This window comes from Rhea pennata, unplaced genomic scaffold, assembly GCF_028389875.1.
Source record: "Rhea pennata isolate bPtePen1 unplaced genomic scaffold, bPtePen1.pri scaffold_33, whole genome shotgun sequence".
Classification (NCBI taxonomy): Eukaryota; Metazoa; Chordata; class Aves; order Rheiformes; family Rheidae; genus Rhea; species Rhea pennata.
In genome coordinates this window covers 1-58,209 of record NW_026907680.1, presented here as the reverse complement: position 1 = coordinate 58,209, position 58,209 = coordinate 1, and the positions used below count along the sequence as shown (strand labels likewise).

The 58,209-nt window shown below is 54.5% G+C and overlaps 2 protein-coding genes and 1 pseudogene across 2 annotated transcripts; 2 read left to right on the top strand and 1 right to left on the bottom strand.

Annotated features, from left to right (window-relative positions):
- Window positions 1–15,529: 15,529 nt before the first annotated feature.
- Window positions 15,530–38,658, bottom strand: LOC134154651 (uncharacterized). The gene is made up of 18 exons (XM_062601330.1): window positions 38,499–38,658; window positions 35,701–35,820; window positions 35,454–35,599; window positions 35,255–35,363; window positions 35,000–35,116; window positions 34,818–34,885; window positions 34,662–34,757; window positions 34,353–34,541; window positions 34,128–34,230; window positions 33,856–33,997; window positions 33,591–33,774; window positions 33,379–33,478; window positions 33,176–33,294; window positions 33,004–33,041; window positions 32,620–32,732; window positions 32,452–32,518; window positions 18,528–18,577; window positions 15,530–15,639 (listed from the first exon to the last, which is right to left on the bottom strand). Exons 1-18 carry the CDS (start codon window positions 38,656–38,658, stop codon window positions 15,530–15,532), a joined length of 2,031 nt encoding a protein of 676 aa, XP_062457314.1.
- A 657-nt stretch (window positions 38,659–39,315) lies between these two features.
- LOC134154650 (transmembrane protein 209-like) lies at window positions 39,316–52,395 on the top strand. The gene is made up of 15 exons (XM_062601329.1): window positions 39,316–39,373; window positions 40,385–40,511; window positions 40,628–40,686; window positions 41,427–41,558; window positions 42,544–42,782; window positions 43,194–43,402; window positions 43,875–44,046; window positions 44,999–45,070; window positions 46,206–46,302; window positions 47,888–48,013; window positions 48,442–48,539; window positions 50,543–50,657; window positions 50,758–50,855; window positions 51,676–51,749; window positions 52,341–52,395. Exons 1-15 carry the CDS (start codon window positions 39,316–39,318, stop codon window positions 52,393–52,395), a joined length of 1,731 nt encoding a protein of 576 aa, XP_062457313.1.
- Window positions 52,396–55,369: 2,974 nt separating this feature from the next.
- On the top strand, window positions 55,370–58,201 carry LOC134154730 (uncharacterized; annotated as a pseudogene).
- Window positions 58,202–58,209: the final 8 nt, after the last annotated feature.

Here is a 58,209-nt window from a genome sequence, read left to right as displayed (position 1 = left end):
GGGACACTCTGGCATAGAGAGAAATTCATGAGTCAATTTAGTACCTCCAGTCATGCACTCCATTGGTTGCAAAAATGGCCTCAAAGCTTTCCTTCCCGTAGCCCCAACAATGGTGGTAGCAGTCTTACTTAAGGGTCCTTTACAAATAGTTATCAGTGAATGAGTGGCTCCACTATCTAATAAAAAATCTATAGTTTCTTTCCCCAGCTTTACTGGAACCAGGGGATCAGCTGAGGAAATACTATATTTCTCCCCCGGTCCCCTTCATTCCATATGTGACTCCTCTAACATAATTAGGTTGGTGTTTGCTGGGCTCTGTAGCTTTGTTATCCTTCTTCGATTTGGACATTCATCTTTCCAGTGCCCTTCCTGCCTACAAAATTGCACATTGATTTGGACCCAAAGCGGGTCTAGGGAGGCCTCCTCCTGGACTCCCTCCCCTTCCACCTCTTCCTCCTCTGTTACCTCTCCTGCTTCCCCTGCCCCTGCCTTGGAATTCATTCCTCTGGACAGCTGCCAGGAGAGAAGCCTGCAGTTTCATTCGATTTCTCTTGTTCTCTTTTCATCTCGATTATTCTATACCTTATACGCTATTTCTATCAGCTGTGGAATAGACATTCCCCCAGCTCCATCTACCTTCTGCAGCTTCTTTCTAATATCCTGAGCTGACTAGCCAATGAAGAGCATATTAAACAGCCTTTGATTTGCTTCCTCATTTGGATCCAGGTCTGTCCATTTTCTGGCTCTTTCGCATAATCTTTCATAAAAAGCCGAGGGATTTTCTTCAGGCCCTTGCTTTACTTCATACAGTTTTGATGCGTTCTTTGGTTTCGGAACTCTGTACCGAAACCCGTATAAGATTAGCTGTTGATACTGCCTCAATAGCTCCCTACCCCCACTCCTATTTGGATCCCACTCTGGATCCTTTCTGGTGCGTAAATAGACCTCAGGTTCCCCCTTTCTGTCCCTTCTCTCACCCTCTTCTTTTGCCTTAGCAACTACCAGCCTCCTTTCTTCTCCCGTCAGGAAAGCATTCAACAGCGCCTGCACATCTCCCCAGTTCGGATTATGATTTATCATAATAGTCTCCAAAAGCTGATGCAGCTTCTCAGGATTTTCCCTATATGATCCAACAGACTGCTTCCAGTTTAGTAAATCCGAGGCTGTAAAAGGAACATGTACAAATACTGGCAGCCCTTCTGGTCCCACTGCTTGTCTCAAAGGAGCCTGTAGAACAGGTTGTTTCCGTCTCCTAGTTTGGCCAGAAATAGGGCTGGACTCTTGGCTTTCTAGCGGGGGGGCCGATGCTTCAACTGCGGTGGAATCGTTTCCACAAGAGGGGGGCACTGTCAGTAGTTGTACATCCTCCTGCTCCTCTCCATTCAGAATTTGTCTGTTAGCACAATACCCGCTCTCTTCCTTCTTTCCTACTGCAACCATTACAGATTCCTCCTTACTTATAAGTTCACAATCCCTCTGCATTTCTGCTTCCCTATATAGTGACACAAAAGCCTCCACATAGGGTATCTCATCCCACTTCCCCTTCCAGCAACAAAACAGCAGTAACTGCAATATAGTGTTATAGTTCATTTTTTGGCCATTTCTCATCACATTCCAGCTTATACATTGGCCACCATTGATTACAACATCTTTTCATTCTTTTTTTTTTTTGTCATCCGATCTCCTCCAAAAATATTCCAGTGTTTCAAAATACAACCCAAAGGGCTACAGGGAGGAATCATGGATTGGCTTGATCCCATGTTAATTACCTAGAAATACCAACCTTATTACCTAGAAATACCTTTTTTCCCGTACCTTTGTGCGCACTCTGCTCTGACCCCTCTGGTCAATTTAAGGCAACCTTTGCCGAGTGTCTATGTGTGACATAATTCAACATAGTCTTCCGCGGAAGTAAGTAAATTTGATACTCACCAATCCAAAGATTCACCCCCCTTTCGCCCTGGCACAAATATCTCTGGTCGGCGTTGCACCTTTTAGCCTCTTCTCGTCCCGAATTCGGTGGGAGGTCAGAGGACTCCCCGATCAACAGGTCAGTGCATCCTGGAGCTCGATCCGATCCAGTCTGCTGTCGGGAACGGCAAGATGATCTGGGCAAGGCCTTCTGGCAAGTCCCACCTGGGTCGCCAAACTGTTGTCCCAAAATCTGGGTTCTGTTACCCGGTGTGCAAGCAACCAATAGACACACAGGGTCGAGGTGTTTGTTGATTTCATTTCTGCGCAGAGATGGGGGCTAGCTGGTAAATCCACAGAGCTAGCACACTTTCTCCCCTTCTCGTTCTTTGTTTATACACGCTGTTCAGAGAGTACTTCATGCAAGTTTTCCTGTTGGTTACAGTTTCATTACCTCAGGTAATCGCTCTGCGCTTGTGCTTTCACATTCTTGTTAATTAGCACAGGAAGCGAAGAAGAGGCGGTAACATCATTATCATGTCATTTCCATCTCATTATTCATTTAGGAGTGTGAAGTTCAATATGTTAATAAGCCTTAATGAACCTCAGGTCACTTCTGGGTTATTCTGCTGTTTTTGTCTTACCTACTCCTCGCAATCTTTACAGCGCTGTGGTTTCATGAAGGTCATTTAGCCGGAGCTGGTTATCCTTTGCAGTACTGTTTTTCTCTCCCCCGTGTCCTTGAGTCTTGTTAACTATTTGCAAGGTTTTCCCCACAGTATTTCTCTAACACCAACACCCCTGCTGCTTCCTCAGGCTGGTTGCTCCCTCCCAGGCACTAACAGCAGCCTTGTGGCCACTGGTGGCCTCTCAGGTCTTGAGGCGCAAGTGAGCTCACTAGCAGAAGCAGCAGCAAGGTTCCTCCTCCTGGCTTCCAGGTGGGTGGGGCTGGAATCACCTCCCTGTCAGCACTGACACCATTTTCCTGCTGCGAGGCTTCCAGGTGCAAGGCACAAGTGCCCTCACACTCAGCATCAAAGCCTTGTGCCTGCCAGTGGCCATGCTGGGCTGCACTGGAGGGTTTTCCACTGCAGGAGGACTGAAGTAGGGGACACAGAACAGATCCAGGAGCAATGTGCTCAGTGCTAAGAGAACGCTGAAAACGCTACATGTCTGTAGCAGGAAGAGAATGGAAGGGAGCAGAGGGACTGCTGTGGCTAAAAGGCAGCACCTGACTTGAGCAAGACCACACATGTGCTTCCATACAAAATACTTAGGCAGCTCCATCAAGCTGCAGAAGAAAGGTTAGCCAGTTGGTTACTCGCACAAGAAGGGATATGGACTTTACGGTGCCAGACAAGCTCCGTATCCCTGCAGGCTTGTTAGGGGGAACTGCAGTGTGCCTAGCAACTTTTGAAACCCCTTGGAGTTTAGGTTCAGCCTGCAGCAAGGATTTCTCACAGCCAGGCCATTTAGTGGGAAACCATTACCGTGCTGCGTAAAGCAAATATTTTTCACCAGCTTTGCGTAGTGTTTTGTTCCAGTCACATCCTTTCTGCTCAGAATATCACAATGCCTCTGTATTACCCTAGAAAGTGGCATTTGCTGAAGATCCTTCAATAGATGTGTGGAGGCCAACACATGTACTTCCAGCTTCACCTGCACCTGGGAGAGGGGGAAAAAAAATCCAGTTAGTATTCCAGAACACGTAGCCCAAAGTGTTTGTGGAAATAAATAGTACATGGGATTGGACGGTGCAAAAATGTAGAGAGATGTAAAGCCCTCAGAGGAACTCAAAATGAAAGGGGCCCACACAGATGAAGACATTTGATTTTTTGTGTTTGATTATCACTCAACGGGCTCTTGAAAGAGAGTGAAGGAAATTCCACTGGATATCCCCATCAAAGGGATGGGGCCGAACTCTTTTCACTAGTGCCATGCAACAGGACAAGAGGCAACGGGCACAAACTGAACCAGCAGAAGCTCCGCCTCAATATGAGGAGGAATTTCTTTCCTGTGAGAGTGACCGAGCACTGGTAGAGGTTTCCCAGAAACATTGTGGAGTCTCCTTCTCTGGAGAGATTCAAACCCTGCCCGGATGCAACCCTGTCTAACATGGTCTAGGTGACCCTGCCTGAGCAGGGAGGTTGGACTAGATGATCCCCTGAGGTCCCTTCCAACCTTACCCACTCTGTAATTCTGTGATATGCCCCACACATTTTCAGAAAACCCACCGACCATATCTACTTACACCATTGGCCAACCTGGACCCCTGCAGGTCTCTCTGTCTCCAAGTGTCCCATCTTCCTTCACAGCTCAGAAAGGCAGTTTTATGGAGGACAAATCTTTTAGCCGCTTTCTGCTGAGCCTTCTCGATGGAGATGTATATGCATACACAAACACACACACGGGTACCACTTGCCCTGTCGAAACTTCCTTTTTTTCCAGGGAAACTCCTCTACAGGACTATGTAAACCAACCAAGAAGACCCTCAGTGTCTTCCTGCATCGAGCACAATCAGATAAAGTCTCAGAAGCCAATAAATGACATTGCTCCCAGTCAGCACGGGATGACATTCAAAAATGCTAGTGTTAGGCAATAGGTTTGTGGACACGCCAGCAAGTGTTAAAAGCTGTAGAGAAACAAATCACAGTGCTGGGTGAGGAAAAGATCCTGGAGCAAAAAGGACCTCTCTGATGATCTCTGTGCTTTGAAATAGGTCCTGTCACAAAGCAGGGACTGCAGAGGAACCAGTTTGCCCTCCTCCCCCGCCCATACCTTTCCTTTGTCAGAGCCTGGGAAGCACACTGCATACACGAGTGGAAGGCCCATATCTCCAGTGGATCTGAGGAGCTTTCCTTCTCTGACAGCAGGCAAGCTGACTCTTCCCATGTGCTTGTGCAAATGGTGCCCTTAGGAGTCACAGTTATCTCAGTGTGGCAGGGGACACTGCAGGGGAGTTCTTGTTTTCTTCTTGAAATTGTATGAGTAAAGAGAAAAGCAAGAACTCAGCCCCTCCAGGAGAGCTCCTGCTGAAGGTGGCAGCCCAGCATGCCAAGAGGCCCACTTGCGTTCTGAGGCCGTACTTGAAGACCAGGCTGAGAAAATTGTGGGCTTTCGCTGAGGACTTTGGCTCCCCAGTATGGCTTAAGGCCTTTGTGATGAGGAGTTCCCGCACCCTTTTCCAATCCAAATCATGCTCCCATACGGGCAGCTGACTCTCTGCTGTGACAAACAAGGTCTGGAGGAAAAAGCCAGCCCAAGATGTCTTTCTGCCTTGCTTGCTTCTGGTAGGGATCAATCTTTTCAAACAAACCGAAACCAGAACCACTCATTCCTCTCCATGTTATAGGCTCCCCAAATAAGAGCTACAGAAGGATCAATGCACAGGAAATGGCTGGGCAATAAAGTGCCAGAGGGTATTTGCTGCAGGAGGAGTAAGGCCTGTTGGGGAGAAAATGACCACATCTGAACTTTGCATGCACCGGGGCAGGCTGTGAGCTAACAGCTCTTGGTCAGGAAGGAGAGGCAAGAGAGAGGTCGCTGAAAGCCGAATCTCCTTGCCCTGCAGAGGTGAGAAGAAGGCCAGCAGAAGTGCTTTGAAGAGGAAGAGAGAAGCCAAGCAAGGAGCCGCATCTGGCCCTGCCACACATTGGCAGTGTGCTTTCAGCCCAAGGTGGGGGTGCGCTTCTGGAAGGACCAAGCGGACAAAGGCTTCGTGAGTCCTGCGTCTGGCTGAGGAAGCTCCCAGGCCCCAGGCTGCTGGAAGAAGACCCTGTTGGGGCAATCAGTGCATTCTTTGCTGTTCTGTGCCTACTTGCTGCTGTTCCAGCCTGTGCTGAAACACCATGTGACTGGAGCCAGTGCTCTCTGCTCCTGCTCTGCAAAGCTGTTGGCCTAAGCCTCTTCACTCCCCAGGCATCCATGGCAAAGCCATCAAAGGACGCCAGCTTCGGATGAGATCAGTCTAATGCCTCGTGTTTCCCAGCACTGGAGCTCTGGCTCCCTCCGCTTGCTGCTTAGTTTGCAAGAGCAACCTCTTTTTGTCTCTCAGAGTCCTACCTTTGAAGGGCAGGCTTGTTCCATTTGTCTTCCCCTCAAGGATGGGAGGTGCAAGAGCAGAAAAATCTGGCAGAAAATAGGACGCAAGCACAGAGCTGAGGAATGAGCCCAAAGACAGCAAAGGCCTCTTCTCCCACTGCGGGCTGCAGCTCTCGGAACCCTGGCCTCAAGTACTGCGTGAGCCGCAGTCTGCAAGCAGAACCTCCGTGTTTCCTTCTCTGGAGACATTCAGAGGCTGCCTGGTGTGATCCTGTGCAGTGTGCTGTAGGTGACCCTGCTTGAGCAGGGGGGTTGGACGAGATGATCTCCAGAGGCCCCTTCCAACCTCCACCCTTCGATGATTCTGTGATGGGCGCTTTCTCTCGCAGCTCCTGCTGTGGGGGGAATGGAAAATGCGTGGAGGACAAAGAAGCTAGAAGCTGGTCTGAGGTGCAGATCCTTACCGAGGCTTGTCAGTCTGCAGAGAGAAGGGGACTGCGTGCTCATGAAGTGCTGATGAAAGTCTCCCTGAGCAGGCGCTCAAGCAAAGCTCCTGCATTTGCAGACGCGCACGCACCAGATGGAACGATGAAGCCTGGTCCTCCAGAATCGCCATTGCTAGTGAGGGGCCGCAGGCTTTGCCCTGACTTGGGCTTGCTGGAGTGTCAAGGTGGAGCAGAGTGGCACTTGGAGGAGGCTCTCCTTCAACAGCTTAAAGGCCTGCCAGCTTTCCTGAGCTCCTTTGCCCTTCTGAGCTGCCTCCCCTGGCGTCCCCCTAGCAGGTCTCTGCAGAAGGGGAAGCCTGCTCGCCTCAAGGCCAGCCTCTGGGCTCTGCTGCTCTCCTTCCTACCTGCCCTCGGTCTCTGCAACTCCACTAGTTCCCGGGTGCTACAGTCCAGGTGGCCATGGACTCTGCTGGCACCAAGCCTCCGGGGTGGCCGCTTCCCCTTCTGGCCCTGGGCACCCGCCTTCTTCCCCTCACGCCCGCAAAAGCCCGGCACTCAAGGGCACCCAAGACACACACAAGAGCTGGCAGTTCCCTCCCACCACGACGCCAGCACTGGGCCCCAGCAAGGGGGGCCCAGGCTCAAGCACTTCCTCCCCTCAGAGGCATACAGCAGCTTTTTCCTCCTCTCCCCACAGGCCCCCTGGCCCCAGGACATGCGTTGGCCATGGCAGGGCCCTCTCCATGCCTCTCCCCGGCACCAATAAGACGCAGCACACCCCTAGGCCACAGCCACCACAGCTGCAGCCAAAGAGCCACAGCACGACCACGGCGGAGAGCTGCCCTGGCAGCAGCCCCTGAGCCCTGACTCCTCAGCTCTGCTCTTCAGGCCTCCCCAAAGCTCCCACACTGCAAACGGACGAGCTCACCGCACACCCAGCCAAGAGGCACCCGACTTGGGGCAGTTGGTTTAATTCAGCTTCAGAGAACTTCCTGGGTGCTCGCGTGGCTCACAAGCAGTGCTGCTGCTGCTTCCGTTGTGGCTGCTGCTGTGGCCACTGCCGCTGCCCCTGGGGCTCCCACTGCCGCTGATGCTCTGTCTGACACTGGGTCTTCGTGTGCCGCTGCCACTGCCAGTGGGGCTGCCGTTGTGTCCAGCATTGGAGCTTCCACTGCCACTGCTGCTACGAGCGGGTTTCCCGCTGTGTCCAACATTTCAGCTAGCACTGTCACTGCCGCTGTGTTTGCCGCTGGCACTTGGGCTGCCGCTGTGTCCGGCACTGGGGCTTCCAGTGACGCTGCCATTGACACTGGGGCTGCCGCTTGGTCTGACAGTGGGGCTTCCACTGCCCCTGCCGCTGACACTGGGGCTGCCGCTCTGCCTGCCACCGGGGCTCCCGCTGCCACTGCCACGCTGCCTGCTACTGACACTGGGGCTGCCGTTCTCTTTTGCAGTGGGGCTTCCACTGCCGCTGCCTCTGGGTCTCCCGCTGACACTGCCGCTGATACTGCCCCTGCCACTGCTGCTGCGTCTTCTGCTGAAACTGGCTCTGCTGGGCTCTTTGCCACTGCTGCTGCTCTTTCTTCTGCTTGCCTGTGTCTCCGCACACGGCTCTTCTTCCCCCTGCACAAGGAGGCAGAAAGAACAGGCTGTGTTCTGCCCTGCCAGAAAGCCCAGGAAGACTGCAGACTCGTGAGGGCCGGGGATGTTTTTGGGAGCTTCTGAGGGTGTTGCCAGCCTCACCGTCTCGGGACATGGGAGCTTGTTTGGACACAGCTCATCAGCCTGCGGCTGAGGCTGCTGGTGCCAGGACTGGCGGGTACCTGTGTCGTCTTGGCTTCAGCAGTCAGGGAGAGCTTTGCAAAGGGGCACACCAACACTGGAAGCATCCCTTTGCGCTCAGCTGCTCAGATCTTGCAGGTGCCACTGTTGGAGGCCATTCTCAGCACTCAACAGCTGCCCCTTGGCTGGAAGGCAAGGCTGAGCCCAGGCCAGCCCTGTGGCTTGCTCATGGGGCAATGGGGCTGCAGCCGCACTGACACCTTGTCTCTCTCACTCGGCCTCAGAGCCCTCCTGCTTCTCTCCTCCTCTACTCCCTCAACCCCGCTCCCATTTGCAGCCACAGCCCTTCAGCTCCACAGCAGTGCTGGGCATTTGCTGGGGGCTGCAGGGAGGGACTTAGTGACAAGCTTTAAGCCACGTAAATCTCATGTCAGGAAAAGTCACAGCACGCTCTAGGCAGCACAGTGGCTCTGGGATTACAAGTGGCACCCCTTGCTGCCTCACTGCCCCTCAGTTCTGCCAGGCTTCTCCTGGAGCTGCCACATACCTGCCCTGTCTTGCAAGGCCCCTCTTGACTGTCCAGCCCTTCCTCCTCTTCCTCTAGGCAGGAGAAGTAGACCTTCAGGGTCACTTGCTTGTCTTCTCCCAGCTGGTATCGGACGATCTTCTGAATACTGGGCTTTTCTTCAGCCAGATTCTCAGCACCCTGCTGCACCTGCAAGACAACTCCACACTGTGCAATGTGCCCCACTTCCAAGTCCACTCCGCTGCTCTCCACATCCTTCTCACCAGCATCCGGGGACTGCAGGACCTTGGCAATCACCAGGCCCCTAGCTCTGACCTGGCCTGGGGCACCCCGCCGGACAACGGCTGCTGCAGGCAAGGGCTCCGCAGCCCCAGCGGCAGAAGAGCAAGGGGCACCGCAACATGTCCCAGGCTTTGTGACCTTTCTCCTGAGCCTTCCTGCCAGCACCCTATTGCCCTGAAGGGAAGACCAGCCACGCTGAACATCCCCTTCTCATTCACACCAAGCATCTCAATAATCACACAGCTGAGCAGAAACTCTCCATGGTCTCTCACTGAAAACCCCAGCACTACCATGGCCAAAAAAAAAGAGAGGGCCCCAGGGGCTCTGCTGGAGTGTTCAAGGAGGGAGCAGCAGCAAGAGCTATATTGCAAAACTAGAGCCCAAGCAGTGCCTTTGAAGGCAAGCCCTGGGCCAAGTCAGCCAGGGCTCAGCAGAGCCCATGGGAAGGGCTCTTGTCCCAGAGAAGAATGCTTCTGCAGACAAAGGAGCTCAGGGAGGAGCACCTACCTGTCTTGCCTTCGGAGCGCTTTCATTCACAGCCCACACAGCTCGCACTCTAGCACGTGGCGGTTGTTCCCAGGCGCCTGGTGCCGGCCGTTTGGCAAAACACTCTGGGGTGGTGGAAAACATCCTGCGAATAGGCACCAGGGAGGTGGCATGAGCCCGGGGAAGCTGGGGAGTTTGGACTCCACGCAGCGCTCCCAAGGGGGGGCACCTGCCTCTGCAGCAGAAGGCAGTTCTGCAGCAGCAGCACGGGGGTTCCACTGACGGGGATCACATCCACAGACACGGAAATCACCTCCCGCCAAAACACCCACAGCTGCACAACGTGCCCGCTGGAGAGCTCCGGGTGCCCACAGCGAGACTTTCTCTCCAGGCAGCAAGGAGAGCAGCAGGGTCCCCTACAAGGACAGCCTCCAACTCACACCATTACCTGTGTCCTGTCAACTGCATTAGCCACTGCTCCGTGGCCCCAAGGACTCGGTGTTCCGGGATGGGCAATGGATTGCTGCTGGGCACCCAGCAACAGAGAAGGAGAAAGGCATGAAGGCAGCCCAGAATAAAGCCCTTGTGTGGTGGGAGCCAGCACAGAGTTGGCCAAAGCCCCCCACAGAGCCCACATGAAGGCAGAGCATGCCTGGAGGTCACAGGGACACTGTCGCTGGGAAGTCTTGCTCCCAAAGCACTTTCAGAGCAGCCTTCGCCAGCCCTGGCACTGCAGCCCTAACAAACCTGCGCCGAGAAGATGCTCTCTTGCTAAACTGGAGGCTAGGGAGCCAACAAATATACTCACATTGGAAACATATGGCGGCGGGGAGTACGGGCCTGGACATCGAGGGCTTTGGTGGCTGCAAGGATCGAGTCTCTCATCTCCAGCATCTGCACAGGGGAGAAACACAGGTGAGATGCTGCCAAGAAGAGGATCTTGCTGCTCACAAGGGCAGCCAATGTTTGCACTGTTCAGAGAGGAAGCTGCCTCTCAGAACAGCAGAAACAACCTTCTCTCTTGCTCACTGCAACCCCTCCATTCTACACAATAGCTGCTCCCTGGACATAAAGGCAAATGGGGAAAAGCTCTGGCAGGCTTTTGTCCAGGGCAAGAGCCAAGAGGCTGATCCAGGAGAGCAGTTCTTGCCTAGGGGAGAGACTGAGGAGGGCAGCGCAGGGGAGGGCCGCTGACTAAGATTAAGGGCAATGTGCAGGGCAGTCCTGCTAGGGAGGACAGGAGGGGGCAGTGGGGGCTACAGCAGGTCTCTTTTCCCAGAAGGGAAAATTATTTCTCAGGCTCTGCTCTGACCCTTCCCATGCGCCTTCCTGCAAACACCCTACTGCCCTGAAGGAAAGACCAGTCACACTGAACATCCCGTTCTCATTTGCACCCAGCATCTCAATAATCACACAACTGAGCAGAAACTGAATTTTCTATCGCAGAAAGGCTCTGCAGTTCAGAGGCAATCAAAAACGGGACCCCGGTGCCTCTGCTGGTGTGTTCAAGGAGGGCGCAGCAGCAAGAGCTATATTGCAAACCTGGAGCACAAGCGGTGCCTGTGAAGGCAAGCCCCGGGCCAAGTCTTGCAAGGTTCAGCAGAGCCCATGGGAAGGGCTCTTGTACAGACAGCGCCCATAGCACAAGGCCTGGGCAAAAAGCAGGCTGGCACATGAAGGGCCTGACTCAATGAGGAGCACTTACCACGCCAGACCTCTGACGGCCCTCGCTCAGAGGACATGCAGCTAGTGCTCGGGCTTCTCTCCGTTCCTTCTTCCTGCCCGCTGCTGCTGCACTCTGTGCAGAGCACTCTGAGGTGACTGGCACCGGCCTGCAAATACACACCGCGGAGAGGTGATATGAGCACAGGGAGAGTAGGGTCCCCACCTGGCCCTCACCAGCTTCACACCTGCTCCTGCAGCAGAAGGCAATTCTGCAGCAGAAGCACAGGGCTCCCACTGACTGCGGCCACATCAGAGCACCACCTCCCACCAAAACACCTGGGGCTGCACGTCATGCCTGAAGGAGAGCTCCAGGAGCCCAAGGGAGACTCTCTCCAGGCAGTGAGGAGAGCAGCAGGGTCATCTGCCAGGACAGGCTCCAAGGCACAGCATTACCTGCTGTCCTGTCAGCTACATAAGACCTGAACACTCTGTGTTCAGGGATGGGCAATAGGTTGTTGCTGGGCACCCAGTGTTGAAGAAGGACAAAGGCATCAAGACAGTCAAGCATTAAGCTCCTGCATAGTGGGAGGCAGCACAGAGCTCTGCAGAACCCTCTCCCCACCCACAGAGCCCAGATGAAGGCAGAGCATGCGTGCAGGTCACTGGGACCCAGCCGCTTGGAATTTTTGCTCCCAAAGCACTTTCAGAGCAGCCTCCCCCAGCCCTGGCAATGCAGCCCTAACAAACCTGTGCGGAGAGGCTGCTGCCTTTGTCAGGAAGAGGGGAAAGAAGGAAGGGAAAGTACTCACCTTAGGAACATGTTTGGAAGAGGTGCAGGGGACACAATCGGAGCTGCTTTAGTGGCTGTCAGGATTGAATCCCTGTGTATTTTCATCTGCAAAGGTGAGAAAGAGAGGTGAGATGCTGCCAAGGAAAGGATCTTGCTGCTGGCAAGGGCAGCCCATGTTTCCATGCTTCAGAGAAGAAGCTGCCTCTCAGAATTGCAGAAACAGCCGTTGACCCTTTGCTCTTGCTCACAGCAGCCCCTCCATTCCACACAAGAGCAGCTGCAGGGGAATATGGGCAAAGAGCTAAATGTTCTGGCAGGCTTTTGTCCAGGGAAGAGCCAAAAGGCTGATCCAGGACAGAACAGAGACATCAAGGGAGGCAAGCGCAGGGGAAGCCAGCTCAGAAGCTTCTCCAGAAGGGAAGGTTCTTCCCCAGCCTCTGCTCTGAGCCTTCCTGGGAGCCTTCCTGTCAGCACCCTTTTACCCTGAAGGGAAGCCCAGAAAGGCTGAACATCCCTTTCCTGCTTGAAACAAGCATCCGAATTATCACAGAGCTGAGCAGAAACTTCACTTTCTATCACAGAAAGGCCCAGCACTTCCAGTGCCACCAGCAGGAGGGCCCCAGAGGCTCTGCTGGTGTGTTCACGGAGAGCAAGGTGCAACAGCGTGTGCATTCCAAAACTACATTCACCACCGGCGCCTTTGAAGGCAGGACTGGGCGATGTCGGGCAGGGCTCAGTGAACCCATGGGAAGGGCTCTTGCAAGCCAGCGCCCATAGCACAAGGAGTTTGCAGGAAGCAAGCTGGAAAAGAAGGGCCCCCAGCAGTGACACTTACTGCTCTGGCATTCTCGTCCACTTCATTCCCAGGCCACTCAGTAGGTGCTCCACCTTCTGATGATGGCTTCCTCCCGCCTGGCACTGCCTTCTGGGCAGAGCACTCTGGGGTGCCTAGGAATGGACTGCAAATACACACCACGGGGAGGTGGCATGAGCACAGGGGGAGTAGGGTCCCCATTTCAGCCTGACAAGTTGGGCACCTGCTTCTACCGCAGAAGGCAGTTCTGTAGCAGAAGCACGTGTGTCCCCCTCACTGGGGTCACATCAACAGAAACGGGGATCACCCCCTAACAAAACACCCAGGGCTGCAGATCATGCCTGAAGGAGAGCTCTGGAAACAACCAAGTGAAATTTTCTCTCCATGCAGGGAGGCGAGCAGCAGGGTCATCTGCCAGGACAGGCTCCCAGGCACAGCATTACGCGCTGTGCTGCCGACTACATTAGTCACTGCCCCGTGGCCCCAAGGACTCTGTGTTCCGGGATGGGCAATGGATTGCTGCTGGGCACCCAGTGACAAAGACAGAGAAAGGCATCAAGGCAGTCCAGAATAAAGCTCTTGCATGGTGGGAGACAGCATAAATCTTGGCTTAGGGCCTCCAACAGACCCTGTATGAAGGCAGAGCATGCGTGCAGGCTACTGGGATGCAGCTGCTGGGAAGTCTTGCTCCCAAAGCACTTTCAGAGCAGCCTCCCCCAGCCCTGGCACTGCAGCCCTATCAAACCTGTGCTGAGAGGCTGCTGCCTTCGTCAGTCAGGGGAAAAGAAGCAAGGCAAAGTACTCACGTTGGAAAAATACTTGGAAGAGCACAAGGGGCCTCAGTCTCACTGCTCTGGCTGGCTTCGAGGACTGAGTCCCTCATCTCCAGCATCTGCAAAGGTGAGAAACACCGGTGAGATGCTGCCAAGGAAAGAATCTTGCTGCTGGCAAAGGCAGCTAAAGTTTCCACTACTCAGAAAAGAAGAAGCTGCCTCTCAGAAACTCTGAAATACCCATCATTGTGGCTCACAGCAGCCCCTCCATTCCACACAAGAGCAGCTGCAGGGGAATATAGGCAAAAGTCTAAAAGCTCTGGCAGGATTATGTCCAGGGCAAGCACAAAGAGGCTAATCCAGCAGAGCATTGGGAAGTCAAGGCAGGCAAGTGCAGGCGCAGGCAGCTCACTAAACTCTAGGGCAATGTGCAGGGCAGTCCTGCTAGGGAGGATGAGAGAGGGCAGTGGGGGTTACGGCAGCTCTGTTTTCCCAGAAGGGAAGGTTCTTTCTCAGCCTCTGCTCTGACCCTTCGCTGTCAGTGCTCTTTTACCCTGAAGGGAAGCCCAGCAAGGCTGAACATCCCTTTCCTGTTTGAACCAAGCATCTGAATAATCACACCGCTGAACAGAATCTCTCCATCTGCTATAGCAGAAAGGCCCAGCAGTTCCACGGCCACTAGAGCGAGGGCCCCAGAGGCTCTGCTGGGAGAGGTTAATGGAGAGTGAAGGAGTCATGAGAGATGCATTGCAGAAGTAGAGCACAAGCAGCGCCTTTGACAGCAAACCCCGGGGACAGTCAGGCAGGGCCCAGCGGAACCCATGGGAAGGGCTCTTGTCCAGCCAGTGCCCACACCACGATGCTTTGGCAGAAAGCAAGCTGCCAAAAGAAGGACCTCCATCAGGAGCACCTACCTCTCTTGAATTCTGATAGCCAATCTCAGGCCCGCCAGCTCCCGCTCTGGCCTCTGGCAGCTGCTTCCTCCAGCCCACTAAATCCTCCTTTGCAGAGCTAGGCTGAATTGCTGGCAGCATGCTGCAAATACACACCATGGGGAAGTGTGACACAGAGACTCTCCACCACCCAAACACCCAGGGCTGCACAGCGTGCCCGAGGGAAAGCTCTGGGTGCCCACAGCAAGACTTTTTCTCCAGGCACCAAGGAGAGCAGCAGCGTCAGCTCCAAGGACAGGCTCCAGGACACACCATTACCCACTGTCCTGAGCACTCCAGTAGCCTCTGCGGTGTGGCCCCCAAGGACAAGCTTTCTTGGAAGCTTCAGAAAGGGAACCGGGAATAACTGCTCTGTCCCTTGCAGTCCTTCCGTCTTCAGGCACTCATGTCCCTCCTTCCCATCCTCTTCAAAGTGCCCAAACAACTCGTCCTTGCCTCTAAGGGCTGCCTGAGCCATGGCCACACCCTCTCGAGCCTGCTGCTCGCCACCCCTGACTGCTGCCTGGAAATGACCCTCCTTCCTCCTTGCTGCTGGCAGTCAAAGGAAGGGCATTGCCCAAGGGGAAACACCACAGCTTTGGGGAGATATTCACCCAAGGCATCCTCCCCTCCAGCAGCATTCCCTGCACACCCCTCTTGCACCTCACACCAGTTGAGCTTTTCCACTTAGCTCCTCACAAGGCCTGACAAGGGCATGCAGACTCTTCCTCAGCCTCCAAAATTGCCCTGAGACACCCAGCCCTGCTCTCCACAGAGGAGCAGCATTCTCCTTACTTTCATCTATGGGCTAGGGGAAAAGGCCCTCCTCTTCCCAAAGGACCAATTACATTGAGTTGCCCAAAGGTCTGGAAGCTGGAAGCAGAGGCAGCGGGGGCAGAAAGCCAAGAGCAGGCTCTGCCAGGCACTTGCTCTTGTCTGCCCAGCCAGCAACGGAGGCCTAGTCCTCGTGGCAGAGCTTAAAAGGCATTCAGAGCTTGCTGGGACCTTGTGTCCAAGGGAAACATCACCCTCCAAGACACACAAGGCTACAGGGTCACCCTCCGCCATTCCCCCAAGTGTCTCACCTGCCTCGAGGCTCTTCCTCCACCGTGCCTTCCTCCACATTGGTAGCCACCACTTTGGATTCAGGCTGCCTCTCTCGCTGGAGGAGGCGCTGGCCAGATACATGCTCTGCAATCAGAAGGGAAGAAAACACACAGTCAAGCCAAAGGCTGTGCTTTGGGAATGTGTAGGAGAAACACAGAAGGCAAGGGCAGAACGAATTGCTTTGAAGGTGGAAGGAAGTCTTGGCACAAGTGAGCAGATTGTCGACTCCCCATCAGGGCTGAGCTGCCTTGCCTCTAGTGCCTCATGCTAGGCGAGCCACGGTGCTGCAGCCTTGGCTCCAATGCCCTGCCAAGGACCAACAAAAGAGAAGGTGCAAAGCCCAGCCAGGCATCAGCCACTCCATTACCTTCCTTGCTGCTGGCAACATCTAGTCCCTTCTCCTCTTCCCACGTGGGCTTCACAGCTCCCACAGATGGTCTTCGAGGGGCACTCTCAAGCACATACCTGTAAACCAGAAAAAGACACCACTCGCAAGGAAGGGCCCCGCATTTCCTTTGCTGCTTCTGTGAATTCTGGGCACACAGACACATGGCCCAGCTGCTAGGAAGAGCAGCCTTTCCCAAAGGGGGAATATGCAGGACAGGTCTCATCTCCTGGAAGACTCCCTCAGGAAGTGCAGGGACCCAGCATGCCTGCCTGCAGGGCCACCAGCTTCCTCCTCACACTGCTCCAGGCCTTCCCTCTACCCCTGGGGAGAGAGCTCCTTCTCAGCTTTCCAAAGTAAACCCTCCAGGTCAACACTGCAGCCTGTCTGACAGCTCCTGAGCAGGCTCCTGTGCAGGCACATCAGACAAGGCCCCTTTCCTCCAGCTTTCCACCCTCTTAGGAAATTCTAATCTAGACCTCCACAGCCCTTGCAATCCCTCCCAAGCTCAGGGCAGAGCATCTGCAAAGAACAGCCTCCATTCCTGGGCCACTAGTGCAACAAAGGCCTTCACAAGGTGGGAGCCAGCACAGAGCTCAGCAGAACCCCCACACAGAGCCCAAACGAAGCCAGGGCATGGCTGCAGCACACGGGGATCCAACTCCTCGGAAGACTTGCTCTGCAAGCACATCCTGAGCAGCCTTCACTAGCTCTGGCAACACACCTCGACCAAACCTGCAGGGAGGAGCTGCTCCTTGGGTGAGCCAGGAACTCAGGTGGAAAGGAGCAAACCAAAGTACTCACATTGGAAAGACAATGAGAGAGCCAGAATGGATCAGGGAAGCCGCTGTTTGGGTGCTTGCGAGAACTGAATGCCTCATCTCTGGCATCTGCAAAGGGCAGAGACATGGGTGAGATGCTACGAAGAAAAGGACCTTGCTGCCCACAAGGGCAGACCATGTTTCCACTAATCAGAGAAGAAGCTGCCACTCAGAAAGAGGGAAACACCCCTCGCTCTTGCTCACAGCCACCCCCACCTCCATTCTACAGACCAGCAGGTGCGGAATAATACAGGCAGATGGCCAGAAACACTGGCAGGCTTCTGTCAAGGGCAAGAGCCAAGAGGCTGATGCAGGAGAGCAGTTGTTGCCCAGTGGAGAAGTCAAGGGAGGCAAGCAGAGGTCTTCTGCACCAGAAAGCCCAGGCTGAATGACACGGCTGCACTGGAGACCTGGGCAAAGGCCCTGGCTTGCAATGACTTTGTCTGTGACAAACCCCGAGAGTCTTCTGCAACTTGAGGAGCAGCTGTTGGACGCACTGCCCCACAATCCCAAACATGGCCAGAGGAGGCCTGGAGACAAATGGGATCCTAACACAAAGACCCCAAGGAAAGGCTGACTTTCTGGAAGACTTCTGGAGGAAGCCTAGCAGGAAAGAACTCCCAGGACCTGGCAGTGGGGGGAAAGCGGTTGCTTTGGACTTGGCCAGGCTTGCAAAGGGGTGAGAAGGAGAGCTGTGGAAAAAGGCAGACTTACATCCAGAAGAGCTTTGAGCAGCTGTGGGGAGGCATTCAGCCTGCACAGAAAGCCTCTGTAAAACCACATTGTCACCTCTTTGCCTTCAATGAGAAGCACGCCAATGCCCTTGAAAAGAAGGGCCACGTTCTTCCCATTGGCCAGGCAGCAAGACAGAAGGTACACGGTCTCCTCCACGCAGGCCGCCACTGTTTTCCAAGGCACGGAGATGGCCACGGCTACGTGAGGATACTTGAGGGTCTCAGCTTTCCTGCGCCCTAGGCAACAAGCAAAGAGCAGCACAGTCACGGACGGAGCCCTTCAGCAGGCTCCCACACAGTGCTGGGCGCCTGAAGGTCTTGTGGCAGCACGGAGCTGCAGAGCTCTCTGCTTTAACCCCCACAAAAGCCCCCACAGGAGGCTCCTGTCAGCCCTCCCTGGCCCAAATTCAAAGCACTCTGCAGCCTCCTGGGACAAGGCTACCGCAGGGCTTCCTTCCCTGCACAGACACCAAGAGCAAGCCCTGACCATCTCCTGGGAGCGGGAGGCAGGAGGGCAGGCCAAGCAGAGCAGCAAGGGGGCCAGCTGCCAGCAGAAGGCAGTGCACAGAGGAATGGTGCCGGCACTCAGGCCATGCCAGCTTTGACGAGCCTTAGCTGTGCCATGTCACGCTGGCTCCAAAGGAGGAGGAAAACACATGGGCTGCACAACAGCCTTCCACGCTGCCTCTTAATCCATCGGTGTTAGGAAGCAATAGGAAGGACTTGTCCTTTTGAGCAGACGGCTGCTGTGGCATCAACTGGGAACAACAGTGGCAACTACACGGCACTGGAAGCAGCAGCCACAAAAGCCCCACTATGGAGCCACGTGTTCGAGCCAGTGCAAGAGAGAGACACACCGAGAGACTCTCGTTGGATTCTGCATTATAATGTTGTGATAATCAAAACACCCTGAAGCTCTGCTCAGCACCCGGGGCAGCAAGTCTCAATTTCTAACAGCCCCTGGGAAACAGCAGAGAGCCACAGCCCCGCGATGTCCCCAGGGGAAGCCGAGGTTTCAGTCTGCCTTCTTACCAGCAACAGAGGCCTCCTCGTGGCTGAGGCCGTGAAGATCCACAAGGTTGCTTGAGAGGCGAAATGCGGGTCTCTGAACAGTCAGAGGACCGTTCTTGCCAGCAACGACTTGTTTTGTAGCAACACTGAAGGTGCCAAGGGGAATAATTCTCACATCCTGCAGCCAGAGAAGTAGAGAGAAGCCTTAGAAGCATGGGAGACAGACAAAGAGAGAGTTGTTCTCTAAGCATGGCCACGGTGCTAGGTGCCCTGCCCATGGCTGGCATGCAAAGGGGCAAGACAGAGCCTTGTGGAAAGCTTGGCGGAAGCCCTGGAGAACTCCCTGAGAAGGCCATTCCCCATAGTTTCCTCCCCCTCCTCCTCAGCCTCCAAAGGCAACGTTGCCGCCCCTCCAGCACACGAAGAAAAGGCTTTCCCAGAACGGCTCCCTTTCTGGCCTTGCACTCTGCCAGGATCTCCAGAGAGGGCCCAGAAAGCCTCCCACCCTTCCAGCAACCGCAGCTCCACTGCACATTGGGCACCTCCCTTTTGGGAGAAGTCGGTCTGGGGCACAGCTGTCATTTGCAGCATGCTTCTGCAGGGAGGTTGCTTCTGCTTGGAGAGGAGGGGCAGGACTATTGCGGCCCATGGCCCCGAGGGGTCAGTGCTGCTGCCAGCATGGGTATGGGAGGGGAGGGAGAGGATGGCACACCCACCTTGTTCAGCACCAGCTTCTCCTGGATGTAGTTGGAGACACCCTCCCAGATGGGCACGGCCACTGCAAAGCAAGGCAAAGACTCGTCATGCCCCCTGCACCACAAGGCACCATCAGCGGAGGACCCTTGGGGCACCCCCAGACTGCCCAGGCCCCCCGCAGCCCCCGGGCATCTACAACCCATCTTGGTGCTCAGCCTCTCGACAGCGATCCTGGGCAAGGAGGTCGCGAAGGCCTTACCCCGCGGGGGGATGACGGGCACCCGCTGCTCACGCTGCGTGGCACGGCCAGCGTCCCGGAGCTCCATGTCCGTGCCGGGCGCTCTGGCTTGGCCGCGCAGCGGGAAAGTCCCTGCAAAGGCTTCCTGGCCACTCGGCTGCTCCTGCTGCGCCCTTCAGCGCAGCCCCGCGCTGCCCCGGGCTCCCGTCGCCGGCTCCCGCTGGGGCTCGTCAGCTCCTGGCAGCACAGTGGTGCCCAGAGCAGCCCCAGCGCCTGCGCTGCGGCGGGCTGTGCGGGACGAGTGGGGAGGGTGCGTGGGCGGGCGGGAGAGGGCAGTGGTGGCTGTGACCCAGCAGGGATGTCCCCTGTGACGCCAGCCCATGTCACAGAGGGGACCGGGACCCCCGGGGCCCCCGGCCAGTGCTGGCCCTGCAGTGGGGAGGGGCTGCACGGGGCACTTGTGGGGCTGCCGTGACCCCCGCACTGGGGAGGTCCTGGGGCAGGGATAACCCCACCGGGGGACCGGCTGGGCTGGGCGCTGCGGCTGCGCTCAGCCAGGCCATGGCCCCATGCGGGAAACCTGGCTGCGAGGGGAGGGGGGCAGTGGGGCACTGCACCAGCCTCCACCCATGGCGACACAGCACAGGCTGCGGCTCCTGCTGCCCCCAGTGCAAGGAAGTGCTGAGAACGGACCGATGGCAGGGAAACCTCCAGCAAGGCCTTGGCAGGCAGCAAAGCCCTGGCTCAGTGCCGAAGGAGAAGTTTCTTCCTGCCAGGCGTAGGCAGCTGGTGCATCCTGCCTCTGGGAATGTCCCCCAGAGCCCCCAGATGATGCCACACACGGGTCTGTGTCTCTCCACATTGCCCAGGGAGAGCTCGCAGGCACTTGCGCATGCCCTGGATCACCTCTGGCACCTCCCGTGTCACCCAGTGTTTCCACGGCAGCAGCTGACTCCCACCTTCCACCACCTTGGACTGGAAATGGGAGGGGGGACAAGGAGCTCGCACACTTCTGTGCACCTCTTTTGGGCACACGGCAGCTTAAGCAGGATGAATCCCACAACCATCCTGGGGGTTGGTGGCGTGCATGGGATGGAGGTGTCTGCCCCACCACCTAGAGGGCTTCTCCCCAAAGAAATGAGGGGCCCAGGCTGACTCAGCTCACTCACTCCCCGAAGCCTGGGGAAATGACTTCCCTGCTGGGTGCAGGAGCAGCTCCTCTGCCAGGAGCCGCAGTGCTGAGGGCACTGCCTGCCCGTGCTGAGCTGAGCTGAGACAAAACTGAGGGAAGCTCCGGACGCTCAGGAGGGAGGCAGCAGCTGAGAGCTCCTTCTGGCAGAAATGGGCAGAGCCCTTCCAGTGGGAAGTCTCTGGCTGCAGGGCAGTGCTGCTGAGCTGCTCGCGGGGTCCTGGAGACCTCGCGCAGGCGATGGTTGAGGCCATCTTTCCGGAGAGCTCTCTCGGTGGAGCAGCTGGTGCTTTAGGGCAGGGACTTGCTGCCACAGTGTCCGAGGGACAGGGCGGCATGGCTCCCTTCTGCCGGGGAGGGCGGCAGGGCTGTGCGAGCAGGGCGTGCGTGCAGCCAGGTGTGCCCAGGGCTGTGCCTGAGAGCAGTGTCCTGGGAGGTCAGGGTGCCCAGGGCCATGCCTCTGCCACCTGCCTTGGTCAGCACTCAGCCCGCCTGGGCAACTGCCTGCAGGGCTGCGTGGAGAAGCCATGGTGGGAAGTAGCAGCCCACAGAAGGGCAGGATCTTGCTGTCCCAGATCAGAGGCTGTGTGGGGCAAGGCTGCTCAGAGCTGCTGCTCAGCCCCAGGAGCTTGCCCGGAGGAAAGTCAAGGCAGGGACCACTCCACAGGGAAGGAGGTTTCCTGAGTGTTGGCTTTCTGTTCCACGCTGTTGTTTTGGGGGAAGGGAAAAGGAGGTGCCAAGGCTGGAGAAGAGCTGGAGACTGGGGAGGCTGCTGAGGGGTCAGCAGGTCTGTGGGGAAGCTCAGAAAGTGCTTTTGCCCCTGCTCTGCCCACGCACAGCAGCAGCAGCAGCAGCAGCTCTGCTGGCCCCAGGAGCCTTTGTGGCAGCTGCTTTTTGGCACCTGCCAAGAGGTGGGTGCCCCAAGGCAGTGCCCTGCTGCCGGGAGGGCTCTCTGGGGCACAGCCAAGTGCCCCAGAAGTGGGCTGGTGTGTGTTGGCTAAGGCAGGCAATAGACATGGGAGAGGGCATTTGGTGCTGGCAGGAAAAGCTGCAGGCGGTGGAGCCATGGTGCGAGAAGGGGAGGAAGGCAGAACAGAAGTGCGGTGGGAGGGAGAATTAGGGAATTTAGCTATCTTCTCCTCCAGTGCAGATGTTTTCCTCCCAGAAAACCCCACATGGCCTCTGCCAGCCCGCAGAGCCTCTGCCCCACAGGCCCCAGGGCCAGGCCAGGCACTGCCTTCTCTGCAGACAGACCTCTGGCTTAGGAGAGAGTCCGATTCCAACGAGATGTTACTCCAGCCTAGGCCTCTCTTGCAAAGGCTGGAGCAGCAGCAAGTACACGGAGGTTCTGCTTGCAAACTGCAGCTCACTAAGTGCTTGAGGCCAGTGTTCCGAGAGCTGCTGGTGCTTCAGCACAGTCTTTCTAGCACAGGCTGGAACAGCAGCAAGTAGGTGCAGAACAGCCAAAAATGCACTGATTGCCCCAACAGGGTCTTCTTCCAGCAGCCTGGGGCCTGGGAGCTTCGTCAGCCAGAGGCAGGAGCCACAAAGCCTTTGTCCGCTTGGTCCTTCCAGAAGCGCACCCCCACCTTGGGCTGAAAGCACACCGTCAATGTGTGGCAGGGCCAGATGCGGCTCCTTGCTTGGCTTCTCTCTTCCTCTTCAAAGCACTTCTGCTGGGCTTCTTCTCACCTCCGCAGGGCAAGGAGATGCGGCTTTCAGCGACCTCTCTCTTGCCTCTCCTTCCTGACCAAGAGCTGTTAGCTCACAGCCTGCCCCGGTGCATGCAAAGTTCAGATGTGGTCATTTACTCCCCAAGAGGCCTTACTCCTCCTGCAGCAAATACCCTCTGGCACTTTATTGCCCAGCCATTCCCTGTGCTTTGGTCCTTCTGTAGCTCTTATTTGGGGAGCCTATAACATGGAGAGGAATGAGAGGTTCTGGTTTTGGTTTGTTTGAAAAGATTGATCCCTACCAGAAGCAAGCAAGGCAGAAAGACATCTTGGGCTGGCTTTTTCCTCCAGACCACGTTTGTCACAGCAGAGAGTCAGCTGCCCGTATGGGAGCATGATTTGGATCAGAAAAGGGTGCGGGAACTCCTCATCACAAAGGCCTTAAGCCATACTGGGGAGCCAAAGTCCTCAGGTAAAGCCCACAATTTTCTCAGCCTGGTCTTCAAGTACGGCCTCAGAACACAAGTGGGCCTCTTGGCATGCTGGGCTGCCACCTTCAGCAGGAGCTCTCCTGAAGGGACTGAGTTCTTGCTTTTCTCTTTACTCATACAATTTCAAGAAGAAAACAAGAACTCCCCACCAGTGTCCCCGGCCACACTGAGATGACTGTGGCTCCTAATGGCTCCATTCGCAGAAGGGCACAGGAAGAGTCTGCATAGGTATTGTCAGAGAAGGAAAGCTCCTCAGATCCACTGGAGATGTGGGCCTTCCACTCGTGTATGCAGTGTGCTTCCCAGGCTCTGACAAAGGAAAGGGATGGGCGGAGGAGGAGGGCAAACTGGTTCCTCTGCAGTCCCTGCTTTGTGACAGGACCTATTTCAAAGCACGGAGCTCATCAGAGAGGTCCTTTTTGCTCCAGGATCTTTTCCTCACCCAGCACTGTGATTTGTTTCTCTATAGCTTTCAACATTTGCTGGCGTGTCCACAAACCTATTGCCTAACACTAGCATTTTTGAATGTCATCCCGTGCTGACTGGCAACAATGTCATTTATTGGCTTCTGAGACTTTATCTGATTGTGCTCGATGCAGGAAGACACTGAGGGTCTTCTTGGTTGGTTTACATAGTCCTGTAGAGGAGTTTCCCTGGAAAAAAAGGAAGTTTCGACAGGGCAAGTGGTACCCGTGTGTGTGTTTGTGTATGCATATACATCTCCATCGAGAAGGCTCAGCAGAAAGCGGCTAAAAGATTTGTCCTCCATAAAACTGCCTTTCTGAGCTGTGAAGGAAGATGGGACGCTTGGAGACAGGAGTCCAACCTGCAGGAGTCCAGGTTGGGCAGTGGTGTAAGTAGATATGGTCGGTGGGTTTTCTGAAAACGTGTGGGGCATATCACAGAATCACAGAATGGGTAAGGTTGGAAGGGACCTCAGGGGATCATCTAGTCCTACCTCCCTGCTCAGGCAGGGTCACCTCGACCATGTTAGACAGGGTTGCATCCGGGCAGGGTCTGAGTCTCTCCAGAGGAGGAGACTCTACAATGTCTCTGGGAAACCTCTGCCAGTGCTCGGTCACTCTCACAGGAAAGAAATTCCTCCTCATATTGAGGCGGAGCTTCCGCTGGTTCAGTTTGTGCCCGTTGCCTCTTGTCCTGTTGCGTGGCACTAGTGAAAAGAGTTCGGCCCCATCCCTTTGATGGGGATATCCAGTGGAATTTCCTTCACTCTCTTTCAAGAGCCCGTTGAGTGATAATCAAACACAAAAAATCAAATGTCTTCCTCTGTGTGGGCCCCTTTCATTTTGAGTTCCTCTGAGGGCTTTACATCTCTCTACATTTTTGCACCATCCACTCCCATGTACTATTTATTTCCACAAACGTTTTGGGCTGTGTGTGCTGAAAAACTAACACTGGGTTTTTTTTTCCCCCTCTCCCAGGTGCAGGTGAAGTTGGAAGTACATGTGTTGGCCTCCATGCATCTACTGAAGGATCTTCAGCAAATGCCACTTTCCAGGGCAATACAGAGGCATTGTGATATTCTGAGCAGAAAGGATGTGACCGGCACAAAATACAATGCAATGCTGGTGAAAAATATTTGCTTTACACAGCACGGTAATGGTTTCCCACTAAGTGGTCTGGCTGTGAGAAATCCTTGCCGCAGGCTGAATCTAAACTCCAAGGGGTTTCAAAAACTGCCAGGCACATGGCACTTCCCTCTAACAAGCCTGCAGGGATACGGAGCTTGTCTGGCACCGTAAAGTCCATGTTCCTTCTCGTGCGAGTAACCAACTGGCTAACCTTTCTTCTGCAGCTTGATGGAGCTGCCTAAGTATTTTGTATGGAAGCACACGTATGGTCTTGCTCAAGTCAGGTGCTGCCTTTTAGCCAAAGCAGTCCCTCTGCTCCCTTCCATTCTCTTCCTGCTACAGCCATGTAGCGTTTTCAACGTTCTCTTAGCACTGAGCACATTGCTCCTGGATCTGTTCTGTGTCCCCTACTTCAGTCCTCCTGCACTGGAAAACCCTGTAGTGCAGCCCAGCATGGCCACTGGCAGGCACAAGGCTTTGATGCTGAGTGTGAGGGCACTTGTGCCTTGCATCCGGGAGCGTCGCGGCAGGAAAATGGTGTCAGTGCTGACAGGGAGGTGATTCCAAGCCCACCCACCTGGAAGCCAGGAGGAGGAACCTTGCTGCTGCTTCTGCTAGTGAGCTCACTTGCGCCTCAAGACCTGAGAGGCCACCAGTGGCCACAAGGCTGCTGTTAGTGCCTGGGAAGGAGCAACCAGCCTGGGGAGGCAGCAGGGGTGTTGGCAAGCTCAGTGTAGGAGAGGAGAGCAGCAGGTGTTGTGCAGCTGCCTCCAGGAGGGCTCCACGCTGTCTCCCATTGCTTCTTCAACAATGTCCTGATGAAGCAGGGACTTGGTGCGTAACCAGGGAGGGGTGCTGATACCTGGCTGTGCTGGAGAGGAGCTTTTCAGAGAAGGACCTGGGGGCTGTGGTGGGCACCAAGCTGACCATGAACCAGCAATGTGCTCTGGTGGCAAAGAGCAGCCATGGTATCCTGGGCTGCATCAGGAAGAGCATTGCCAGCAGGTGGAGGCAGGTGATCCTTCCCCTCTGCTCAGCACTGGTGAGGCCGCACCTGGAGAGCTTGGTCCACCAGCACAAGAGAAACATGGACCTACTGGAGTGAGTCCAACCACAAAGAAGACTAAGGGCCTGGAGCATCTCCTGTATGAGGAGAGACAGAGATAGCTGGGCCTGTTCAGTGTGTAAGGGGAGAAGGCTCAGGGCAATTTGAATGTACAGAAGTACCTGATGGGGACATGGCATAAAGAAGACAGGGACAGATTCTTCTGTGACAGCCAGTGGCAGGATGGGAGGCAACAGGCACATGTAGAAATACAAGAAATTCCATTGAAATGTAAGAAAAGATTTTCTGCTGCAAGAGCGATGGAAGACTGGACCAAGTTGCTCAGCAGGACTATGAGTCTCTATCCTTGTTGCTGCTCAAAACCCAACTGGACACAGTCTCAGTCAGCATGCTCCAGGTATACCTCCAGGTATAAAAGAAAAGAGGGTGGAGGCAGATGTTCTCCAGGGGTGCTTTCCAACTTCAGCAATGCGTTGATTCAGTGATTTGGTGATGCTGCCATTTGTGAAGTCACTTGTGAGCTGCCTAGAGGAACTTTGCTTCTCCATGGAAGAACTCCTCTGTATCACAGAGCAGTCAGTGCCTCGGCAAATTACTTCTCAAGGACTTCAGCGAGGGGTGGGGGCTTTTTCTTCAGGGCCTCGTACAGGCGATCCTTGCACCAGGGAGTCCAGCTCAGCAACAGCCTGAACAGCTCACGCATCATGGTGTGGGATGTTTTCTCCGCCAGAATTCTTTGGTATTGCTCAAAGTCCAGAATGTCCCCGAGCAGGAGGTCCAGGACACCTTTCACTTCTACAACGCGTTCAGTCAGCTCCACTCGGTGCCTATCAACAAAGTGTTCCCCTGGGGAGGCCAGAAGCAAAGGGTTAGTCATCTGTGGACACACTGGTGCTCTTTCAGCTGCTTCACAGGTCATGGAGCAGCAGCCACTTCAGAGAGGTGTTTGCCTGAGCTAGCACGACCCAAGGAGGAAATGAACGGCACCACGGAGCACCCAGTCCTCTCTGTTGTTAGTGGGTGATGGCAGCATCTAGCCGAAAGCAGAGGCTCGTGTGAAGGTCTAATTCAAACTGGGGCTGTGCAGGGGCCAATGTTGTGTTTTAGAGTGGGTGTTTGAGCCCCTGCCCCTGGTTTTGAGGCATTTTGCCCCCAAAAGTCTCATCTGTCACTGCCAACATTTGAACAGATTCTTTGGGGATTTGTTCTCTGCCCCTAAAGCCTGTGGGACAGCAAAACAGAAAAGAAATGAGAGGGGAAGCAATGGGAGGGAGCTCCAATCTTGCATGGTCAATGGGGCGCTGCAGAAGGGAAGGACAGAGCAGTCACCTTTCCAAAGGAGGCTCCTTCCCTTAGGAGACCAGAACTCCCAGGCCACCTCCCAGCCTTGCTGGTGACCCTCTCTCATGGCTGCTCCCATCTCCACTGAGCCAGTGCCATCAAGTGACAGCACAGCTAATTACAGCCCTATCAGAGACCACCACAGCTGCGCAGTGTGAACTGGCCATGGGAAATGCTGGAGCTATGGATGATGTACGATGAGCACCTCTGACAGGGAGGAGACATCCCATCACCTGTATGTCTTGCTGGGAACTCACTGCATTGGAGTTTTAAACTAATTTCAGACAGTGTCATGGCAAATACGTTCAATTGAGCTCATCACCCTTGGTTTGTTCTGCAGCAACCATGCACACGTCAACATGGCTGCCCCACAAACACGCTGACACGCACATGCCAACGACACAGCTGGGCCTTTCACAGGCAAAGACACACACACGGCAGCCCCACGCACACACATATGCAGCGCAATGGGGACCACTGGGGCAACATCCCCCCTGCTCCCCCCCACCCCAGGGGTCCAGGCACCCCTCTGCCCCCCTGCACCCCAGGGGCCCAGGCATCTGGGCACTCTCCTGCCCGCCTCTACCCGAGGGGCCCAGGTGTCCGGGCACCTCTCTTCTGCCCACTACGCGAGTGGCCCAGGCGTACGGGCATCCCTCTGCCCCGCCCTGACTCCAGGGCCCAGACATCCGGACACCCCATTACATCCCCCTACCCCAGGGGCCCAGGCGTCTGGGCCCCTCCTTCCACGTGCCCAGGAAGTCCCCATCCCTTCCCACGTCAGGGGCCCAGGCGTCCGAGCACCCTCCCCCCACCCCCGTTACCTGAGCGCCGGCTCGGACGCCTGGGCCCCTCGCCGCGCCCCCTTCCCTCCCCCAGGCCCAGCGATGCCGCTGCCGCCCCGCGCCGGGAACTGCAATCCCAGCAGGCAGCGCGGCCGCCGAGCCCCGCCCCCTCCCTGGCGCCTCGCGGGAGCAGCCGCTGTGAGGAGGAGCCTTCCTGGCCCCGAGCCCCGGCTGCTCCGCTCCGCTCCTCAGGCCTCCCCAGAGCTGCCGCGCTGCAGGCGGGCGAGCGCGCCGCACACCCCGCCAAGAGCCACCCGGCCTGGGGCAGCTGGTTTAATTCAGCACACAAGAACTTCCTGGGTGCTCGCGCGGCTCACAAGCAGAGCTGCTGCTGCTGCTGCCGCCGCTGCCGCCGTTGTGGCTGCTGCTGTGGCCACCGCCGCTGCCCCCGGGGCTCCCACAGCCGCATCCCCTCTGTCTGACATGTGGTCTTCGACTGCGCCTGCCCCTGGGGCTGCCGCTGTGCCCGCCACCGGGGCTTCCACTGCTGCTGCCACCGCCAGTGGATCTGCTGCTGTCCCCGCCACTGGAGCTTCCACTGCCGCTGCCGCTCTGTCTGACACTGGCACTGGAGCTGCCGCTGTGCCTGCAGCTGGAGCTTCCACTGCCACTGCCAGTGAGGCTGCTGCTGACACTGGGGCTGTCGCTCTGTCTGACAGTGGGTTTCCCAGTGCCACTGGGGCTCCCGGTGGGGCTGCCGCTGTGTCTGCCACTGGGGCTCCCACTGCCACTGCCAGTGGGGCTGCTGCCGGCACTGTGGCTGCCACTGATGCTGCCACTGCCCCTGCCACTGCTGCTCTGTCTTCTGTTGCCACCGGGTCTGCCGCTGACACTGCCACTGCTGCTGCTCTTTCTCCTGCTTGTCCCTGTCTCCGCCCATGGCTCTTCTTCCCCCTGGAGAAGGAGGCAGAAAGGAACAGGCTGTGCCCTCCTGCGGCAGAAAGGCCAAGGCCGTCCTGCTAGGGAGGACAGGGGTGCGCAGTGGGGGCCAGAGCCGGTCTCTTTTCCCGCAAGGGAAAGGCCTGTTCCCTAACTCTTCCCGTGAGCCTTCCTGTCAGCACCCTTCTGCCCTGAAGGGAAGCCCAGCAAGGCTGAACATCCCTTGCTTGTTCACACCAAAGATCTTACTCATCACACAGCTGAAGAGAAACTCTCCATCTTCTAGTGTGGAAATGCCCTGCAGTTCCACAGCCACCAAGCAGAGAGCCCCAGAGGCTTTGTTGGGTTGCTCACAGAGAGCGCTGGAGAGGCAGATACATTGCAGAAGTAGAGCACAGCTGGCATCTCTGAAAACAAAGCCCTGCACAAAGCCTTCCAGGGCCCAGCAGGCCTCTTGTACAGCCAGCGCCCATAGCACAAGGCCTGGGCAGAGAGCAGGCTGGCACATGAAGGGCCTCAATGAGGAGCACTTACCACTCCAGACCTCTGACGGCCCTCGCTCAGAGGACATGCACTAGTGCTCGGGCTTCTCTCCGTTCCTTCTTCCTGCCCGCTGCTGCACTCTGTGCAGAGCACTCTGAGGTGACTGGCACCGGCCTGCAAATACACCCCGCGGAGAGGTGATATGAGCACAGGGAGAGTAGGGTCCCCACCTGGCCCTCACCAGCTTCACACCTGCTCCTGCAGCAGAAGGCAATTCTGCAGCAGAAGCACAGGGCTTCCACTGACTGGGGCCACATCAGTGCATCACCTCCCATCAAAACACCTGGGGCTGCACGTCATGCCTGAAGGAGAGCTCCAGGAGCCCAAGGGAGACTCCAGGCAGTGAGGAGAGCAGCAGGGTCATCTGCAAGGACAGGCTCTGAAACACATCATTACCTGCTGTCCTGCCAACTACAAGACTGCTCCGTGGCCCCAAAGGCTCTGTGTTCAGGGGTGGGCAACGGATTATTGCTGGGCACCCAGTGTCAAAGAAGCAGAAAGGCATCAAGCATTTACACACAAAGCCCTTAGCAGGTGGACAACATCACAGAGTTCTGCAGAACCCTATCCTCACCCACAGAGCCCAGATGAAGGCAGAGCATGCCTGCAGGCAGGTGGGACCCAGCCGCTGGAAAGACTTGTTCCCAAAGCACTTTCAGAGCAGCCTGCCCCAGCCCTGGCAATGCAGCCCTAACAAACCTGTGCGGAGAGGCTGCTGCCTTTGTCAGGCAGGGGGAAAGAAAGAAGGGAAAGTACTCACGTTGGAAAAATACTTGGAAGAGGTTCAAGGGACACAATCGAAGCTGCTTTAGTGGCTGTCAGGATTGAATCCCTGCGTATTTTCATCTGCAAAGGTGAGAAAGAGAGGTGAGATGCTGCCAAGGAAAGGCTCTTGCTGCTGGCAAGGGCAGCCCATGTTTCCATGCTACAGAGAAGAAGCTGCCTCTCAGAACTGCAGAAATACCCGTTGCTCTTGCTCACAGCAGCCCCTCCATTCCACACAAGAGCAGCTGCAGGGGAATATGGGCAAAGAGCTAAATGATCTGGCAGGCTTTTGTCCAGGGAAGAGCCAAAAGGCTGATCCAGGACAGAATGGAGAGAAGAGAGAAGCAAGCGCAGGGGAAGGCAGCTCACTAAACTCTAGGGCAATGTGCAGGGCAGTCCTGCTAGGGAGGACAGGAGGGCTCAGTGGGGGCTATGGCAGCTCTGTTTTCCCAGAAGAGAAGGTTCTTCCCCAGCCTCTGCTCTGAGCCTTCCCGGGAGCCTTCCTGTCAGCACCCTTTTACCCTGAAGGGAAGCCCAGCAAAAGCCTCTGCTCCTTAGGAAAACAGCCCTGCTCTGGCAAAGGTAGCAACACGCTGACATCATGGAAGGTTTTCTTTTTAAAAGGCAGATTTGCTCTTAGAAAGGAGAAACTAGTACTTTAAGACAGCCTTGTTTGAAGATGATGGAGCCAGGCCTCCAGCAACAGCAGTGGCAGCCGAAGCCAAGCAGGAGCCCGGGCAAGCAAAGCCTGGAGTAATTTATCCTCCTTCTAGCTATGTGGCAGAGCTAGGCCCCAAAGCAGCAAAGGTCCCCCAGCTCGTGTGCGCCAGCAGGAACCTTGAATCATTCAAATAGTCAAGATGCACAAAAGCATTGCCTTACCTAGCAGCAAGCCCTCAAACCAGAGCTGCATGCTCTCCAGCGCTGCCTCTGAAAACAAGTCAGTTGTGGGGTGAAGCAGCAAGGCGCTTTACTCAGCCTTCAAACACTTGTCCCCATGCTGCAGCAGCCACCCCAGGGCTCTGGGAGGGGAGGGATGACCTGCCCCACACACAGGCTTAGAGGCTGCTGTGTGTTCATGCACACATGATTTTGGCTTTGCACTGTTAGCAGAACCCCACCACCACCGCCCTGAAGATGGCTGCAGCTTATTTTGGGGGATGCTTTTGAAGACAGAAAGGTGCCTCCCATCACTAGGAAAGATTTGTATCACCTTTTATCAGCAAAGCAAGTCACTGACTGTTGCTCTGTAACGTTCGCAGCCCTGATGTGTAACACAGGCTATGACGCATGGCTAGAGCTCTGCCAGCAAAACACTTGAAGACAGCAGGGTGGCTCTACTGAAGAGGTGAGCTATGAGCAGTTGATGGATGCACCAGCAGCTGCTGCTGGAGGAGAGGGCCACTCTCCAGGCTCACAGCACTTGCTGCCCATTAAAGCTCCAGCGAGCAGAAGAGGTTTGGGTGCAGGTAGGTGGGTACCATGTCATGGTGAGCTAGTGGTAAATAGGTACCTTGCAAAGTCTTCCCCAAGACCTGGTCCCCTCCCACCTCTGCAACACTGAATATGGTGCAGTTCAAGTGTTGAAGACAGAATTAAGAAACTATGACAGAGGGAGAATGAAGCCAGACATGTGCCCTGGCACCAGAGTGAGAGCCTGACACCTTTCCTCTCTGCTTTGATCCTGCCTTAACACAACAGCGGTGTGGCTGTATTCCAGCTTAGGCTGTCCCTTGTAGGATGACCTCGTAAGGCCACCGGACTAAGGAAGACAGGCAGCAAACCATTGCCCATCCCGGAACAGAGTCCCTGGGGCCACGGAGCAGTGGCTAATGTAGCTGGCAGCACAGCACGTAATGCTGTGCCTTGGAGCCTGTCCTGCCAGATGACCCTGCTGCTCGCCTTCCTGCATGGAGAGAAATTTTTGCTCTGGTTCTGTCCAGAGCTCTACTTTGGGCATAACGTGCAGCCCTGGGTGTTTTGTTAGGGGGTGATCCCCATTCCTGTGGATGTGACCCCAGTCAGTGGGACCCACGTGCTTCTGCTACAGAACTGCCTTCTGCGGCAGAAGCAGGTGCCCAACTTGTCCAGCTGAAATGGGGACCCTACTCCCCCTGTGCTCATGCCACCTCCCCGCGGTGTGTATTTGCAGTCCATTCCTAGGCACCCCAGAGTGCTCTGCCCAGAAGGCATTGCCAGGCAGGAGGAAGCCATCTTCAGAAGCTGGAGCACCTACTGAGTGGCTTGGGAATGAAGTGGACGAGAATGCCAGAGCAGTAAGTGTCACTACTGGGGGCCCTTCTTTTCCAGCGTGCTTCCTGCAAAAGCCTTGTGCTATGGGCGCTGGCTTGCAAGAGCCCTTCCCATGGGTTCACTGAGCCCTGCCCAACATCGCCCAGTCCTGCCTTCAAAGGCAGCAGTGGTGAATGTAGTTGTGGAATGCACACGCTGTTGCACCTTGCTCTCCGTGAACACACCAGCAGAGCCTCTGGGGCCCTCCTGCTGGTGGCACTGGAAGTGCTGGGCCTTTCTGTGATAGAAAGTGAAGAGCGAGTGAAGAGTTTCTGCTCAGCTCTGTGATTATTCAGATGCTTGTTTCAAGCAGGAAAGGGATGTTCAGCATGGACAGCAGGAGGATGACCAGTGCCCTCCACCGAGACCAGTGGACCACGGCGCTGTGGTGGTGGCTGGGCCCTGGGGGAAAGGAGCAGGGATGAGTCAGAAACCCCATGTGAGCCTCCCAGCGTGGGAAGGGGAGCAGAGGACTCGCCGAGCGGAGCCGGGGTGGCACTCACTGTGACAGTCGCTGATGTGGATGTCATAGATGTGCGAGTGAGTTTTCAGGGTGAAGAAGAGGCCGATGAGGTAGGCGGCAGGGAGCAGCAGGGACACTGTGTACACCAGGGGCCTGCGGGACACGGCGCTCAGCCCCACGCGAGAGCCCTTTGGAGGCCCCGGCGTTCCCCTGCACCACACAGAGCTGAGAACACCGGCGGCTGTCCCAGGACAGAGGGAGATGGACGCAGCGTGGTCCAGCCCTGGGACCAGACAGGCACAGCGGTGCCATCCCCAGGAGGGAGGACGCCCTGCCCGCGACCAGGCAGCTCCCCGAGGACCTGTGAGCCAACCCACGAAGTGCCACCCCGACACGGGGACCGGGTCCACCCCAGGACACTCACTGGACGTGGCTGTAGTAGAGCATGCTGTTGTTCTGCACCTGCAACGGAGAGCCCATCAGCGGGGCGAGCGCCATGGCCGTGCCCTGGGCACCCTGCAGTGCCCGTTGCGGGCCGCCGGCGAGGAGCCGGGCGGGCTACGGGCGCCCGTGGGTGCCGCGGTTTGGGGGCTTACCAGGTCGAAGTGGCAGCTCTTGCAGAGGTAGTGGCCCAGCGCGTTCTGGGTGATGTTGTGGCACTCGCCGCACACCAGCCTCCCGTACACCTTGGAGAAGAGCATCGGGGCGAAGACGCCTGCTGGCAGGAGAGGTGGAAGTGGGCGCCAGGCCATGGTGTGGGACATCCTCCCCCCACTGGCACCGCCGCTGGGGCACTCACCTCCCACGGAGAGGAAGAGCAGGGCCGAGCTGACACCCGCCGAGCGGCTGTTGAACCTCTGCTCCTGGTGCCGGATGCCTCCTATGACCGTGCACAAGCCCTCGGAGAGAACATGGCTGTCAGTGTGACCTCGGCGAGGAGGTCCTCTCCTCCTCCCACGCTGGAGGACGGGGGCTTTCGTGACACAAGCGCCTCCTCCCCGCCGGGCTCACCAGGACCAGGAGGACGCAGCCCACCAGGGTGCCCGTCAGCTCCGCCTTGACGATCTCCTCGTAGCACTTGCTGCCCTTATGGGCGCCCTTGATGAGTGCTGTGATGTAGAAGGTGAGCTCTGTGATGGAGCCAAACGTGGCGTTCACCACTGCCCCCACCGCGACGTTGCTCTGCACCGAGATGCTGCGGGGACGGGAAGCGCAAAGGGTCAATGGGGCGGGAAGCAGCGCCGCGGGGCGGCCCCGGCACCAGGCAGCTGCTCACCTGGCGATGGCCATGCCAATGTAGTAGGAGAGGGGCATGATGGAGAGCAGCGCCAGGGTGAACTTCACGGGCGAGCTCGTCACCCAGTTGCGCCCGTCCACGTAGCCCAGCACCAGCGTCACCACCACCAGCAGCAGCAGGTCTGCGGCGGCCATCAAGGACGTGTCCGAAGTGGGGGGGGCGGTGGTTTTTGAGGGGTGGTACCTCAAGGTGGTGCCCAGTTGACGTGTCCCCCCCTATACACAAAAAGGAAGCAGGGGGGAAAAGGATACTGACAGCGAAGACGTTGATGCCGTCCACGGCGTACTTGTAGTAGCAGGCGTTGATGGCGCGGTAGCAGCACTTGATCACCTCCGCCTCCAGCGGCACGTTCGTCTGCGGCGGCGGCAGCGGGGCGATGGAAACCAAGCGGGTGACACTGGTCTGGGTGTCCCCCCCTGCCAAAAGCCAGCCCATCGAGAGGGGACCCTCCACCCCCAGCACCAGGGGCCACCCACCATGCGCGGGCGCCGGATGCGTACCCGCTCCGGGGGCGGCAGCAGCACCCGGTGGGCCGTGCGGGTGCTCATCTTGGTGACGGAGATGAGGAAGAAGAGGAGCCAGGCGACGAAGCAGACGAGCCCGTGGGCCAGTGCCAGCGCCGGGTAGCCCAGGCAGAGCCACTCGGCAGCAGCGGCAGCGCGTTGCTGCAAGGACGGCCCGGTGGCGGCAGTTTTTTAGGGTGGAAAAACCCAAACGGGAGCAGCCGGGCTCCCAAAGAGCCGCCCCTCGGGCCCCGTCCAGCACCTCCCGCGCCGGGCGCTCACCCGGTAGCCGGGGTCCGCGGGGCACCAGCGGCCGGGCGCTGGGCCGCCGAGCAGGGCCGAGGTCTCCCGGGTGCCGTCGGCCTCCGCGGCGGGACCCTGGCGGAGAGTGAGGAGGGGCTGGCGGGGACGGACGTACGGACGGCACCCGGCCGTTACCTCCACCCGCTGGATCACTTTGCTGAAGGGCCAGAGGAAGTAGCTGCCCAGGTCCCTGCAGAGCCGCCCTGCGGGGACAGCGGCATCGAGACGCGGGGCAGGACCCGGACGCGCACGTCCCGTCTCCCACCACGACAGCCCGGCCCAGTCGCACCGGGGACGGGCACCTGGGGAAGACTCACCGTAAGGAGCCCCCACGACGGTGAGGAACATCTCGGCGGCCACCAGGACGTAGAGGAGCGTCAGCCACCAGCCGAAGAGCAGCGCATAGAGGACGCTGCCCAACGTCACCGTGGAGCCTGCAGACAGCGACCGGCCCCTCCGCTGCTCCACCAGCCGCTTCGCCACGTGCACAGCGGGGGAGGGGGGGTGTTAACCGGGCTCCCTCCTCCCAACAGGGTTTTGCCGCGAACCCTAGAGCCTCAGCGGCCGCCCACCTCCAAAGCCGCGGATGACGTTCAGGTTGGAGTAGAGCTCCTTCCTGATCTCCGAGCGGTCCTCCCAGGGCCGGGCGGTCGCGTGTCTCTTCCACTTCTTGAAGCCGAACTGCAGAGAGGAGAAGGTCGCGGCCAAAGAAAAGACCCCCTCCCCTCCCGCACAGCAGGATGGGCATGGGCCGCGGGGGGACGGACCCACCTTGTCGTCGTTGAAGAGCTTGTTGGCCTCCACCGCGCTCTCAGCCGTCAGCGTGGTCTTTGCCCCGCAGCTCTCGCACGCCGGCACCTCGTTCAAGTGCTGCTGGTGGGTGACGACTGCGGGCGAGAGGCGAGCGGGTGTGGGCGCTGGCACAGGGACCCCCTGCGCGGACCCCCCTCACCGCTGCCGCCGCCGGGCTCCCTACCGGGCAGGATGCGGAGGGCGAGGATGCGGGGGGCGAGGATGCCATGGGGGTGGGAGGCCGAGGGCAGGTCGCCATGCGGGTCGTTAATGGCGGCGCAGCGGCGGTCGCAGAGCGAGCCCCACCGCGGGCCCTCGCCCCGCACCTCCGGCTCCCCGGCAGCGGCTGCAAGAGAGGCAGCGGCCAGGACGGGCCGGGCCAGGCTGAGCCGCGCCAAGCCGAGCCTGGGAGGCGCCGCGCGTTCGATCCCCTGCAGCCCTGGCGCCGCACCGGAGCCCCTGCTTCCCCCCCCCCCCGAAAAAAACCCCACCCCCTTCCCAGGCTCATGCACTCCAGCACCCGCTGCAGCCCAACCCAGGAGGGACCCCCGCACACTGTGCAAATCGTCCCCCAGGTGCAACACCCCCGCCATGGAAAGCCACCCCCCCCCAGTGCAATGTCCAGGATCCCTCCCCGTGGGTGCAACACCCAGAAGGGACCTTCCTCCCCTCCCCCCCCATGCAATGCCCCCCTGTGGAAAGTCCCCCAGTGCAAGGCTCAGGACCCCTCCCATTGGGTGCAGCACCCCGAAGGGACCCAGAGGCAGCGGCAGTGGAAGCCCCACTGCAAAAGAGAACGGCAGCCCCAGTGTCAGTAGCAGGCAGCGTGGCAGTGGCAGCGGGAGCCCCGGTGGCAGACAGAGCGGCAGCCCCAGTGTCAATGGCAGTGGCACTGGAAGCCCCACTGTCAGACCAAGCGGCAGCCCCAGTGTCAATGGCAGTGGCACTGGAAGCCCCACTGTAAGACACAGTGGCAGCCCCAGTGTCAATGGCAGTGGCACTGGAAGCCCCACTGTAAGACACAGCGGCAGCCCCAGTGTCAATGGCAGGGGCACTGGAAACCCCACTGTCAAACACAGTGGCAGCCCCAGTTGCAGCCCCAGTGGCACTGGAAGCCCCACTGTCAGACCAAGTGGCAGCCCCAGTGGCAGTGCCGGACACAGCGGCAGCAGCCGTGGAAGCCCCAGTGGCAGACGCAGCAGCAGATCCACTGGCGGTGGCAGCGTCACTGGGAGCCCCAGTGGCGGGCACAGCGGCAGCCCAAGTGCCAGCGGCAAACACAGCGGCAGTGACAGTGGGAGCTGCAATGTTGGACACAGCGGGAAACCCGCTCGTAGCAGCAGTGGCAGCGGAAGCTCCAATTCTGGACTCAACAGCAGCCCCACTGGCAGTGGCAGCGGCACACGAAGACCCAGTGTCAGACAGAGCAGCAACGGCAGTGGGAGCCCCAGGGGCAGCGGCAGTGGCCACAGCAGCAGCCACAACGGCAGCAGCAGCAGCAGCAGCAGCAGCACTGCTTGTGAGCCACGCGAGCACCCAGGAAGTTCTCTGCAGCTGAATTAAACCAACTGCCCCAAGTCGGGTGGCTCTTGGCTGGGTGTGTGGTGAGCTCGTCCGTTTGCAGCGTGGGAGCTTTGGGGAGTCCTGAAGAGCAGAGCTGAGGAGTCAGGGCTCAGGGGCTGCTGCCAGGGCAGCTCTCCGCCGCGGTAGTGCTGTGGCTCTTTGGCTGCAGCTGCAGCTGCGGTGGCTGTGGCCTAGGGGTGTGCTGCGTCTTGTTGGTGCTGGGGAGAGGCGTGGAGAGGGCCGTGCCATGGCCAACGCATGTCCTGGGTTCAAGGGGCCTGTGGGGAGAGGAGGAAAAAGCTGCTGTACGCCTCTGAGGGGAGGAAGTGCTTGAGCCTGGGCCCCCCTTGCTGGGGCCCAGTGCTGGCTGCGTGGTGGGAGGGAACTGCCAGCTCTTGTGTGTGTCTTGGGTGCCCTTGAGTGCTGGGCTTTTGCAGGTGTGAGGGGAAGAAGGCGGGTGCCCAGGGCCAGAAGGGGAAGCGGCCACCCCGGAGGCTTGGTGCCAGCAGCGTCCATGGCCACCTGGGCTGTAGCACCCGGGAACTAGTGGAGTTGCAGAGCCTGAGGGCAGGTAGGAAGGAGAGCATCAGAGCCCAGAGGCTGGCCTTGAGGCGAGCAGGCTTCCCCTTCTGCAGAGACCTGCTAGGGGGATGCCAGGGGAGGCAGCTCAGAAGGGCGAAGGAGCTCAGGAAAGCTGGCAGGCCTTTAAGCTGCTGAAGGAGAGCCTCCTCCAAGTGCCACTCTGCTGCACCTTGACACTCCAGCAAGCCCAAGTCAGGGCAAAGCCTGCGGCCCCTCACTAGCAATGGCGATTCTGGAGGACCAGGCTTCATCGTTCCATCTGGTGCGTGCGCATCTGCAAATGCAGGAGCTTTGCTTGAGCGCCTGCTCAGGGAGACTTTCATCAGCACTACATGAGGATTGAGTCCCCTTCTCTCTGCAGACTGACAAGCCTCGGTAAGGATCCGCACCTCAGACCAGCTTCTAGCCTCTTTGTCCTCCACGCATTTTCCATTCCCCCCACAGCAGGAGCTGCGAGAGAAAGCGCCCATCACAGAATCATCGAAGGGTGGAGGTTGGAAGGGGCCTCTGGAGATCATCTCGTCCAACCCCCCCTGCTCAAGCAGGGTCACCTACAGCACACTGCACAGAGTGGCCAAGCGTTAGACACTGTGTTTATCGATAACTGTGCGGTCTAGGCTTGTAGTTAATCTCCTTTTTTAGGCTTTCTTACTTTCAGGTTGGTGCTTGGGATCTGAGGCAAAGGCAGGAAGGGTTTTGGAGCAGCTGAGGTTGTCCGCTGGCCCGTGCTCACAGAGCGGTCTGCTGTAACTCGTTGTGCTCCCTTTCAGCGGCCAGCGGTGCTTTTATTCCTCCCTGTTCCTCGTGGTGAGGTTTGCAGGCAGGAGCAACACGTTTGGCCAGGCTCTGGCGTGGGGCAGCCGGGGGTTGTGCCCGCACGCGGCCGTAGTGGGAGCCGAGCAGGGGAAGGGTACGGCTGGGTGTGGGCACGGCCGGTGGCGGCCAAGGCGGGCGGCAGGGCGCGGGGGGCGTCGCGGCCGCCGCGCTGGGGCCGCCATGGTGCCTGGGGCCGCTTGCGGCCGGGTCGGGCAGGCGCCATCGGCCGGGGCGTCCGGGGCGGCTGCGCGAGCGTCCCTCTGGCAACGGCGTCCCCCTGGCAACGGCGTCCCCCTGGCAACGGCGTCTGGCTGGGATCGGCGTTCCCCTGGCAACGGCGTCCCCCTGGCAACGGCGTCCCCGCCCCCGCGGAACTGCCTCCAGTGACGTCACGGGTCCGCGCGACCAATCGTTGGAGGCGGCTGCGGTGAGGGCGGCTGCGGTGGGGGCGGCGGGCGGAGCCTGGGCCTGGGGCGGGGCCTGGGCGCCCTCGGGGGCGGAGCGGAGCGGAGCGGCGGTGTCGCCGCCCTCCCGGGGCGCCTGCTCGTTGCGGGGCCGAGTCTGCTTGTGGTCGGCGGGGTTTGGCTGCGGGGGAGCCGGGGCGTGCGCGCTCAGGGCCTGTCAGCGAGGCCTGGGAGCGCGGCGGGCCGCTGGCAGGTGACAAGTGTCCGTGCGTGTCGTGGTGTGTGCCAGAGTGGGGGGGGTGTGGGGAAGGGTCTAGGGTGGTGGAGGTGGGAGAGGGCTGTGCGTGTGAAATCCTGTCATTTCAGTTAAACCGCGTGTTCTCTGAGGTAACTCTTGTATGTTTGTGTTCAGCGACGAAGTAGCTGAGAGGTTTTGAAGCCTGTGGCCGGGGGAGGCGTGGCAGTTTCCTGCGCTGATGGGAGGAGCAGGGAAAGTGGCCAGTGTTACTGCTGTTGTGTGCGGCATTTTGTGGCGTAAAGGCGGGGGGGTGTGCGGAGGGTCTGGAGACGGACACGGGCGGGGGTTTTCAGTAGGAAAGCGGCCGGGCTGTGCACGGGCGAACGTTGTTTTTCAAAAGCGGAGTCGTCTCCCCCGCCCCCCTCCCCCCCCCGCCGTTAACGGCATCTCCCCGGCAACGGCGTTCCCCCCCGCCCCGCCCCCCCCCCGCAGAACTGATTCCGGTGACGTCACCTCTGCGCGACCAATCGTTGGAGGCGGCTGCGGTGGGGGCGGCGGGCGGGGCCTGGGCCTGGGCCTGGGCCGCGGCGCCCTCGGGGGCGGAGCGGAGCGGAGCGGCGGTGTCGCTGCCGACTCAGGGCCTGTCAGCGAGGCCTGGGAGTGCGGCGGGCTGCCGGCGGGTGACAAGCGCGCCCGCGCGTGTGTGTGTGTGTGTGGCATGGTGTGTGCTAGAGTGATGAGAGGAGTAGAATATGCAGGAAGCGTTATTTCTGTTACATAGGGCATTTTGTGGTGTAAAGGGGGGACGGTGTGGGGAGGGTACAGAGCTGTCCTGAGCTGACAGAAGGAGATAGGTGGGTGTTTTCAGTAGGAAAACTGCCAGGTTGTGCAAGATGTTTTCTTGGTCTGTTTTCCTTGCTTGGAGAAGGCAGTGTTGCTTCAGCATTCCGAAAAATGCTATTTCTCAAAAACGCTGTTGGAATCTGGCTCTCTTTTCTGTCCTCTGTACCTCAGTGGAGAAAATGGAAACTGTTTCACTGTGAAGAGGTGACAGTGCTTATGCAGTTTATAAGAGGAATATTGTTTTGGGTTTTTTGTTTTTGTTTTTTGTTTTTTGTTTTTAAACCACTGAAGCTCATTCTTAACACCACACACGATTTGGTACCTCAATGTGAAGTCCTTTTATGTAATTTCTTTTTGCTTTTTTACTTTTTTAAAGGTCTTGTACAGAGTGAGAATCTAACTGTATATAAATTTTCAATCTTTAACTTTCTTTGTGTGCTTCCTGTTGCAGACAATGGCGGCAGAACAGATTTCTGCAGCTTCGCTCCTTGACAGGACTGTGAAGATTAGGAGGGAGGCTGAAGAGCGGAAAGTGGTCTGGGCCTGGGGCCTCCTTAATATGTCTGTTGGGGGGATGATATATACTGACATGTATGTTGATTGTTATATCTGACTCAACTAAGTAAAGCATTCTGCTTTGTATATGCTTAAATATTTCATAGGACCCAGTTACTGTTAAATTGATCGCTTCTTCCTTTTCTTTTTAGGACTGGAAAACTTATAAGTTCCTATTACAACATCGCATTTTGGCCGCTCTGGTATATTGGTGAGTTGTCACAGCATATGAATTAGTTTTAGGGAGGAGGGAAGGTTTCAGCCTTCATTCTTCTTGCTGGGGAATTCATTTTTAAGGTTTGGGGTTTGTTGTTGTTGTTGTTGTTTTTTAATAACCAAGCTTCATTTTGTTTTCCTTTATCCCTTTTGGTGCTGTTGGAATTTCATCATTTTAGTGACAAGTAAGAAAGAGTGTGAAGAACAGGTTTCCTACCTTAAATGTGTTTAATGTGTGCAATAAGGCTTTGGGGAATAGTTGAAATAATAGCGTTGTGTTGTATTGTAGGGCTGCAGGACGTTTCCAAATAATCAAATTTGGTTTCAAATGAGTAGGCTCAAAAGTAATTGTATCTAATACTATTAGCGGATGAAAAGGAAGAAGAGTGAGAGCAATGTCAGGTAACGAGTGACAGAAGGTTTGGCAGAAGACACTTGATAAATAGCATGAAACTTCATTGCAGTGCTTTGTATCCTGTCTGGAAAATACCTTTCGCTTTTACAAATACATATTGTAGCAACAGAAATGAATTTCAATATAGAAAGGAAATTTATCTCTAATGGTTCTTGCATGAAAAGGAGAAGTTGTCTTACGTCCGTGCTCAGACTGGCAGTTATTGGTAGCCCTAACAATAAACTATTCTTGATTTGTGTATAAACTTGTTTTCTCAGATCATTTACTGTTACTCCTGTTTATGGTGCCTAGCATGATAAAAACCTTTGTGTTTGTTCTAGAGCTTGCGCTTGTATCCCTGTTCAGTCTGAATGCCTTATTTGATTTTTGGATGTACTTCAAGTACACAATGGCACCAACTACCTTGGTCATGACTCGTAGACAGCAGATCCTTCTAGGGATGCAGAATGCAGGTAGGTGTTATAAATTATAAATACTTTTTTTAAAGATGATATCTTTCTCAAGCCCATGAATCTTTAGTGAAGTGAGTTCTCAGTTACCTCATCTGACAAGAGCAGTAAGATGAACTAACTGCAGCCTATAAAAATTCAAAATAAAAGTGATAAATTGATGAGCAATTAAGGGGAGAAGTGGAGAGGAAACAACCAATACAAAAGGAGAAAAGGAGAGTGGGCTGTTAAAGGGCAGTGAGAGAGACTTAAACTTTATGAAGCTGGACAAGGAATTTGTAACCTATAAATGGGATTGAGAACAAGGCAGAGTGTATAGGTTTGTATTTAAATTTGGTATCCTACTATCATCATACTGACTGGAGAGCGCCAAATTAGAAAGAGAAAAGAGACCTTAGTGTGCAGTCTGAAAATGACAGGCTAGAGAGCAGTTGCTCTGAAAAGTTCTGAATGTCTAAGTGATGTTGTCAAATATAGAAAAACTTGGCAGAGTTTGAAAATACAGCAAAAGCAAGGTGCTAGTACAATGTGTTACATACTACTAGGCTGCCTCCAGAGAAAGAGCGGCAGATACGGGAGTAGGGTTATATCACCGCAGCTGAGGAGTGTAATATCTGGGTTTGCACAGGTAAATGAGACATTAGATGTGCTAAAGACACATGAAGCAGGCAGGTAGAGTAGCTGACCAAATAAGTTAAATAATTGCCTCGGGCTATGCAAAGGTGCTTGGTAGAATTTAACTGAAATTTTAAATTGTAGAATTTGTATTGAATTATGATCACGTGTCCCAGTTTTCTGATTTTTATGTCTTTGGGGTTGACTGCTGAATCCTGTAGGGGTCAGACTAGAATAGTCTTTTTAGTGTCCTAGAATTTCCTTAAGGGAAGAGAGTTGTGTATGTGTGTTTTGCTGTGTATTTAAAGTGAGGAGGAGAGTTCTGGGCTGCTGCATGTACAGTGCTGATTGTGGGTTTTTTTGCTTATTGCAGCAGTACAAATAATTCCAGCACGTGAGCTGGCAGCGAAGAAAGTCCCTTCTTCTACGCCTTCTCCTAGAGTCCAGGGTCAAACTGTGCTGAGTTACAGCCCATCCCGGTCCTTCAGGGCCAGTCCAAAGTTTACTTCTGGTTGTATCTCAGGGTACAGCCCTCAGCGGCAGGCTCTGTCAAGCAACAGCGCTTCTTATAGCAGTGCTTTAACCTATTCACCAAGCAGCAGCTACAGTAAGGTAATGACCAAGGGGGCTTCAAGGGGAACGGTTTGGCTTTGCTTATCGTGTCCTTGTGTTGTGCTGTAAGCCATTGGAGGTGTGCGGCTGGCAGTGGAGGGTCCTGTGTGTGTGTTCGCTTTGTTTGCAAAGCAGATGAAATTTGTCTTGTCAGTATTCATCCTCTTTCCCTGGTGTTAATTTATTTGTTTTAGAGTAGCTAGTTTGTTTCAGAGCACAGCAAAAATAAGAAACTAGAATGTAACTACAAAATAGCAAAAACCTTCCCCCAAACGAGAGCATATTTTATAGCAGCAGTCAGCAGAGTAATCAATTCTTATGTTGAGTCGATCTATTCATTTAGTTTATAAAGTCAAAATGGAACTCTCACTTTCCTCATGTGACACAACTGTTTGCTTTTGTTTCCCAAAGCTTTCCAGCTTCAGCTCTTCTCCTACTGGTTCACCATATGCCTCAAGTGTTGGGCCAGTGGAAAGCACCGGGCTAAGGTCTCGTTGCCACTTTTCACCAATGCGGTATAATTCCCGTATGAGTCAAGATGATGAAATCACAGACCGCAAGTCACTGCAAAAGTACCTTCGAAGCGAAGAAGAGAAACAGCGTAGACTTCAATTGGGTACGTAAATAACTTCATGTAGCCTGAAAAGCTTGGCAAGGAGGGGATGTTGGTTTTATTGATGAGGAGTGGATGAGAAAAGTTGGAAAAGATTCCTGCACAGAAAGAGAGCTGCTGAAGTACTAGTCTATATTATAGATATACTAATAATCTCTGTAGCATTTGTTGTGTATAGTGGACTACAATGAGTTGAAGGGCTTTATCACCTCGATGGGAGGGATATTTTGTGGAGAAGGCAGTTGAGCTAAAGGTGGTGAATTACCTGCAGGCAGTTTTTGTCTGGGATAGGGACAGTGCCTTATTAATATAAAGATGAAATCAGTGTTTATGCAGACAGATTTTGGTGTATGTATTTATGATAATTCATGAGCACATCTCTCCTGTCAAAGCCTTAATATAGTGACCTATTGCCTGCAGTGTTGCTTCTGTGATTACTTGGTGATAATTTTATGGCTGTTCAATGTCATTTCAGCAAGTTCATGTTCCAGCTCTCCTTCCAGCAGCCCAACCTTTTGGAACTACAGCCGTTCCTTAGTAGAGCAAGCACAGGTGCTGAGAAAGTACCAGTATCAGGTGGCTTGCATGCCCCAAGCTCCATCAGCACACAAGGACGAAGCTCGTCTGAGCTCTCCACTGACTGCAGAAGAAGTAAGCTCAGCACCAAAGGAGCCAAGAGAGAAAAACAGGGCTCTAAAATATGTGGCTCCATCCAAATGTGAACTCCGTCAACGGTGCTAGAAAGGGAGAAATCCTATAGCATTTAACCATCTTCATACAGCTTGTAAGACTTTTTGCCACAAGGGGTATACATTTCAAATTCCAGACTGTAAAATTTTACAATTGTAAAATTGTAAAATGATTTCTTCCTTGGTGAACAAGGTACCTGTGTTTAGGTGGAAAAGTGACTCCTGAGAGAATTTCAGGTTTCATGCTTTGTGGTCTTTGTAATTAACTAATACTCACCGTGTAGGCCACGGTGGAAAGCTGGAAACTTCTGTTGGTTTGGCCAACTCTTCAGAATTATTTTATCTGAAGTTGTTTAATATTACTGTGTGTCTGAGAACAGACAGACTTCGAGTTCAACTCAAGAATGGTGGTTGCGGAACTTTTTTTTACCATTTTGTACTCTGGATAAAATAAACTTGTGACATAAAAAATGACTGGAAACTGACCTGTACCTAATGTAGTGAAATAGTTGAAGGTGTGTAAAATTGTTCTCCTTTACATTTGTGTCTGGAATAAGTCTGATTCAAAAGAATGTCATTAACGTAGCTTTTAATTAAATTTGATCTGTTTTCTTTATGTCGTACATTAACTTAGTCTACCCTGCAACTTGGACCAATTTTATCCTAACAGAGCAGGGAACTCAAAACTGTGCGTTTGGACTCACGGGAGATTTAGTGTACTGTGAACAGAGAGTAGGAGAGTAGTATGGTAAGCTACTGTAGAATTCACATGATACAGCCATTAGATGAGAGTTCTGGAACAAATGCAATTTGAATTATGTGCTGTGGCTGCGGTCAGAAAACGTCGTAGGACCTAAAAACTCTTTAGTATTCTGTTAGGTTGCTGTATGTAGGTAATAATGTTCTTTCCATAGGTTTGGGCAAGGGTGATTGTGAATCGACGACAGCTTGATTACCTGGATTCCTGGACCGCTAGGTTCAGAAGTGTAAGTCCTGTCCCTATGAACTGCCTGTTCTTGCTGTTAGAATAGGTACAGCAGAATGAAAAAGTACCTCAGTGCTCCCTGTATACCTAAGGAAGTGAGAAGAATTACATATTTGAGTCTATTTGAGGATTAGGGTGGGCTTGGACATGGAGACTAGAACAGCATGCTTGTAACAAAGAAGTATTAGGACACATTTTCAACCTGAACTTCGGCACTTGCTGACCTAGGTGTTTTCTGTTCTGAAAACTTTACAGCTGTAAAGTTCACCCACCTTTGAATGAAGACACGTGCATCTTAACACACAGTGGATGTGAAAAGACTTGTTTTTTCTTTCTACAACCCAATTTTCTGAATTTTTTCTGTTTTTTTTCTCCTGTATTTCAAACTCCTTCTGGACTCAAATAAAGCATGGGAAATGCCAGCCCGTTGACTTTTTCCAACAGCCTTGAGGAGTGTAATAAAAAAACAAAAAGAAAATTTTGGTCTAGGCAATTGCTTTAGCAGAGGAAATACAATCACATACTATGACAAAATAATTTGTAAGCCTAACTTTGAATTACCCCTTCAGTCAGCAACTATCACGTATGTAGTTCTTCTAAGTAGTGGGACGAGTGAAAAGTAAAAGATTTCTATGAGATGTGGGGTTATGACTGTTCTGTACCAGATTCCTAAGCATCTGTTCATAAACCTACAGGCAGCTTGGCTTCAGTTCCCAAACTGTGTCATATACAAGTGTCACATACTGTGTTTATCAGGCCCTTCATTTCCTGAAAGGGTTTTGAGAGGGAGTGGGCCCATGAAAGTTTAAATTACCACTATGAGTGTCGTGCAGTGCCTCAGAATACCCCTTTTCTCATTGTTCAGGAAAGCTTTATCAGTATCACTGCTTTCTGGAGATTTGTTTTCCCAAGTCCTCTATAGTGAATTTTTGGCATTTTAGAGGGTGTTTCTAGAGCCAATCACCCCTATCTAAATTGATGCTCTTAATTACTTTTCCTCCTTGGTTGACTTCAAAGTTCCTGTTGTTAAACTCCTTTGTGATTGTAACAGTGATGCTGACTAGAGAGTAAACTAACATTTTTGTCACATTCTTGTTGCTTCTAAGCTTTTTAATTTTTGCATTTCTCTTTCCTAGTGGATTAATGAGACTATTTTAGTGCCACTTGTACAAGAGATTGAGTCTGTGAGCAGTCAGCTGAGAAGAATGGGGTACCCAGAAATGCAGGTTGGAGGTATGATGATAGAGTAACTGGGGGGTTCGCTGTGGTGGTTGGTAGCAGGCCACCCCATAGCAGGGCACTGCATAGGTAGTATAGAAAACAAGTCTGCTAAGAATTACAGTTCCGTTTCCTGTTTGTATTGGTGTGATCTTTGCTTCATGTAATGCATTTTACTAAACTGGAAGGATTCTTCATAGGATTTCTGGAAATACTGATAAAGGCATGCTGATGCTGCAATAGCATAAAATTCTTAAGCCTCTTGTTTCCTCTGAATTCATTCCTGGAGAGTTAAAGGCTCAGATTAACATCCTTGTATCTTAAACTGTCAGAAAACTATCACACGTTGCAAGGATGGTTGCCTGTCAGCCCTCTCTGTCTACGTTAGTATGTGTCTTTCCAAACTTCCTTAAAATCAGCTACTTCCTGAAAAACCTATTGCTGTTCCTTCCTTAAATTGTTACCTGCTATCTTGTCTGAAAGCAAACAGGCCACAAAAAGTTTTATGAAAACTTAGATGTGATACATTGTATCCAAATATTGTTTAAGAACTGAGAAGTCATCTTATGACTGTGATAATAATAAATCTATAGACCTAGGAAGTATTTATTTATTTATTTATTTTAACTTAAATTAATTCTGTTATCACAGGCGATTAATCGTTTGCATTTAAGATCTAAGATCATTTTAAGGTTAAGATACATTAAATTTTATTTATTTATTTATTTTAACTTAGAATAATTCTATTATCACAGATAGGTTATTAATCATTTGCATTTAAGATCTAAGATCATTTTAAGATTAAGATGCATTAAAGATTATTTAAGTACTAGGTGTAGCACTAAGTGGGGCTGGGGAGGATAATCTCAGGTGTATTTTGGAGAGCTATGGGCATTAGAAGAAAAGATCTTTTGGTTGGGGCAGTTGGTTTTTGCTGTTTTGGGGTTCCCCCCCCCTCCTTTTTAAGCATTTTGATGAGCTAGAATTCTAGCTAAAATTTCATAGTGCAACTCTGAAGGAACTCCTTCCATTGCCTTATCACATGCATATTCCCCCTCAATCAAGAGCAGGATTTGATATGCTTCATTTAAACAAAGCCTACTTTTTTTTTTTTTTTTTTTTTTGGTGGGGGCCTGTTTGTAGTCTGTCCTCAAGATCTGCACCTGTTGTGGTGCCTGTGGAAAACTGATCACTTACTGACCTCATCTCCACCTTGCTGCTCTCCTACTGCTCTTTAAAATGGATGTTACTTCTTCCCTTTTTCACACCATATGTTTCTGTTTTCTTATGGAATGCAAGCCCTTCAGATAAGGGTCTGTCGTCTTTTGCGACCGCACAGTGCTGCATAGCGTTTATGTTGTGTGGTTTAAGGGAGACAGCTAGTACTTCACTGGGATTGGAAACAAACATTTGGAGTATTGGATAAGCTGTTAACTTTGTATAAATCTTAGTAAATTATCTTAGTAAGTTACCTTAGTAAACAGTGAGACAAAAAAGCCAGTTCCTCCTTGTAACATTGCATTTGTTAACGCCTTGTAAGGGAGAATGTTCAAATTTCTATCGTGGATGCAGATGTCGTGCTGGCTCTTGTCGCATGCAGAAGCCAGCATCAGCAATCTGAAACAAGCAGCGCTTGTTAAAGCTCCAGTCATGCCAACTCTGTACGCTATAATGCAGTATTTGGATATTGCAGTGAACCAAGAGTATTTGGTGGAAAGGATCAAAGGTATGTGGTCAACCATACTGACTTTAAAACGTTTCCATTAGCTGGGTCAAGCGTCGGCGGTGTCAGATACCCTGTCAATTAAGAGGTTTGAACTACAGTCACAGCGGGGAGAAGAGCTGCTTTTCAAGTAGCAGAGGTAGTTTTTGCAACTTCCTCTTTTCAGACCAATGTAATGATGTGGGACTTGGCATGGAAGTTTTTATTTCTTCTCTCAGTTTGGGGTGTGAAGTGTCCTATTTAATCCCTTCATTAATTACCAATAAAAAATACCTTGTAAACTCCACTCCCCTAACTTTATAAGCACTTCCTTAGTTTAATTTTTCCTATTTTGTGCACTGAAAATACATGCAGTGTTCTTGAAGCTAGTGTCAAATATGTCCTCCTTGCACCTTCAACCTCCAGTAGCTGAATAAATTTTGTTTTTTCAGAGCTTTCTCAGGGAGGATACATGAGCTCATTCCGATGGAACAGAGGAGGAGATTTCAAGGGCCGTAAGTGGGATGCTGACTTGCCCACTGACTGTGCTGTAAGTTTTCAAAGAAGGCTTAATATAACTTCCTAAAGTGTGTCTTTCAGGGTAGATTTTTGTGTGTGGTAGCAATTAAGTCTTTTGAGGAACATGGTCAAAATCCTGTTTGCCTCCCTATCCTGATAATCCCATTGTAGTCAGTGAAATTATGCAAGGAATAATGCCAATGGGATTGGACATTGTGCAGATCACAAAAATACGATTTCATGTCTTAGTCTTAAGCCGGCCTCTTATTTAGACTCATCTGAGATGTCAGTCAGGTAACTGTTTTGGGAGCAACCTGACAGAAGGTTGCGGATTTGTTAGAGCAATATTCTTACCTTATTAAAAAAAAAAAAAGAAAAAAAAAAAAAAGAAAAGAAAAAAAGTCTGCTTTAACCAAACCTCATCATTTCTCATGCAAGATGAACCTTAAAATTTTCCTGTGCTGTAATGGTTAGAAGAACGAACGGATTAAGTGGCGTGTCTTGATGTTTATTTAATTCAGTAATGTTTCTTGAGAGATCCACAGGGATTACATTATCGTACTTGAGAACAGACTTGTAGTCATGCTTAGCCAATTAATGCAAAAGGTCAGGAGAAAGCACTTCAGTGAATACAGTGACTTGAAAATTCAACTGAAATAGTTAAAAGAAAGGCCACAAGATAATCCAGGGAGTGGAGAACAAGCTTCACGTGTGACTCTTCAGTTGAACTCTGTATTTGAAAGGAGAGTTCAGGTGATTTGATTCCCTCTATAGATGTTCAGTTACTGGGGAGAAGCAGAAAGAAGATTCATATGCAAGTTTTACAACCTTGCTGACAAAGATGCAACAAGATTGAATTGCTGGAAGCTAAAGCTGAGCAAAATCTGTCTTGAAATAAGATTTGATTTTCTAGTTGTGAAGATGACTAAATATTTGGGACTGACAAGCTGGGAAGCAGCTCTGGCTATCTTGGTAGACAGCAAGCTGAGCAGTTTGAAAGTATTAAAGACTGTAACACAGACCATCACACCCTGAATTCATTGTCTTTTAATGAAACCAGCTAAGAGAGATAGTACTGCACAATGTACTAAACTTGTAAAGATTCTGGGAAAGAAGTTCTGATATAACAGATGAAATTAATATTGAACACTTGTCTCGAAGCTTTGGCATTAACTTAAGACAATAAGTGCCAAATGAAGAGTTTTTAACGGTAATGTTAGTCTCATTGCGTGCAACTTAAAGCAATAATTTCCGCTAGACCTCTTGAGGCTTTGGGCATTTAGCCCATAGAAATTCTTCTGTCTGCCAAACAAATCCTATGTTGAACACAGGAGGTATCATACTACAGAGTAATTTGGTCACGCTGCACCCAAAGAATGTTGAGAAGTCTACTGTAAGAGTTAAAACACAACATGCAGTACTGCGATTTTCTCGCTGTTAGCTAAGAAGATACTTGTTCTAGGACTTTCTTCCAAAATGTTGAGAGCTGGTAAGATTCATGAGCAGTCCAAGTTTGTCCATTGATTTTGTTTTGCCATTTTTGACAAGAGAGGAGCAACTTGCTGGGTAAGTGTAGTGTTTGGAAAAGTTGTCATTAGATCGGATCGGCCTCTCTACGCCAAATCTTTGCAGCTAGCGTAGAAACCATCATGAAATCAGGTATCTTGTAGTTTGTCCTACATATGCTATTCAGATCTGTGACTCTGCAAATTCTGTGAGATGTGAAGATAGTTACTTGTATGTCAGGAGTTCAGTTCACATGCAGCACCTTTTTAACGTGTTGTGACTGAAAGGGTTTCATTTACAGGAAGAATAAACTTGTCTTGACATCTGTGGCATGCCCTGGACCATTGAATTCAGTGCTCTAAGTGTTAAGCTGCCTTGGGCTTCTAAACATAGTGGGATTAATTAAGTCCATGATGCAGCAACAGACTCTCAAATACCCTAACTAATATCTGAGATTATGGAAAGAAAGCTGCTGTCCTGTCAGTCTTCTTAATGATACTAAAATGAGATTTGTTTTTGTTTGCACAGATCCTTATGCACATATTCTGCACTTACCTCGATGCCAGACTGCCCCCTAGCCCCAAATACCCCGATGGCAGAACCTTCACTGCCCAACACTTTGTTCAAACACCAGATAAACCAGGTATTGACATTCTTGGACTGCTTGTTTAGCTGCTGTTTCCTGCTTGGATCCCATCAGCGCTCTTAAAATCCCTATCTTATTTTAAAACTTTAATTCACAGACATTACAAATGAAAATGTGTTTTGCATCTACCAAAGCAACATCAATCCACCCCACTATGAGCTGATCTACCACCGCCAGGTCTACAATCTGCCTGAGGTATGATCGCGTTAGTTTTTTCTGCTGTCAGGAAACCTTGAGCAGACCTGATCTGTTTCTTTTTCATTCTTCCTTTTCCTTTGGAACTAGCCACATCTATTGAATATGTAGGCTGGCTCGGTGCAGAAAGCAAATGTTACCACGATCTTTGACCATCGTGTGGTATTTAGTCTGCTGCTGAATGATAGCTTCAGTGCCTAACTTAGGTACATCAGTGCCCAGGCAGCAGCTTCCTCTTGTTGTTTATTTTCTGATGATTTATTCTAAAATCCTAATTTATGTAAGCTCTGAGGTGAGTTGCTATTCCTCAGTGCCAACGAGACTGATGCTTGTCTGTACGAGTTTTTGGAGGGAAACATCTAATCTCAATATCAAAATACTAGACTTTTCCTGTACATCTTGATTTTATTATTGAGCCCCGATTGTGACTTGATTTTCTGATTTCAGAAAAGCTCTTTTAAAAAGCATTTAAAAATATTTGAGGGTGATAATCCATCTAGAAAACAAGCTTGGTCTTTTTCTGGTGTTTGCCTAATTGAAAGATAAGAATTGAGGCAAAACCCCAGCAGTCTAAGCTGTAATACCATTTCGCGAGGTCTCTGTTATAGTTTTTTCTCATCTCTGATGATATAACAGGCCGACAGGGCGCACACTGCAGTATATGTATCTTGCAAAACGTTTTGAAGGAAAAATTGTGCTGCTCCACCTAAGATCAGGACAGGGGATGACAGTTGTTTTAAATAAGACATTCTAAGATATTAGTGTGGTTGTTTGCATGTGATTTCATTTCCAAGTTTTTTTCTCTTCCCGTGGTATTCAGGGCAGAAACAACATGTTCCATACATTGCTTATGTTTCTGTACATCATAAAGACAAAAGAATCTGGGATGCTTGGGTAAGTGTCAAACGTTCCGTATCATTGCGCTGCGCACGAGATCTGAGCAGGAGCTTTCTGTTTTGAAATACCGTAACTGAAGTTGCTATCATAGGACGATACTGATGGAATTAAAATGCTCTTCTCATTTTAAGTAATGGCTGCCTTTTTACAAAATCATGTAAGTTTTGTGTGCACGAGCATGCAGGAAATGTTTTGTGCTTTTCTTTGGTCTTGTGCTGGCTGAAAAATCCTGTGGAGTCCATGCTGCGGAATAGTGGCCTTGGCCAGACAACCAGGTTGCTACCTTCTTGCTAGAAGTACTGTGCTATTTATAAACAGGAGACAGACACTGCCATAGTGCTGTAATCTCTTGTTTTTGACATAACAAGAGGAGTTTCGAGTGCACAGTGAAAGCTGCACTGACATAAAAGCAATGTCCGGACTTTTTTGTTCTGAAAGAGCTGTCTTTAATTCGAGGTGAAACACGATACCTACATAAATGTTAAAATGCTGATGTGCGGGATTGGCAGTTTTTCTTGTAATGAAGATTTGTTTTAAATAGGAGCTTTAACTTACTTGTGTCTTATCGTTATAATGCTGTTTTTGCAGGCAAGTGAATTTTGGTGCATCAGGAGTCAACGTTCTAGGGGTGTTTGGAGAGTAACATCTCCAGCAGGACTGCAGCTCAGAAGAACGATCCTGCTTCTCCTACAAGACGAACTGAGCAGCATCGTTTCACTTGTTGCCTTGAATATGGACTATGAAATGGGATAATTTAAAGTCTGCTTTATGGACAGAGGGGAAATGTTTGTAATTTCTGTACAGTTTTGGGGAGGATACTCTGTAAAACGTTGTATTGTTTTTTACTGATGAAATGTATCTAAACAGGAACTCCAGGCAGGTCTTTTCTATTTGGCTCCTCACCTTAACAAATTGTATTTAACCCCCCCTTGCTATTTCTGTTGCATTTACTCTTCAAGCACTCTAAAGAGCTTAACTGCCCGCAGGGCTCAGCAATGAACCCGCGCTTGCCGCGTTTGAGGGTGGAATGCAGCAGCGCAGCTGGGACGTGTCTCCCGCAGTTGTACCCAGCCGCTCGCTGGCGAGCAGTCCCTTGAAAAGACAGTTACTGCAACGCGGCCAACTGCCGGATTCACAAGATCCAAGAGATTCCAGACGGTCATAACAGGCGCCAAGTTAGCGCTTACACCGATTTTTGGTTAATTTAATTACATGCGATCTGAAAGGACGTTGTCTTTTATCCCTGCTCATTGGAATAATTGGATTTTGTGACCTCTCTGGATGCTTCAGGTGTCTCCACTGCAGATATAAGGGAAAGAGAAAACTTTTTGACTTGCTGGTTTCAGTAGGTGTTTATAAGATAGATTTAAACCAAAACAAAATAAGCATACCATTCAAATGTGACCATCTTACGAGACAGAAGATGTTGTGGGTGATTGAGTACGACTAGAACGTTACCCTGCCTTTGCTTTTTAATTTTTTAAAAATTCTTTTATTTCTCACGTTAGCTTTTCTGCTAGCAGCTCCTTACTTTTAGGGCCTTGCAGACTGGCATGTGGCTTCAGCATCCCCACATGAAACCAGAGTGGATACACCTGCGTGGGCTCATCCCAGGAACTTCGGGGAACATCCCGAAGTTCCTGCTGCCTCGCCAGAGTGTGCCCAGAAATGGCTTTTTTCTCTTTTTTTGCCCTGGGGGGCGAGCGGCCGCCACCTGGCCAGAGCCTCCGGCTTCTCGGGAACGAGTCAAGCTCTGGGGCCGCCGGCCAAGCTGCGGTTCCCGTTGCAGTGACGGTCTCAAAGCTCGGGCAGCAGTGGAACGTCCCCGCTGCGGAACGACGCCTGCGCGAGCGTCTCACCACGCCTGCACGTGCCGCCGTTCCCCTTCTGCGGAATTGGCTTTTGGGGGAAAACACTTGCCTTTGTTTCAAAGAGCGGGCCCCGCTTTTTAAGGGGGGGGATCCCTTGCAAATTCAGGCAAATCAAAAAGGGGGTTAGAAGTTGATGTGGTTTATTTTTTTAAACAGAGGGATAAAACTGCGATACGAAGGATGTGTGTGTAATACGTGAGGTTAAGGTGAGGTGCCAGCGCCCTTTCCCTCGGGGATTCTCTGCGAGCAGCAGGGACCTTCTCGTGTCGCTGCGGCCTGCTGGCAGCTACCTCGAGCGCGCCCGCGCCGCGGCTTCCTCCCCGCGGCCCCTCTGTGCCGCGCGTTCCTCCGGCGGGGAAGGGAGAGTCTCGCTGCCCGGGGCGCCGCTGTAACCGTGTGTAAAGCGGGTGGGATCGCAGCGGTGATTGGGGTTTTTTATTAAATTACTGTGTTTTGTCAAGCCCGTGTGAGGCTCTTCCCTGCGTGGCGATGATGGGGGGGGCGGGGCCGCGTGGGGTGCCCCGCGTGGGCGGGGGGGAGGGCAGCGTGGGGCACCCTGCGCGTGCCCGCGGCGCCGCCCGTCAAAAGCGGTGGCGGTGCGGCACTACCGGCGCCCCCATGGCCGGCGAGGGCGAGGGCGAGCCCGGGCGCCGCAGGCACTGCCCGCAGGACGCGCTGGGTGAGCGCCGCGTTGCGCCACGCCGGGGGGGCCCGAGCATCGCGCCGGGGTCGGGGGGGTTCTCAGGCCTCGCCCTGGGCGGCAGGACGGAACTGGGCTGTGCACTGGGGCGGGGGGGGGGGCGCGACAGGGTGACACTGAGTACTGTGGGGCCGGGGGGGGGGGAGGGAGCGAAGGTCCCTCCTGAGTGTTGCACCCAAGGGGAGGGGTCCCAGGCATTGCACCGGGGGGGGGGCGGGTTGCAGGGTGGGGGAGTTGTCACTCCTGGGCACTGCACTGGAGGGGGGTGAAGGTCCCTCCTGAGTGTTGCACCAAAGGGAGGGGTCCCAGGCATTGCACCGGGGGGGGGGCGGGTTGCAGGGTGGGGGAGTTGTCACTCCTGGGCACTGCACTGGAGGGGGGTGAAGGTCCCTCCTGGGTGTTGCACCGGGGGGGTCTTCATGGGGTGGGGGGTATCACTCCTGCGCTTTGCACTGGGGGGGCATTGCACCTGGGGGGCAGATTTGCCTGGTGTGGGGGGGATCCCTCCTAGACATTGCACAGTGTGGGGGGGGGAGGGTCCCTGCTGGGTGTTGCACCCATTGGGAAGAGTCCAGGACATTGCATGGGGGAGGGGCTTTGCACGGGGGGAGGGTTTTTGCCAGGGCGGGGGCCCCTCCTGGGCTCTGCACTGGATGCGTGGGAAGGTCCCTTCGGGGTGCTGCACCCAATGGGAGGGGTTCTGAGCCTTGCAATGGGGGGGCTTTCCACGGGGGGGGGGGTGGGTCCCTCCTCAGCATTGCACAGGTGGGAGGGGAGGAAGGTCCCTTCTGGGTGTTGCACCCACGGGGAGGGATCCTGGACATTGCACCGGGAGGGGAGGACTTTCCATGGTGGGGGTGTTGCACCTGGGGGGCGATTTGCACAGTATGGGGGGGGGTCCCTCCTGGGTCGGGCTGCAGCGGGTGCTGGAGTGCATGAGCCTGGGAAAGGGGTGGGGTTTTTTTCGGGGGGGGGGGGGAAGCAGGGGCTCCGGTGCGGCGCCAGGGCTGCAGGGGATCGAACGCGCGGTGCCTCCCAGGCCCGGCATGGCCCGGCTCAGCCTGGCCCGGCCCATCCTGGCCGCTGCCTCTCTTGCAGCCGCTGCCGGGGAGCCGGAGGTGCGGGGCGAGGGCCCACGGTGGGGCTCGCTCTGCGACCGCCGCTGCGCCGCCATTAACGACCCGCATGGCGACCTGCCCTCGGCCTCCCACCCCCACGGCGTCCTCGCCCCCCGCATCCTCGCCCTCCGCATCCTGCCCGGTAGGGAGCCCGGCGGCGGCAGCGGCGAGGGGGGTCCGCGCGGGGGGTCCCTGTGCCAGCGCCCACACCCGCTCGCCTCTCGCCCGCAGTCGTCACCCACCAGCAGCACTTGAACGAGGTGCCGGCGTGCGAGAGCTGCGGTTCAAAGACCACGCTGACGGCCGAGAGCGCGGTGGAGGCCAACAAGCTCTCCAACGACGACAAGGTGGGTCCGTACCCCCGCGGCCCATGCCCATCCTGCTGTGCGGGAGGGGAGGGGGTCTTTTCTTTGGCCGCGACCTTCTCCTCTCTGCAGTTCGGCTTCAAGAAGTGGAAGAGACACGCGACCGCCCGGCCCTGGGAGGACCGCTCGGAGATCAGGAAGGAGCTCTACTCCAACCTGAACGTCGTCCGCGGCTTTGGAGGTGGGCGGCCGCTGAGGCTCTAGGGTTCACGGCAAAACCCTGTTGGGAGGAGGGAGCCCGGTTAACACCCCCCCTCCCCCGCTGTGCACGTGGCGAAGCGGCTGGTGGAGCAGCGGAGGGGCCGGTCGCTGTCTGCAGGCTCCACGGTGACGTTGGGCAGCGTCCTCTATGCGCTGCTCTTCGGCTGGTGGCTGGCGCTCCTCTACGTCCTGGTGGCCGCCGAGATGTTCCTCACCATCGTGGGGGCTCCTTACGGTGAGTCTTCCCCAGGTGCCCGTCCCCGGTGCGACCGGGCCGGGCTGTCGTGGTGGGAGACGGGACTTGCGTGTCGGGGTCCTGCCCCGCGTCCCGATGCCGCTGTCCCCGCAGGGCGGCTCTGCAGGGACCTGGGCAGCTACTTCCTCTGGCCCTTCAGCAAAGTGATCCAGCGGGTGGAGGTAACGGCCGGGTGCCGTCCGTACGTCCGTCCCCGCCAGCCCCTCCTCACTGTCCGCCAAGGTCCCGCCGCGGAGGCCGACGGCACCCGGGAGACCTCGGCCCTGCTCGGCGGCCCAGCGCCCGGCCGCTGGTGCCCCGCGGACCCCGGCTACCGGGTGAGCGCCCGGTGCGGGAGGTGCTGAACGGGGCCCGAGGGGCGGCTCTTTGGGAGCCCGGCTGCTCCCGTTCGGGTTTTTCTACCCTAAAAACCTGCCGCCACCGGGCCGTCCTTGCAGCAACGCGCTGCCGCCGCCGCCGCCGCGTGGCTCTGCCTGGGCTACCCGGCGCTGGCACTGGCCCACGGGCTCGTCTGCTTCGTCGCCTGGCTCCTCTTCTTCCTCATCCCCATCGCCAAGATGAGCACCCGCACGGCCCACCGGGTGCTGCTGCCGCCCCCGGAGCTGGTATGCATCCGGCGCCCGCGCATGGTGGGTGGCCCCTGGTGCTGGGGGTGGAGGGTCCCCTCTCGATGGGCTGGCTTTTGGCGGGGGGGACACCCAGACCAGTGTCACCCGCTTGGTTTCCATCGCCCCGCTGCCGCCGCCGCAGACGGACGTGCCGCTGGAGGCGGAGGTGATCAAGTGCTGCTACCGCGCCGTCAACGCCTAGTACTACAAGTACGCCGTGGACGGCATCAACGTCTTCGCTGTCAGTGTCCTTTTCCCCCCTGCTTCCTTTTTGTGTATAGGGGGGGACACGTCAACTGGGCACCACCTTGAGGTACCACCCCTCAAAAACCACCGCCCCCCCCAATTCGGAAATGTCCTTGATGGCCGCCGCAGACCTGCTGCTGCTGGTGGTGGTGACGCTGGTGCCGGGCTACGTGGACGGGCGCAACCAGCTGACGACCTCGCCCGTGAAGTTCGCCCTGGCGCTGCTCTCCATCATGCCCCTCTCCTACTACATCGGCATGGCCATCGCCAGGTGAGCAGCTGCCTGGTGCCGAGGCCGCCCCGCGGCGCTGCTTCCCGCCCCGTTGACCCTCTGCGCCTCCCCGCAGCATCTCGGCGCAGAGCAACGTCGCGGTGGGGGCGGTGGTGAACGCCACGTTCGGCTCCATCACAGAGCTCACCTTCTACATCAAGGCGCTCATCAAGGGCGCCCGCAAGTGCTACGAGGAGATCGTCAAGGCAGAGCTGATGGGCACCCTGGTGGGCTGCGTCCTCCTGGTCCCGGTGAGCCCGGCGGGGAGGAGGCGCTTGTGTCACGAAAGCCCCCGTCCTCCAGCGTGGGAGGAGGACAGGACCTCCTCGCCGGGGTCACACTGACAGCCATGTTCTCTCCGAGGGCTTGTGCACGGTCATAGGAGGCATCCGGCACCAGGAGCAGAGGTTCAACAGCCGCTCGGCGGGTGTCAGCTCGGCCCTGCTCTTCCTCTCCGTGGGAGGTGAGTGCCCCGGTGGCGGTGCCAGCGGGGGGAGGATGTCCCGCGCCGCGGCCTGGCGCCCACTTCCACCTCTCCTGCCAGCAGGCGTCTTCGCCCCGATGCTCTTCTCCAAGGTGTACGGGAGGCTGGTGTGTGGCGAGTGCCACAACGTCACCCAGAACGCGCTGGGCCACTACCTCTGCCAGAGCTGCCACTTCGACCTGGTAAGCCCCCAAACCGCGGCACCCACGGGCGCCCGTAGCCCGCCCGGCTCCTCGCCGGCGGCCCGCAAAGGGCGCTGCAGGGTGCCCAGGGCACGGCCATGGCGCTCGCCCCGCTGATGGGCTCTCCGTTGCAGGTGCAGAACAACGGCATGCTC

Bases quoted from the DNA above. Each gene is read 5' to 3' on its own strand.
- LOC134154651 (XM_062601330.1), bottom strand. From the start codon at position 38,658: ATGGCGCCTGCCCGACCCGGCCGCAAGCGGCCCCAGGCACCATGGCGG. The intron at 33,998-34,127 runs GTATCCTTTTCC...TGGCCGCCGCAG, and splicing joins CATCAACGTCTTCGCTGTCA to ACCTGCTGCTGCTGGTGGTG. The intron at 15,640-18,527 runs GTAAGAAGGCAG...TTCTGATTGCAG, and splicing joins CGAGGAGGCCTCTGTTGCTG to AGCATGTATCTGGCCAGCGC.
- LOC134154650 (XM_062601329.1), top strand. From the start codon at position 39,316: ATGGGAGGAGCAGGGAAAGTGGCCAGTGTTACTGCTGTTGTGTGCGGC. The intron at 39,374-40,384 runs GTAAAGGCGGGG...CAATGGCGGCAG, and splicing joins TGTGTGCGGCATTTTGTGGC to AACAGATTTCTGCAGCTTCG. The intron at 50,856-51,675 runs GTATGATCGCGT...CGTGGTATTCAG, and splicing joins AGGTCTACAATCTGCCTGAG to GGCAGAAACAACATGTTCCA.